This window comes from Scleropages formosus, chromosome 25 (assembly GCF_900964775.1).
Source record: "Scleropages formosus chromosome 25, fSclFor1.1, whole genome shotgun sequence".
Taxonomy (NCBI): Eukaryota; Metazoa; Chordata; class Actinopteri; order Osteoglossiformes; family Osteoglossidae; genus Scleropages; species Scleropages formosus.
This window is the reverse complement of record NC_041830.1, coordinates 12,760,862-12,831,644: the sequence shown is the minus strand read 5'-3', so window position 1 is coordinate 12,831,644 and position 70,783 is coordinate 12,760,862. Positions and strand designations below refer to the sequence as shown.

The following is a 70,783-nucleotide window of genomic DNA, read 5'->3' as shown; positions in this document are numbered from 1 at the left end:
GTTCACCCGCAACCACAGCCAGACCAGCGGGGAGACGCTGCGGCCAACGCTGCCCCAGCATGCCTCCTCCGCCCGGCGCACTGGATGTCGCCGAGGAGCCAGGAAACGAGAAACACGTGCCGTCAGCGACCAAGCCCACAAACCGTTTTGCCAGTTTTTTGTGGCTATCTGCAAAACTCTGGGACATGTCTGAATCGGTAAAACTGGAGATCAACGGGGGCGGAAGGAGGACGAGCAGAGCGTTTGCGGAAGAGCTCTTCCCGTCACCAGGCTGCCCGCAGCGAGCCGTTCCGGGAGCGAGGCCTTGGTTGCCTTTACCCGTCGCACCGAAGCTCCTCCGTCGCTTTCTGTGACGCTGGAACCGTTGGCGACCTCGCCATCCTTGCCGAACAGAAAAGAGACGACAACTCTCAAAACGGGCACTTTCACGAGGTAGAACCCTCTGTACATACAGAACAGTACTCTATTTATGGTCACTAGACACCGTAAATGTCAAGAACGTGAGGCTAAACGTAAGAAAGCTTATCGTAGTGATTCACGGCCATTAACTGCCTGTCCAAGCCAGAGGTGTAGTGGTCCAGGGCCTGTCCTGGAAGCAGAGGGCACTAGGTGAGTTAAGGTACAAGCTGGGCGGGATATCAGTCTACCCGGTTACAATCTCACACACACATACAAACATATGCCCGCACACAAACCATGGGCAATTTCAAGTCACCAATTAACGTGAAACACATGTGTTTGAACTGTGGGGGGAGAACCATGGAAACGAGAACACACAAACTCCGCACAGGCCGAGCTAGATTCAAACCAACATCTGAACGCTTCAGGTGCTGTGAGGCACCAGCATTACCCCCGCGCTGCCCCACTCTGTTCCCCCTTATACGTAGCAGAAACTCTTGGACAGCAGAGGATGTTTTTGCAAGTCACACCGAAGCTGTAATGACACCCGCTTTCAGCGAAACGCCAGCTCCTTGAGTACGTGGGGCTCCCGGTCCCCGAGTTACCTGGTAACAGCGGTGCGGGCGGCGGGGTGCTGGTGCCTGTTACGTCGGGCGAACCCATCCTCACAGACGCAGCCAGTCAACGGGACGGAGAGGAGTGTTATTTCAGCTCATCCCGGCCCTGTTCAATACTGCCGGAACGCACACCGACTGGCTCGGACCGAGGCTGGAACTACGTGACACGATACGCTCCGGCGTGCGGTACCGGTACCTCCCGATAAATTTTGCAGCCTCCGGTATCATTACCCTCCGCCAGCCAGACAGCCCTTAAGCGCCGACTCGAAGCAGGACACTGACAGCTTCCCGAAAACAAGCCCACTACTTGTTACACATCTAAGGCTCGTCAGGAGTCGAATATACGTTTTATTTGGCTATACGGCGCGCAGGACTCGAGGTCCGCAAATAACCAGGAGGCCCCTGGATGTGGAGTTTGACATTACTAATGGCTGTTTTAAAAATAGCCCACGCTACGACAGGCCTCGCTACCAGCTCGTAAAACCGAGGAACAGAACGAATACGAAATCATTCCCGGTTAAATTTGGTCAAAACAAATCAGCTCGTGGCAAGGAGAACGAGCGGGGAAGTTCGCGCGGGCTGGCGGCACAAGCCGGGCGCCCATTAGGGCACGGCTCGGGGCACAGGCAAGGTCACGAGCTCAGGGTTAAATTTAATTAAAGTTACAAACCGCCCATTGATCGCGAACTCCAAGACCGCGTTATACGTATAGAAACAGAAGGTTGAATTCCAGCCCTTGAAAAGCAAAATGTGCTGTAACTAAGTAAGTGAAAAGATTTACAGGCGCTGGCGCACGCTGCATTGTTTTGGATTACGGAATGAGTCACGTTTTTAATCCAATTCTCAGATGTTGCCTCACTTTAGACATTCGCTAGGCAAAACGGAGAAGTATTCACGTTATTTATTTGTTGCATCAAGCGACGCCGCCGAGACGACCATCAGCCTTCATTATTAGTTGGGGATTATTGTACATCCACATCTTTAGCTGCTTTGTGTCAGTCCGGAGTGAGAATTAGCCTTCTGAAGGGAAATACGCGGCACTGGAGCGAATGTTTCGGCGGCCCGAGCGAAATGCACGAAATAACCTTCTGCGAAAATCCCCATTAGCTAAGTGTGTTTGATGCTAGCCGCCGATTGAGAATGTAATCACAGGCCTCGCGATAAAACCCTCCGTCGAGAAGGATGTAACGAAATAATAAAATCGGGGGGGAAAAAAAAAAACATATGGCGCCGTCTCCATTTGCATATTGATGCAATTCTCTCTGATCCTGCATCTGCCCTCGAAAGGAAAAAAAAAAAAAAAAAGAAGTCGCACGTTGCTTCTCGGGGTTAAAAACGTCGCTAAAATAGGTCATTAGCATTGACCGCGCGCAATTTGTGAAAAGGCGTGAAATTGCCAGCAACAGCTGTGCAATAGGTTAGTGAATTATGTGCCCGGCAGAGAGAACGAGAAGAAGGCAATAAATAGGGCCGTGCGAAAAAGAAAATGGCACTCCATCAAGATTCATTGTGTCGGCAACGGAGCGATGTAGCTTGTTTGTTTTCCCCGTGCCTTTTTCGTTAATAGAGCGGGTTAACATCAAGGAGTTTCCGTACCGGTGCGGTTAAATTATTAATTGCCCCTAATTCACGGGCGCGCCGCGCTGATGGATTTAAAGTGCCCGATCGGAGGGCGCTCGCTCGGCTCTGCCATATGTTACACAAAAGAAAGGGACACGAACGTACGCACCCTGGGATGAAAGAAAAGGCTTGCCAGGGAAACAGCGGGGAAAAAAACATCAATTATACGCCTACATTTAGATCTCTGGACTTATAGACTTACATGGACTTAATAGAAATATGTCCTGGGACTGAAATTAGCCATCTGGGGCCTGCCACAATATGGCTTATGTATTTCAAAATTCCTGAACAGTTTGCATGAATACATTTCGGAGCATGACAGACTTTACACTAATTGACTGTGCGCCGCAAATTATAGCAATACAGTCGCCGGTCTATTCCTCCATCCGTGCCACCTCAATAATGCACATTTTAAAGAGGTGATTTTGGACCACGTTCACGAGAGGCCTGTTAATTAGATGCATTTGGGCCATAGTTTATTCAGGCGGTGTGAATGGGTTGTGTGTTTAGCTTCACAGTCGCTCCATAGAACGGGCTGCTTAATTATTGCCAATTCATCCAAGGGATCGTATTTTAATACCTGACAGAAGCGAACTCGGTCTACTCGGCGATGCCTGGAGAAGAAGCAAAGGATTCCGGTATGAAAAAAGATGGCGAATATTATTTACGATTTGTCATCTGAATCGTATCCCGCCTTCCTGGAAATTAAAGTCTGCGCCGTTCCTTGTAGGGAAAAGCTAGACGGGTTTTATTAAGAAATTAAAAATGCGTTAGTCCCCTTTGCAATGGGTGCAGCTTTTTTGGGATTTCGCTCGGGCTAATGAATACTACGGTAACAAATGAGAACTTTTTTGTATTGTCTGCATAGCGTCCTTTCTTTCATATTTACGTTTTCTCATTACCTCTACTTTGTGGATAATAGTACTTTAAGATAAGCATTCAATGTTCAAATTAAGTCCAGATACAGTATTCAAGGAATGCTGGTATTTAAGACCACAGTACTGTGGTTAAGCGCTTGGCTGTTATTCTCTATATTACTCCTCCCCTTCAAGAAAACTGAAGAATCTGCCTTGCATCAAAATTAAGAGCAAACGAGACTCAGATGTAACGGGTGTCCTGTTATTATGATTATTGATGCCAGGGTCATATTTTCCGCTTTGAAAGGAGCCAGACCTGCTCGCATCTGACAGCAGCTCTGGAAAGGAGTCCGGGCCGGTCGTGTATGTCATTTGTTACCCTCTGCATAATTATTTCAGGTCACATCTATTGAATATCTGATTCAGCTAATGAACTCGGGGGATTAATTTCACTGCAACAATGCGTCCATTGTTTCCAGTAAGGGCTGTGGGTGCGGAGAAGCAGCGCTTGATTTTTTCGAGTAAACCGATCGTACTTTACGGGTACAAATGCCACCGACGAGGGCTTCATCGATCCCCAGCCTCCTAAGGCTGCACTTCCAAAGGATATCTGAGCCGCCGCTGAGTGATACTGCAGCGGCCGTCGCGTCGCCCCTTGTCCGCAGGAGCAATTTATTGTGGCCAGATACCAGTAAGTGGATTTTCTAAAGAGAGTCTGATGCCCCTCCCACCCCAAACCCAACCCCCCCGATCCAGGCTTGGGATTGTGGTCTATGCGGTGGTGCCCTAATGCGTCGCCCTTGTTGTGCATGTCACGCGCAATTGCCCGAGACAGACAAAAGGAGCTGCCCTCCGCCCTCCCTGCTCCATGCGTCTCCCTCTGGTGGGCGGAGCTTCACACCGCACATTACCGTAATATCGCCTCAATGTTCCCATGACGTGGTCGAAGGGCCGGAGGTCGCTGTGCACCGGAAAGGGGACAGCAAGCAGATAACAATCATCCTGGGCTGTCTATAATAAAAAGTTGTCCGCGTTTGATTTTGGTCGGTTTTCCCGAGGTGGACACGCTAAACATCCTCAAGAGAAAAGTAGAGAAAGTTGTCAAAGAAATCTGAGTACAGATAAAGTTTCGGTGCTGCTTACTGACGAGATCGGTCCTCTTTTCACGTAGGTAGATAGATAGATAGACTGGTACATCCCTGTCCTTCAGCCCTTGGTAGACGGACCTTGGAAAGTTTATGAATAGGAAAAAATATTAGATAGATAGATGGACAGATGGACGGACGGTGTGCAAATAAATAAGAAGCTCTCCTGCCAGCTCAGTACTAATCGGGCAATAAGAGGTCGGTACCTCCCCGGAAAGTGGACATACATTTCCGTGGTAAAAACCTGTCCTTTACTCTGGTTTTTGTGCTATGTGGTATTGAAATTTCCAGTTTTGTCATCACGAGGGCCAGGTCACTGTTGGAACCGCAGTCATTATGTGAGCGCAGGGTGGGAGCTCTGCGGTGGGAAAGGCAGCAGCAGGCCGGGCTGCCACCAAGTCCCTCGCACCCGCTCTGAGCCCATGGCCCAGTCTGACTGGGGTCCTCTAATGAGCTCACGGAGTCCCGGCAGATGGGCCATCCAGAGGGGATGCCGGCTGGCCCATTCAGCTGCCGGGGAGCGAGGCCGCATACAATGTGACATCCCCGCGGATGGAGGGAGGGCCTTTCGCGCCTGGGGAGGGGGGGGGGGGGGCAGCGGTTCCAGGAATTCCTGTGGCACCCGGCAAGCAATTTCCTGCCTTAGTTTCAGCAGAAAAAAAAAAAACAGGATCAGGTTTTATTCAAATCTTATAAAGAGATGAGCGCTGGGTATTAGGAAGACCGAAACCAATAAAGACCTTTAAGACTTGAAGTACTAATTAACAGACATAATATAGAATGAAGAATAGCTTGCTCCAGGGGGACAACAGATTCACAGAGATTTTAACTATCTGTTAAAGGCCACTCCTGTAAATGGCGCGCTCTGTGGAAGCAAAAAAACGATCTAGAGCTTATTTGTAAAACTGACTTTCTAAACAATGGTTGAGCTTAGAAATTAGTGTTTATTTACAAATATTCATTCTCCAAAGCAACATTCAACTCAAAGTAAAACTGACTGCTCATGAGCAAAATTTCCATCCATCCATCTATCCATCCATCTATCCATCCATCCAACCATTGATCAAATTCAAGGGTCCCAGTGATCTGGAGCCTATCCTGGAGAATATGGAGAGCAAGGCAGAGCACCAGGTAGGCTGCTTCATGTTTCCAGCCTCGGTCTGTCCCCACAAACAGCCTGCATTCCGGTATGTTGCTAACTTTAACCACCACAGAGCTTATAAACAGCGCACATCACATCACTTTAAAGATATAATCATTAGTTCATCCGGGGTCAGAACTGAAATTATGAAAATACCTGGGATGGAACACCAGAGTGTCTCTACATAAATTTCAGTCCTGTTAATTTCCAAGAGCTTTTTTTAAAGTTTTTATATTTATATGTCTTTTTATAAGTGATTTCGGGACTAGACTGATTAGATGAAATATTGGCTTATTATGCTGTTTTTTCAGTATCACTTTCTAATTCTGCTGAAACTGACAGCCTGGCAAGATACCAGATTTGATCCTTCAGCTGAGATTCCTCCAGCTTCCTGTTATTTGCACATGGAAGATAATAGAGGACGTGCCAAACAAGTGCAGAACTATTCCCGCTGCTGCAAACGGATCCAGACCATCCCGAACACCCGTGTTGGGTTCCTTTCCAGCTCGAACAGTTCCAACCTGTACCCTGCTGCACTCAGGCCAAGGTGAAAGCGGAAGCCAGCAGTGCTGGGGCTCTACATTTGGTGTTGGAACTGATCTTTTTCAGACAATTCCAGGTTCTTGGGAGTTTCAGTAATGAGCCACAAATAAGTTTAAAATCAGTTTATTACAGTTCTCCAGAGTCTCCCCCATCACAAACAGCTGCACCTGCAGTTTCCCACTGGCCCTTATAATAAACCCCATACTCTCTTGTCTGCTGGTATTCATAAAACAGACCACTAAGGACCCCTGACCAGAGGAGGTTGGTATTCCAGAAATTTCTAAAGCAGACAAAGAAGAGGGAAGGTATGCAAGCGAGACATAATGGAGTAAAAATAAAAAATACACACACACACACATTTTCTGAACCGCTCGTCCTATACAGGGTCGCGGGGAACCGGAGCCTTCCCGGCAACACACAGGGCGTAAGGCCGGAGGGGGAGGGGACACACCCAGGACGGGACGCCAGTCCATCGCAAGGCACTCCAAGTGGGACTCGAACCCCAGACCCACTGGAGATCAGGACCCAGTCCAACCCACTGCGCTACTACACCCCCCCCATGAAAAATATAAATGAATACCATTTAGTGAATAATACTATTAAGAGTAAGTAGAAACAATCAAAAGCAAATTACAATGAAATTCTAAAAAGTAAGAACATTCCAACAGTCCCCCCTTTGAAACATTTAGAATCATCGTAAGGGAGGAGAAATGACAAGCATTGCTGTATTCTAAAAGAAACCAAAGAAATTGTTGAATGAAAATTTATATCTGATTATATTTGATTACCACGAACGAAGGGGAAATAAATGGCCCATTCCAGCCAGTAACACTGAGCGTGTTTCGGCTCCTCTTACAGCTCGAGTTGTAACACAACCTCGACTTAACAGGACACCGTGCCGGTGACTTCGCAGACAACTGACTCTGTGTTAATCCTCCGTGAATGTTTTCATGTCGGCAGAAGAGACATTTAGCCTCGAAAACACAATTGGCTGTAGCCTTTTTCCCTCCAAAATTCCTTCGCAACAATTTTTGTCCTGTTTTCTACTAATGATTTGTGGGAAACTCTAATTCCTTTGGTCATCTTGTCTTGCATTTTTTTCATACTAAATCTTATAGCTTTTTTAGGGAATCCAGGCATTTCTTACATGTTGGACCTTGCTTTTGGCTGTTTGAAATTAATATATTGACTCCTACAAGGTGGCTAAGGAGCTGTACTATTTATTTATTTAATTGACGCTTTTCTTTAAAGCGACTTAAATGTTAAGCTACCTACAGTTGTTTAACCAGCTAGGTCACTTTTACTGGAGCGGTTTTGGGTAAGTGCCTTGCTCAAGGGTACTATAGCAGTAGGTGAGATTCAAACTGACAACGTTCAGACCTGAAGGCAGCAGCTGTAACCACTACAGTCTAGTCAATTTAGTACCATGGCTCAAGAACATATTTATCACATCTAATGTCCATGGACCAATTTCCTGGAAAGGCCTTCCTTTCAGGAGGCATGGTGGTGTGGCGGCATGGGGGGTTTGGTCAACGCCTGCTGCGTGGTAGGTCTCGGGTTTGAGCCCTCCTTGGGTGCCTTTCGCTCCGGCTCGCTGTGACCCCGCTCGGGACAACCGGTTGTTGACGTTGGTTGGCCTTCCTTTCACCAGAAGCCTCTTTTTCGGTGTCTACAGTGCCAGTGAAAACTTGGAGTCTACTTGCTGGAAACTAGTGTTTTTCTACTTCCAGCTAACGGTTAACAAGTTTGATGAGAAAATGAGCTCCCACGTCTTTCCAACTCCTCTGCAGCACTTCCCAGACATGCAGGACACTTGTGGGCTGCTTTGATTTCACTCTTCTGTCCAAGTCATTCCATTCAGGTGTTGCCCAGGATGCCCACATGCACTCACACTTCTGATTGGCGCCGTATACATTTCCGAACGTAGGCGTGTGTTACCGAGCCCCTCCATTGTCGGCGTTCCTCACTTCTGCACTGATCTGACCTGCCTAAAGTAAACTTTTCGCAGATCTTCTGCACTGCCCACCGCATGTGTGCTTGGTTCTGGGGCAAAACGATTCAACGTCTAACAGCACTGAGAGTTTGCGGAGGGAGCCAGACTCCCCCGTGAACTATTCAACCCTTCTTGGTCCCTCTGGGTTGAATGCAATATAAACACAAAGTGTTATATTTGCTATTATTAGGCTTTTGCCTCAGCTGGGACCTTTTTTACAAAACTGTTTTGCTCATTTGAGGGGTTCCTTATGTTATTACTTTAAGTATTTAGGTTTGAGTCATATCCTTAGCCAGGTCTCGGTATGTGGAGTGAGAGCGCTTGTCCTAATTAGTAAGATAATACCTAGCCTTTAGGCAACCTCGCAGATAATTGAAACTGAAGTGTTTATGCTTGGTTTCATAAGTTGTTTATGCTTTATATCCTTTCTCATCAAAATGTCTGCTTGTGTGTATGTGTGTGTGTTCGCGTGTTTGTTTTCCCATACTTGGACACGAACGGAAATGTCCCGACAAGAATGGTAAACCTAAAAGTGTATTAGCGTTATGTTTATTGCCAATATTCATGTTGATAAGTTTTATTGCGATGAAGTTAGGAATCAGTTATTGAAGTGAAGGGGAAGTGAATGTCAAATCCCTGCAAAGAAAAGTGTGTGTGTGTGTGTGTGTGTGTGTGTTGGGCGCACATGTGGTAGTACACAGGTGGAATGCTTCTTTTGAGTCCCTTAAGTCCAAAACATGGACTTGATCGTAAACTGTCCAACAACAGAAATGACAGCTTGAATTCATCTGCGTTTTTGGGTATTCAGTTCTGAGACTGAATATGTTAATAAAAAATGTTAAATATGGTCAGTGTTCTACAGCAAGAAGAACTATTCCTAGACTTACAGACCATTAAGACACCAACACTCTCCCAACACCCTCCTACTTAGTCCATAAAGTTCCTATACCAATATATTAACCTTTCGGTAGCATTTCTAAATGCTACCGAATTTCTTACTTTGCTTTTCATCTAGTAAATTGATTGGTTTTATTGAATTATTGTTCTTAAAGTGAAAAACACTGAGAACCTCAATAACGAGGCAGCACGGAATCCGGCATTTACTCCTCCCAAGGAGCAAAAAAAGTTTTATATCATTTTGTTTTTGTTTTTTTTTTTTTTGCACATCGGCCCATTTCCCATTTCCAAACACATCCAGTGATGCTGCCGAAGAGTCTCTTTGAAAGTTTAATAAAGTAATGGAAGGTACAGGCAAAAACTTCTAATACTAAACTTTGAGGAGGCAGCAGGTAGCAAAGATCCTAAGATCTACCACCCTTGGACTTGAAGGACCCAAAAGACATAGGTCTGGATCCCACATCCTGATGTAGTATGCTTCAGAAAGGTACCAGAGGTACACTGAATTGCCACACTAAAAACTACCCAGCTCTATAAATGGGTAAATCTCCGTAAACACCGTAAGTCACTTTGGAGAAAGGCATCAGCCAAACGAACAATTTGAATATAATCAAGCAGTAGGTAGCACAGTAAATAAGAGTACAAAGTTGTAAAATAAATGCTGGCACCGTAGATCCAAAGGGGCCTGCTACTGTACCTTTGAGGGAGTTACTTCAACTGTAGCAGTAAAATGTCAGGCTGTTAAAACCAGTAAGATGTTGTATATCACTGAATATATAATAACTAATTGCAAGTCACATCAGCGTTATACAATGTGGTTGAGCACAGCAAACATTTCTGTTCTGCAAAGAGTTAATAATACTTCACAGCAACTTATGAATCTCCCCAAACTCTGAAAAACTTGCTTTTATAAGTGCTAAGAGACACATCTTCAAGACTGTTCACTCTAAATTGCACATTTATCCCCTCAAAGATCACAATCACACACTGCATTCTTCAAAGTTCCAAAAGGTCTGATATACTGAATTTCAAAGATAATCTATGTCATTTTTTGAAGCTTCATAACTAGTCCTAGATTAACATAGTGCTGTCACATGTGAACTTTTCACTGCTGTTATTAATGTAAAAGTCCTTGCCTCTCTGAAATAAGTATTGCTGTGTTCAATCAAACGCGGGGCTCCCTCGACGTTTTGAGGTGTTCTAATGGGACAGGCGGAATTGTGACTTGCCACCCCTCTTTAGAGGCATTAGCCGGCCCCCGCTCCCCTAATGGACCAGCGACTGGCGTTATTTGCCATTGTGCTTTCCAAAAAAGCAAATGTGGAGAGCACAAACTGACCCCTGAATTAATAGTGCTGCCTTTCAGCTGTCATATTAATAGAGCGCTTGCTGGACGCAAGAATTCCCGCCGTTGTCCCTACATCCACCCCAACCCCCCCTCACGCAACGTTAATGGTTCTCGGGCCTGACACGTGCCCCCCACCACTTTGCTTGCCCATTTCCTCGGCGCTTGATGACAAGAGGGGGAATGAGAAAGAGAGAGAGAGAGCTCACCTGAGTTCAGCCGGGCAAATTACACATCGTTGGCTCCTCCATTGCCTTTTTTCCCTTCGGGTTGGGGGATCGGGTGCCACGTAGGTTATTGGCGTGGCGAGACATACTTAATGAACTTTCTGCCCTGACCTTTCTCCACATGCTTGCTCTAAGTGGTTTCTATAGGGAACTGTCATCTACCAGATTCTGACCTCTTGCTAGGAGACCCGAGTGGTTGACCGTTGTGATTCCGACCTGCTCAGGTTTCTCACATCATTAGTATAAGATGGGAAGAAGTGGGATCTTCTCTATGTTCCGTGGCCCTCAACCCACGAGCACCAGTGTGGTCCAAGAGGCAGCTGGGGACAGCAAAGCTTATTCCTCAGTGACCGCAGGATGTTGAACAACAGCGGACGATTGACATCCTAGAAGTCCACCGACAGCCCGCATGTCTGCCCCTCAAGATGCCGGGAGGAGAAAATGCCCTAATGACCGCAATTCCAACAAAAAAATTTATTTCCATAATTGTTTATGATCATAGCAACAACAGAGAGATTATGATAACAACAAAGGATTATAATACCGGATAGTCATCATAACCATGTTGTAGTCTGAGAAGTGTTTTGCACGGAGAAATAACCAGATAAGTTTCACGTGTAATCTATGTTTTCATTAAGTTATTTATTTTTGTTGAAGGCATTCTTGGGTGACTGATAGAGCCTTCCACTCTAGATATGGCCAATACATACAGAACAAGTATTTGCTCATCAAGACATTTCATGCGAAAAGTACAAATGCTGTTACATTTGTGACATTACTAGGGACGACATTCCGTAAACAAGTCCGGTTCAAGATCCTCTGAGGTAATACCGGGTTCCAGGGTTAGCGTAACGGCAGGATGATGAAACAGGACACAGGAGCAGCAGCCACAAAAAGGGGCCAAGATTCTGAAGGCTCGCAGTTAGAGCATGACAACCGCCAAGGAGGACACTTAGTTGAAGCACAGTGAGGAACATCATCTCTAAAAATGAAATAGAATTTTTAAAAAAAGAAAAAAAAACACTGAAGTTCATTTCCAGCAGAGAAAGATCCGGTTGGGCCGGCCTTGGCTCCGTGCTTAGCTCTCTAATGAACCGCGGACGGCAGCGGCGGCATCCAGAATCCCGATTTTATGCGGCAATAAAAGGGGAAGCAGCATTCGCAAAAATACACTCGGCCTTACCCTCCGCTGGCCTAATTTGTCCCATTTGGCTCAACCCGAGGAAACCTCTCTTCTCGCCGGGAGCCCTAACATCTCCTTATCCAGGTAATTTAAGGACTTACAAATAACTGGAGTCCACTTCAGGGCAATACCCTAAGTTTTAATAGCTGGAGAGTACTAGCAGGCGGCTCCTGCAGCGTGAATGCTAATGGAAGGGTGGCCGTCTGGGCCTGGGAGGGGGACGGCAGCACTCAGCCCAGCCCGGATGAGCGGAATACCGCATTAGCAAGCTGGAGGTAGAGGACGGACGGGATAATGAGGCACCTGTCCTCCGCAATGAGGCTAAATCGTGTCTCACCTCGGGGCTATTGGTCTGTGAGGTCAGAGCGAATCCGCCAGCTTTCGTGTCTCCGTCCCACATTGTCTTAATGATGGCTGAACCCGAACATCCGGCGAGCGCAATGAGGCTCCTGTTTCCAATCAAGTATCGAGACCATCTCCATCAAACCGCCGCACCCCAACAACCCAAACGGCTCGATCTGATTCCCCATCGTAATGCGGGCTGGGTGCACGGCACCGTGTCGCGAATCGGCTGACGGCGAAAGCCACGGTTTCTGATCATTCCCTTTGGTTTACTCCTGCGCCCCTAAAGCAGCTTAGCAGATACCCGGCAGAAATTAGCGCCGTACGGCACCTCTCCATATGGCAGGCTAACGATGTCAGGATGTGGAGCGACCGCGGAGCGACCGTGGAGCCCCCCTGACGGGAACCTCTAATAAAGGTCCATACAGCCGTGTTTATGTTTCACTTCCATTGCTGGGGCTTTAAATAATAAAGTCAGACAAATAGAGCCCATTACAGTGCATCTCACTGTGGCAACTCAAATTGTGTTTATTATGCTAATGGTACATGAAATTAAGAAAGAGACCTTTCTGCCAGCGGAATTAATTAATGAGCTTCGGAGAAAGCATCGAGACGTAATTTATGTTTTGCGAGTAAGTCTGATTTGCAGCTCGGCGGGTGCTCCTGCCGCTGATTGTGCGCAGTTCCCGCAGATGCGCTCGCTCGTCGAGCACCCCTCCGTTCAGAACGAACACCTTGTTACATAAACGGCACCTAATTAAACACGGCGCGGGTTTTGCCGCCGACTCGTTAACGTGGCTCGCCTTTTTGGGGGGGGCTGGCCGGTCTCAAAGGATCGCAACGGAGAGGCAAAGAAGACCTCTGTGCCAGAAGCAAAAGCCATGCATATTATTACCCATGAACCCTGGCTTGCGCCATGCATGCCAACTAACGAAAGCTGGCATCTGGAGTGACCCTGCTGAACCTTTCCCCACCTTAACCGTTGTCCTAATGTGTGAGGGAATGCAGGTTCCATCTCTGGAAGATACACAGCACAGTGAGTGTGTGTGTGTGTGTATATAGGGGGATAGACTACATCGTAATCACACCCTACAGAGCTAGGGCCACCCGCCCCAAGGACTACAATCCACACAAATTATACCCACGAGATATAAACATTCACTGGGGGCTGGGGTGGATGCAAAGGATTTAGAATCCAGGCCAAATTCCATTGCGGTCCCTCGACTAACCTGCAATAAGTCAGCACTAATTAACAAGACCGCGGGACACACAAGCTCCCCCGCGGGAGGGAGGTCCCAGAGGCGCAAACAAATTCCGCCTCCAAAGCAATCAAGACGTCTGGTGGTCCAGGACCATGCCGGAGGTGCACTTGGCATCCGCCGCTCCATTCTTTCCGTCAGACACGACCGTAAGGAAACGATGAACGGCTTTGGGAATAAACCACGGAAGCACTTCGGTTTCACCAGTTCTTTGTCACCGATTTATGAGCGCGCAGCACGGCGAGCGAAAACACAGCAACTCGAATGAACTCCGAGCAGCCTTGTCGCCGCGAAGACGAGGGATCGGTCATTATGCTCCCGCCACCGCAGCGTGTGGCAAAGACCTTGATTATACTGCGTGAGACTGACAGTTTCTGACATGGGCAGTGTTAATTACTGTAATGGCATGCATTCTCATTAAGTCATTATTTGTGTGTCTCGCAGCCCCTGCGGACGTGGCTCCTCTCCAGCGACACCCTGCGGGCCCGTGAAACGGTCTTGTTAATAAAGACCGCTGTTCCTTCCAGCCAGCGCCGCGGTCGGGACCCGGTCAGGGTCGCTCTCGAGGGGCACGCCGCGTTTTCCGGCACTACGGCTTGCGTTTGGGCGAGCGGAGCGGAGGGGGGTTGTCGGCAAGAAATTTTAAGGGGCGAGACGTTCCCCCATCCTCCTCATCTCCTGGAGGAACTCCATGCGGTCCAAAAATCCTGCTCCCTCTCGCTTCTCCTTTGTCCCAGCACAGAAAGACCTTCACCGTGTTTATTTCACTTTTTTTTCCCCATTCGCGTATACCACTCCACCACAGAGTTCTCCACACTGCCCCCTGCAGGGCCCTCGTGGAGGGCAGCTGGGAGAGCGCTGGGAGAGCGCCGGGATCGCTGACCGCCCAGCAACTGCAAGGCATAGTGGTGTGGCGCACGGGCAGCCCGCAGAGCCGTAGCGCGTACCCTGCTCCCTGGAGGAGATCTGACAGTGGGATGATTAGAAGCTGGGGGTCCCTTTCTAAGGACCGTCTCATATCAGCCCTGCCACGTTCACGGCCATGCTTCCTTCTGCTCTTACACGCCGCACACATGGTATAATGTCTCTGTGTGGATTAAAATGGAAATGCTTCAAACCTGAGATTGAACCAACTAATTCCGCTTCTTCAGTCGGTATGAAAGCAGAGCCGCCGCCGCATCTCCCCCACCCCTCACCCACCTACCCGCAACCCTCGGAGTTCACACGCTTTTAAACCCTGAAAATGCATGTTCAATTAGGAGCCTGTGAAAAGGATTAACTCTCTATCTCAGATGCATGACAATGTTCAAATTGCCAGTTTATAAATGTCTGAGGAGATGTGCAGCCGGTTCCCAGTGAATAGAAATTAAGAGTGTCTGTTCGGAGCACCTCCCGTCCCGTCTGAGCGCGTTAACCACAAAAAGCTGTAATTCCGCTATCGGCTCAGGGATCTCGCCGAAATTGGTCCTGTCTGTTTGGTCTGCCGGTTGCCGCCAGAGCCGGCCTTTGAAAGAAAAAAAAAAAAGAAAAAAAAAAAAAACGGCTGGGACCAAAGAAAGGGTGATTAATTTATCATTAAGGCCCTGCTTAATTGAAGTCAATTCTGAACAAACTTGAATTCAATTTCGGCTCATTAAATTGAATGCGCTCTGCCTGTCTCCCCCCGGTAGCTTTGAGCTCGCATCCGAGAACAAGGGACTCGCCGCGAAATTATTAAATTGCGGGGAGTTTATTCGGCCTTCGTGTGCCAGGGAGCCTGTGATGAGGCGCTTTCTTTTTGGCACGGACTGGAGGCAAGAGCAGCTGGAGGAGGAATCAAATTGAAACTAAGCCTTGGAAAACCGAAGAAAATGCGAGGCCAATAATACTTAATAATTAAATTTCCACAAAACAATGGCGTCGAAAGAAGTCGTCGGCGCAGGGCTTGCCGCCACAGCTATTTGCATAATTGACGCCGGGTCGCCCCTGCAAATGAGCGATGGGAACAACAAAAGGTGTTGCTAAAACGGGGGTGCAATAACAGGAAAACTTCATCAAGCCCCGCGCCCTGATTAATCGGCTCCTTCGGACGCGGCGAATTAGAGAGGTGGGTAGTCGCAGGGGGCGGGGGGTGTTCGGGGGGTGCGGCGAGATGGTAGATTAAGGGAGCGGGGGGACGCCGCTGCAGCCCACGGCCTGCCCCATTTCTTGGGACTCATCGCCATTTCTGGGGCAGCAGGAATTCTAGCGCTTTAAGAGCTCTCCCCTCGACCGGAAGGTCGCGGGGTCAAGTCCTAGCAGACCAGGGGTTATTCAGCCGGGATCCATGGAACCCCTCAAAGTCTGTGGGTGGACTTCAGGGGTCTGCGACGCACAGATTTGCTTCGGAATGAATACACACACACACACATTTTCAGAACCGCTTGTCCCATACGGGGTCACGGGGAACCGGAGCCTACCCGGTAACACAGGGCGTAAGGCCGGAGGGGGAGGGGACACACCCAGGACGGGACGCCAGTCCGTCGGAAGGCACCCCAAGCAGGACTCGAACCCCAGACCCACCGGACAGCAGGACCGAGGTCCAACCCACTGCGCCACCGCACCCCCACGATCGGAATGAATAGCCTAACTAAATACAAATTAAAAATGAAAGAAAAATCTGACTATGGTATTACCTTGTATGACATAATTCTACGTGAACGGTTACCGGTGCGATAAATCCGGTGCAATTTTTCCTCCGAATTTATTAATGGACATTTTTCTAACGGGGGGGGTCTTTAGCTTTCATCACTTCCTTAGATGGTTCCACGCCCGGGAAAAGGATTAAGAATCTCGGTTGCAGACAAACACTGAATTATTCCAGCTTCGGCGAGATAATATCCAGCTTGAGCGTCAACGTGTTCAAGTGTTTATTTGCACTTATCCTCGGTCCTTCTTGTCGTTAACCGGGCATCCTTGGTACTGAATGAAGAGGGACATAACCTAGGCTTAAAGAAGTTTCTGGAAGGAGCTGAAGACAGTGCTGAAGTCAGTGCTCCAGACTGCTGCTGTAAGCGATATCGTCATTTTGGTTTACAGTTGTGAAATAGAGCCAGTGGGGTGGGGGGGGGGGATAGATGGCTATCGTGCCCAACACCACACTTGTCCCGGCGGTAAGGCTATCCAACCTGCCGTCCCCTCCCGGAAACCTTGGCAGAGCAGAGGTCCCCTATCAGGTGGGAAGCGTTGCGGCCCAAGGGGTCCGGGATTCAGAAACTGCAGGAAAGGAGAGTCTCTCTCACACACACACACACACACACAATGTTCCCAGCACAGAATGTAGTAGCGACTCCGGTACAGAATGGGGTTTCAGACTCTACACACTGCATTTCACCGGAGCGATTTTGTGCAAAGGCACAGATACTATACATAGTGCATATGACGAACTTGGAGTCGGTTCGGTTAGACCGGAGGGATGGGTTGGAATAGAGAGAGCGAGGGGGAGAGACCTGTTCCCAGCCTTCTGACATATCGCAGTCAAAGTTGTGAACGGACACCCTGTTTGACGTTTGAGTCACATAGCAGGTAAAGGACAGCAGGTTCAGTTGTGGTTAGAGGTGTGAATCCCCTTTCCACATGGTACCCTTGATCAAGGTATTTACCCTGAACTCACTGTCTGAACCACTTGTCCCATACAGGGTTACAGGGAGCCAGAGCCTAACCCGGCAACACAGGGCGTAAGGCCGGAGGGGGAGGGGACACACCCAGGATGGGACGCCAGTCCATCGCAAGGCACCCCAAGCGGGACTCGAACCCCAGACCCACCGGAGAGCAGGACCCAGTCCAACCCACTGCGCCACTATGCCCCCCTTTTCACCCTGAACTGACATGGTAAAAATTACCTAACTGTATACATGAGTAAATCACTGTAAGTAGCTAAGCTGCTGTAGATAAAGGCATCAAATAAACAAGTAAACAATAATTCCAAATGTGGAAGCACTTTAAAAGTAATTAATAAAAACATGCAAATGGATGGTTTATACACTCAGCATAAACCGTTTACATTTAGACTGTTTTCCTTTACAGTAACATTGTCTCACACTGCAAGCAGCAGCACAACTGTACTTTCTCTAACCGAAACTCAGTGGCCAGGTCAGGATTAAGAGAGGATCCCAAGTCAAATGTCACTAATCACTGGTGGGTTTTAAATTCCTGGGTATTAAAAAAATAGTTTTTAAACGATATAACTTGGTTTGGCTCTGACGGGTTGATCTGGAAAGTTGTCACTGGACTATTTATTCATTTGTTTATTTATTTGTTTGTTTTTTGAAAGATTCAGGCATCAAACAGGGCAGTTAGAGGGCACCACCTGGTGGGACCCAGGTGGAACAGGTGGTGTCGGGCACATGGCCTCTCTGTTAATAACCCCCATTTATATGACACCTTTGTTCAAAAAAATGTGAGGTTTTTACAGTAACCTACATGCCATGATTTACCCCTTTACACAGTTGGGTAATTTTTATTGGATCATTTGAATGTAAGCACCTTCATCAAGGCTATTAGAGAGGTTCAAACCCAAGACCTTTGTGTGCAACATCTCTAACCGCAGCCCTGCCTGCTGGTTTTGTGGTCCGACGCCACCAGTGGGGACGAGGGGATGAGGACAGAGGCGGCGCGACAGAGTTCTGGGCCGAAGAAATGTGGACGAGGGGGGAATGTTTGCGTTTCGATGCCGTGACAACATACCTGGCACTTCAAATGCTGCCGACATTGCTGGCATATATATCTGGTTACCGCCAAGACGTAGGACCTAAAAAAAAAAAGGGATGTGATCCTTGTGGACGGCACACGCACAATGAGAGCCTCAAAAAAAAAAGAAAAATAAAAAACGAAATGAAGCCCCAACCTTAGAGATGTAGCTCTCGTTGTGCGATATCGCTCAAAGGGAGATGCTCTATTTCTAGGCGCCGTTTCCTGGGCGAATGGCGAACACGAGAAAAACGTGTTTCGGGATTTTGTCCCACCTGTTAAACTTTAAACATCTCTTAGAGGGCGGAAATGAGTAACCGGCTGGTAAATAACGGATGAGAAAGAGGTTAGGGATCGGGGGTGGGGCGGCAGATCTCTTGCTATCCTGTAGCTCAAGTTCCAGTGTTTTCTTTGTGTTTGAGGCCAAAACGTGAAGGGGTGCGGGGGGGGGTGCATCCACCATCCAAGTCCATGTAGTCTGGCATGGGTACAATCCTGGTATGTTTGGATTCTCGCTCCCCTTCGGTGAAATTCTTCCTGCAAACCTCTCCAGATGGAATCCAAGAGTGACCGTCATGAGCAAGAAAGCCCCACTGCGTTTAAATAATCCATCCCTTGTATTACTCCTTAACTACTACGCATTACGTGATTAATATCACCGGAAATGTATTCGAAATTAGCCAGTTCTCACCGGTCTCAGTTAACGCGTCCGTTAAACCTTTCGTCTTGTAATTCAAGGTCCCGGGTTCAAACCCTAACCCTGCCATAGTGCCATTGATCAAGGTACATACCCTGAATAAATGTATAAATTGGTGCAAGTAGCTTTGTACTGTATATAAAGCTAATATGGTAAGGATTGTGATTAAAGTGTCAGAAAAATGAATAAATAATAATAAATAATATATAAAAAAATTATAATCGTGATATGATATCATCCTTTGGCAATTTCTCCACGGTTCACCAGTCGTCTGAGACGTTTTCATACCTGAAGGTCCCTCAAGGCACAGAGATCGGTCCCCTCCGGGTGACCTGGAGCTGCACTGTGATACACTGGAAAGGGGCTTCCCACCACAAGGTCCTCGGTTCCGAACCTAGGAAGGGCACCACTCGAGCAGTCAGGGGCCGTATGCAGTCGAACCTGCGCAGGCTGCCTATTGCAACGATGTCGACGGAGAAAACGAAGTTGTATGCACGACGCTTTCCCCGCAGCGCAACGGCCTTGTTCGACCAACAGCAGCTCCCAGAGGTGTGATGAAGAATGCCCAGCAATTACTTCGCCGCAATCATTTGAGCTCAGTCTCCTCCTTCCTATTAACAACTCTAGATGGGGGGATGCGCTGAAGACAGCTTTACAATCGATTATGTGTCCGCCTGATGCCAGGTTGGCAGCGGCAGTGCGGCCAAGGCCTCAGCGTCACCTGCATGAGGGGACGTGGCAACGGTGGGTGAGCGACGTACCTCGAATTTGTCCCCTTCTGTGCATAACCAGAATATGAGCTCTCATAATTTAGATGGGGTGTCCTGCCGAGGGGGATGCGGTGGAGCAGTGGGTTGGACCGGGTCCTCCTCTCTGGTGGGTCTGGGGTTCGAGTCCCTCTTGGGGTGCCTTGCGATGGACTGGCGTCCTGTCCTGGGTGTGTCCCCTCCCCTTATGCCCTGAGTTGCCAGGTAGGCTCTGTGACCCTGTATGGGACAAGTGGTTCAGAAAGTGTGTGTGTGCTTGTTCTGCCAAAGTGTTTAAAAGGCAGGGATTTGAACTCGCAACCTTCTGGGGCCGAACTGTGGGTCGCATACAGGTTTGGGGGTTGTTTCTCCTATGAGCTCCAGGCTGGGATCTGCACGCTGCTCCCCGTGTTTGTGTGACGTGCTTTAAATCATCTGTCAGAACACCTGAAACTGCGTGTGCTCCTCATTTAAAATACCTCACGCAGGATCTCAAAGGCATTTCTCCACGGGGGACTGAAACAGACAACCTCACAGAAATCCCGGGTTCGGCGGATTGAACCTCCGCCGTTCCGGTGTCGCTCACAACACGAGACAGGTTCCACCGCATGCAGCACAGCGCAACATCCGGCAAACTTCCAATGTACCAAATAATTATGTTTATGATCTCTATGATTTTACAGTGATCGTTTTAAAAGGCCAGCAGATCACACGCAGTTCACATCACTGCAACCAAAACTCTTGGGTTCAGATTCCCACTGTGGTACCTTTGATCAAGGAACTTATCCTGAATTAATACACTAAAAATGACCCCTAGCTATATAAATGGGTAAATCAGTGTAAGTAGCGTAGTATATAAAGCTAAAATTGGAAGTTCCCTTGGGGAAAAGCGTCAGCAAAAATGAATAAATAATCGTAATGGTGAAATATTCCAGATTTAGTTATGATTTTATATACATGTGAGTTTGGATGATTGGAAAAAACAGCATCGGCAGCGATGCCTGCTGTCATTCGGCACGTCTTCACCAAGCTGTGGCGCGTAAGAAAGACCGGTTTCACTCTGTGTGCAGCGTTGCCGCGGAGAGGATGTGTGCGGAACAACAAAAATCACCTCTTCTCCCGGTGACAAAATATTCGCCCTGGTGAATGTGTGACCCCGGTGAGCGCTGCACAGCGGCGAGGCCACGTGTGACCGTGACCCGGGCGCATTCCTGTTTTCCTGCTCTGAAGCGGTCAATAAATATATCATAATATTGCAGCAGAAGAGATGAGGACTCAGATGACTGGTATTTTCCATACTGTATAACAGGCTCAAACAGCGGTCAGGTTACGTTTATATCCCATGGTACGTACACATGCTTACCAGGCGGGGCAGAAGGTAGCGTAATGGTTTCAGCTAATATCTCTAGACCCAGAGTTTCGTAGGTTCGAGTTCCACCTGCGGTTGCAGTACCGTTGAGCACTTACTATAAAATTACCCAGCAGTATAAATGGATAAATCACTGTAAGTCTCTTTCTGGAGAAAAGCGTCGGATACAGTAAATGCATAAATCTCATATCATAGCACTTTTCTTTATATTGACTCCAAACTTTCAAAAGTTTGGTTGAAGGTCTGGTTCACGCACAAAGGTCCCCATGTGGACCAGGCCGGTCCTGACCGCCCCGTTGACCACCTATAAACCGGCCTGCCCGGGCCCCTCGGACCCCCTACCGAGGACACGGGGCACCAAGCAAGGTTCGACGTTGGCCCAAACCCGGTGCCCTTTCGTAACCAGGACCGGGGAGCAGAAAGTGGGGGGCATTTTATCCTGCCGCCATGGCAACGAGATCCTGTAAAACCCATGCAACGCCGGCTCCGTTCCCGCACGCTGCCATTGATAAACATGTCCCCCACCATCTGCCGCGGCGTCCCAGGGGCCCGGTTTCACCCGACCCGCGGCCCCCGTGACCAGGGTAAGGCAATCCGCGGCTCGGGTCGAACCCCAGCGGTGGGGATGGCAGGACATGCATTTCTTCATAGGGCCTGAAACCGGAATCCGGGGGCGACGGAGAGAACAGGAGGCGGCGGATCGGCGGCGCATATTCACGCCGCACCCTCGCGCGCCCACGTTACCGGGCTCGGCTACGGCACCCGATACACACCTTGACCTTCACGGGGTGTATTCGGTTTCAAAGGATGCCACGGTGTCACAGGTCCCCGCCATCCATATTAACAGGCGCGGCCGTCTGTTGGCGCACACAACCCCCCCTTCCCTCCCCGGACGCGCGCAACCTCATTGTCATAACCATCGTTTTCCCGGCCTCGCAGCACACGAGGTAAAAATATACAGTAAAGCCCACGGTGACCGGACAACAGAGTTCGTTCAATGAAATATTTATACTTTCCGTACAATTAGCACACAGACAGAGATGGATGCGCGACACGCCACGAACCTCAGCCGAAACCCAGCTCCTCTCCCTAAAGCTCTTATTCAGACACGGTTACGTCTGAAGATCCGGAACATTCTAGGGGTAAACAGTTACTCCCTGCTCCTCGGATATTGCATTTTTCGCCTTTTCCCCTCTCTTGGTAGGAGCTTAATTCAGCGATCGCAGTCTCATTACTCCCTTTGACTTTTTATGTCTTTCTTTGCAATTTCGACTTTTCACTCATTACCCTTTTGTGGTCCATTCGCTCGGCTGATGCGTTTACCCAACGCACGACGCGCGGTTGACCACGTTTAGACACCCCCCACACCTTCACGGAGGCAATCCTCCTGTAACCCCGTTATTCATAATTTCCTGTTGTTGCAATGATTCATAAGGCACACTTGCGTAGATGTGAGCAGGAACGGTTCGATTTAACTAGTTTACGGGCGGCGGTTGATGGAAAGGTTCCTTCAAGATCCGCACGACCTCGCCTTGCCCAGATCTGCATCCTCCATTCCTCATTTAGATCAACAGAGGCCCTTCTTAATTTCCTTTTGGCCCAAAAACAATGCATGTGGCATCAGACTTCATTATTCAAATGTTTAATGAGAGACTTTGGGAATATTGATTACTACTGGGAATGGCTTCATTAACTTGTGATATTTTGTCTCCCCCTGTTGGCCAAATTAAAACACAATTTCTTCTCTCTCTCTCTTTCTCTGCCACTCAGTGCCACACAAATAATTAAACTGCTTGCATCATTACAGGCACAGAGCTCAAAAAAAAAAAAGCTAGAAAATTATCCAAAAATACAAGATATTAAAGCAAAATCAGCCCAGTGCAACGCTGACCATATTCGGCGCTGAACGCGGAATGTGGACACTGCCATATTTTTATTTTTTAATACAGGCAGATGAAATCGTGTTGAATTTCTGCCAACTATTCGGTGTTCTGGTGATGTGCATGGCACCAGTCAAAAGTTTGAGTACACCTGCTTGGGCTTTACATAATTTTATGTCATGTAAGATTGCTTCGGGTGGCCGTTTTGTTGACGTGTACAGGATTTTAATTTAAATCAGATACACAGGGATACACAGGTATACAGTTTAAACCCAGTTCAAGCAGGTGTACTCGGACTTCTGAATGGTGCTGTGCATTTAGCCAGTGTTTGAAGCTTTTACTGGATTCTGATGGAGACACACAAGCAGGGTCTAGATTTCAATCTAGCACAACTCCATTCACACTGGTGTGGTTAGAGCTGCTACTTTTGGACTCAGCAGTTGCAGGTTCGAATCCCACCTCCTGCTGTATTACCCTTTGTAATTCATACAATGTGTGCACTGGCATTATGGGTGAACTCAAACTATGGTCCAGCTCTCAGGTAGGCCTGTTCCGTTTATTATCGGTCCAAAAAGTCTCCCCAGGAGGCGGAGTGGCTGCGCCGTCTAGATGGAGGGCCGGGACCGGGACCCTGGCTGGGTGTCTCGGGGACGAGGCCGCGTGCGCTATGTCGCATCCCTATTTGCTGGCTCCTCCAGCACTTAGTAAAGCGGGCAACTCCGGACTTCATCCAGCCCTCACTGCCCTATAAAAGTGCCCCTAATTTCCTTATTTTGCTTTTGCTGCTTCCTGTTTGCTTTCCTAGATGTGGCTGCCCCTCTCCTTCGTTCACACACACCATACACACCCCACGAACGTACACACTGCTGAAGTAATGTGTGTGCAAAGCGGGACCTTACCGCTTTTCTCCCACTGAATTATGGGAACATTGAAGGATACGTGCGGGGTGCGGAATGTGACCCAGAGATCTGCAGGGGCCTCGTCTACATCCTCATTGTCTCAGGTTGAGGCAGCAGGTGGCAAAGTGGCTGGAGCTGATCTCTTGGTCTCGAAAGACCCAGGTTTGAGGGCTCTCCTGCTGTGGTGCCCTTGATCACAGTATTTACCCTGAATCGATACAGTAAAAATACAGCTACAGTGCTGTTTGAAAGCATGCGAACCCTATTGGGATGGTCATTATTCTTGTAAAAATATTAAAATAAACATTTAAAATCTAAATGCTAAATCTTAAAGTGAATGTATAAAATGAATAAATTACTATGATTAACACACCTGACTCTACTTATCTATCTGGTTTAACCAATGCAACTTATTTTTTACACCTGCACTACTACCGTGTTTCTACTACACACGTGATTTCCTCTAAAGCAACATATGGAATTGCTCATTCCACTCTTGTAATGTCACATGAGAAACACTGGTTGTCATTAAATAATATCAGTCACGGGGTTCACATACTTTTAAGATGCACTGCGTATAAATTGGCGAATCATCACCAAGTGTCAACGTCGTCAATCGCTTTGAAGAAAACCGGCAGTTAGGTGAATTATTATCAATAACAGTAATCATCTAATATGCAGGAAGACATTGGCAGACATATATGTGTTTACATGCACCAGCATACACAGACGCCCCTACGAAGGATCTCACGCTCACACGCTCGCTCTCACACACACTCAGTTGGTGTGTGTCCTGCCTTACTCCACGCTGAGGAGAGTCCCCGAGACTCGAGGCCGAGGAGGCCCGAAGGCGGGGCCACGCCTCGGACCCCAGCGCAGCGCCTGGAGTTGCACGCGTGGCCTCACCAGCTGTCCGTTCCAGCGGCCTCCGGCCATGAGGGGGGGGTTGGTGGGGGGGGTCCTCATTAGCACCGCAAGGGAGGTGCGCTAATTAGCAGACAAGATACATCGCCTGCAGACACTGATGCATAATAGAAGAGCTCAGACCAATTATTTCGAGGCAAGGGCGATGTCCAAAGCGAAGGGTGTCTCCCCGGAGGACCGCGGCGCGGCTCAAACACCTCTTCTAGGTCACCTACCTGAAGCGGACGTCCAGCTCATTAGCCGCCTCCTTTGCAAATGCAAACAGCCAAGGGCACCATGGGTAATTTCAGGTTACAAACCAGGTATTCAGTCCAGAACAATCTGCGCTAAGACTCGTATCCAGTCTGTTTCAGCCTAGTTGACTTTGGCTTTCGCACCTTCGGAGGAATGGCAGTAACATAATGAAATACTGCACCTTCTGACACTGGGACTCTTGTGTTTGAGTTGCAGCTTTTTTGAAAAGCCCGGAGGGGGGGTGTTCTTGCCCCACCTGTCTCTACATGCATTACGTTCACTTGATTTATTTAATTCCTTCACAATCAGCTTTTGTTTTTTTGCCTTTTTGGCTACGAATAGCACTTGCTGTAGACCACAAGAGAAAGAGTAAACATCTTTCAGTACCCACGACGTGTGAGCGCAGCAACTAAAACTGCGTATGATCGCCGCACGTATTGCAACACATCTGTTTGCAGTTAATAAAAAGGGACACAATATCATGCTACAATAATGCACACGCCTTTCTGTTATGTCTTTCAAACTGAAACTGTAAAAGCAAAAAAATGAAACATTTGCCACCCAGCTTTGCAGTGATTGGGCTACAGGGCTGTTTTATTCTGTTTTATGGCGCCCTCTAGCGGGAGGCGCTGGACATGCGGCCCTGCCCGAGCGAAAGGGAAAGAGCCGCACCATGTGGGTCCACTTCCTCAGCTTCCTGTTTGTCATCGTGGACAATAAAAGCGAGAGGAAGCGCTGCACATGCATGAGGTCCAGTTAGATATATTTTTTTTTTTTTTTTTTTCTTAAAACTAATGATACTTAAAAAAAAACTTTTCGGTTTATGACTGTATCACCTGTTACCTGCCAGCAGGTAGCTATGGAAGTGGATTTAATAAACGGTTGTTAGTTTATATCCCAGCAATGGTGGATATGGACTTGCATAAATAAGTAAAATGTGGTTCAAGGTATCTGGATAAAAGGGTCACACGAGTAACATACATAGAAGTATTTTTTTCCCAGCACTACAAATAATAATAATAATAATAATAAGAAAAGTTTCCCCAGGCTGGTAAACCTGTAATCAGTCACTATATTTGCGTGTATGAAAGGACAAAGGCGAGTTGTAGCTTTGATTCTTGGCACCGCTCTTCATACTGATGATTGTATTACTCGTTCATTCAACGTCTTCCTGGCGGCCACCAGGTGGCGCTGAAGACACCGTCGCTCAAAGGCCTTTTCCTGCCGTTGAGGAAAGCAGTGAGAAGAATGAAATGATTAATGCTGTACATTTGGGAAGAAATAACAATAACAGCAATAACGGAAAAATGGAGAAAACGTTTTTTTAATTATACTTTAAAATGAAAATAAGTAGTCAAATTTCAGTTATTCCAGTGAAAATTCTGTATCTTTAATAATGTGCGGAGCAGTAATGCACATTTCCAATCTTCCTTCCCCTCCCGGAATTTGAAAAAAAAGAAAAAAAGCTGAAACTTTCAGGAAGAATCCAAAAAATTGTTTATTCGAATAACTATAATTAGACCTGATGTTCTTGGTATAAAGTTTTGAGCTGGTAGCACTCCAAGGACCCAGGTTCAAATCCCACCTCCTGCTATGGTATCCCTGATCAGGGTCCATACTCTGAACTGATATGGTAAAACTCTATAAACATCTAATATACTGAAGGTATCTTACAAGAGAAACCTAACATTGTCACTTACTTTGAAACAGCAGCAGGTAAAAGAAGAAATGATAATAATAAGCTCTGTTTCAATTAACTTCCTATAGGCACAACTGGCTGGTACTAGAGTTAGATAAAGAGAGAGTGGAGGAAGAGAATCTTGGAGCAAACAGGTGATGAAGAGGAGCTTCAGAAACAAAGGCGGTGATGAGGTAATGTTCTATAAGTGAGCAGAGCAAGGCAGGTTGGGGGGGGCAGGTGTCCTGGAGGAAGCTCAGTCTCCCTGGAAATCCTGACCTGTGTGCAGCAACAGGTGATCCCTGTGAGAAGCCCAGCATGTGGGATCCTCCTCCGCGAGGCCACAGCCTTGGCAGACGCACACCCCTGTTGGCCGTACGGCCATCTGAGCTCACGTGGTCAGCCGCCTCAGTGCCCCGATCCCCTGGCAAGGGACAGGTGAGAAGCGATTAAGGGGATTGTTGCTCAGTGTGCATACAGACACACAAAAGGGCTGAGTGCATCTGTTCTCAGAGGCACAGGGCAGACAGCGATGCACAGCACATTGTCTTAGTGGTCCAGAGCCTATCCTTGAAGCACAGCGCGTGAGGCACGGCACACCCCGGGTGGGACGCCAGCCCACCGCAGGGCATTCGCACACACGAAGGCTGATTTAGAGTTTCCGGCTCACCTAAAACACACCTTTGGACTGTGAGAGGAAACCAGAGCACTGCGAGGAATCCCACACGAACACGGGGAGAAGGTACAAACCCCACACAGCCTGATCTCGAACCCACATCCAAGTACCAGCACTGCCTACTGCCCCACCATGCTGACCACTTTAGCTTAAATAACAACTAATTCCTATATATGGCCAAAACAAAACTTTTAACTGCTAATTCACTCTTATATTTAATTTTTTTTTTGAAAAGCATAAAAAACAAAAACCATTTTGATTGCCACAGTTCTGAAATTTGCCAGCAGAAGCATTCGGGGTGCCAAGGTCAGCGAGGAATGTTGCTCCCAGTCGAGGAACATTTTGTTTTGCCCCCATCCTTTCCTCGCAAGTGGAACTGACACCATTAATTTAATATTAAAGGGAGGCTCAGCAAATGTAACCTGCGAGATGAAAAGCGCAGGGAGATTATCACCTTCGATAGGGCAACACATGGCGGGACGCAGGAAGCCCGATTGTTGCCACAGGAAGCGTCTGGCTTTTGTCTTAAGAGGAGCGCGGAGTCAGTGCACCGACAAAGGCCCCCAGAGGCTTTCCACTCGCAGGATTATTTCTGCATCATAAATGACGATGCGGCCACTTGCCCAGGTTTACCAGTCCGTTTCTTGAAAACGTTTTTCGACATCTAGATAAAGAAAACACAACACAACAACAACAAAAAAAAAAAGAATTAGAGGACAAAGCGCTAAACAAAGCACACGGCTGTATAATGATTTAATGGATGATGTGATTCACCGAAATGGTATAAATCCACTGATGTATAAAACTGTTTGTTTTGAAGTCCTCAAAACAAACAGTTTTCTACATCAGCGGAGAGTATCTGTGATTATTTTATTGTCTGAATGTTTAATAAACACTGTACAGTAATGTGGAAAATAGCTAACAGTTATTTCGATGTCAATTCAGTGGGACAGCAGGTGGCGCAGCGGCTAAAATAATCTCCTCGCAATGTTTACATCCCCCATTGTTGCTGCAGTGCCTTTGACCAAGGTGCTTTCCCTCACTTGGTACAGCAAGAATACCTTGTTAACTAAATGGATAAATGATTGTGACGGTTACTATCTAACATCTACTATCTAAAAGTTTTGTACGAAGGTGATCAGGAACTGTCTACCCTGAGTTTTCTGCACCCACTCATGCGATGATCATCGGTGCATATAGCGGAAAGACGTAAAGTTTACTTAAGGATCACATGTCTGCAACTACATCTCTTTCTCCTAATGTAATGCACAAACTGTATTTTCTATGAAATGTACGCCACTTTGGAGAAAAGCATCTGATAAATGAATAAATGGAAATTTAAGTTGATCAAAGCAAGAAAAGGGATATGAAAACATCTGTTATTCTGCTACAGCTCTAACCACTGCACCACCTGCTGCCCGTGAGTATAAATTTCACGCATTGAGTTTTATGCGTTGCCACTAACATTAAATTATTTGTTCCTCTATAAGAATTGCATCAAGTAGCCAATCATCAAACGCCATGAAATCACCATGCAGTGATTTGTCATCAAATATGGGTCGTAACAAGTCACATTTACCCCATCGCTTCAGTACATTTCTGGAGAAATGGTACTTTTCTGAGCTCTGTTTGACACTGATACAGAGTTTACTTTTACTGGAGTTCATCAGTCAAGAGAAAATACTTTAAAGAGAAAGAAACAACAGAAACAGAATAACAATGGGAAAATAACATTATTATTATTAATAATAATAATTGTTGCATTACAAGTAACTTTTACCATATCATTTATTATTATTATTATCATCATGATTTTATTATTATTACTGCGTGCAGCTCCTACATGCTCTATTCTATGTATGAAGTTGGTGTTGAGGAACTTGACTCGCGGGACAATCCTTGGGTCTCGAGCCCGCTCCCGGTCACCTGACTGACTCACTCACTCACTCACTCACACACACTCTCTCTCTCTCTCCCTCTCTCTCTTCCCCCCCCCCCCTTTCCCAGTTTCGTTAGGTGTCGCACGTTCAGTTCAGCCCTGCTCTATGCGGCTTTTTTGCAGAAGGAAAAGAAAAGTTCCCGGCGACATTAAACCGAGAGCAGCGGCCATGGGACGCTTTTGCCCGCACTTCCCAGGCTGATTCCCTCACAAACCGATCGACGGACGGACCGACCGACGTGAGACGCACCGATCGACTCTAAGCGGTAGAAAGCAGGGGAAGGGGGCTAAAGGCGCGCCGAGCCGGGACGGGATAAGCGGCTCGGGGAAGGGATTCCCCCCCGCCCATGTCCTCCTCCTCCTTTTCCTCCTCCTCCGAGTTCCACTCCAACTCGAGAACCAAGATGGCGGCCGACTCCGTGCAGGTAAGAAAAGTTCCCGAGCGCAACAGCAGCCGCGCTTCGAACGTCTGGCTGGCGCGCCGCTTTTTCCGACCGTCCTCGCGCCGCACCTTCCGCCGTCCGCCTGCGGCGCGGGGGCTCGTTTCCGCACGGCGGGGAACAGGAGGCCCTCTTCTCCCGCCGCGGCCCCTGCGGGAGGGTCTCCTGGCTGGAAGCGGGACGAGGGCCTCGGCGCTCAGCACTGAAACACCCCAATCCCAACTGTTGCTCCAGTACCGTCTCCTGCTGGCTGCGCGGTACCGCTCTTCACTTTTTCTGCTGGGGATTAAAAAAACCCGGACTGAGTGCCAATTTTTTTTTTCTTTTATTATTATCGTTACCATTTTCATTAGGTTTTTTTTATTTGTCTTTTTCTTTTTTAAAAGAAAAAAATTAGGAAATAATTTTTAATCCGGGAAAAGGTTCTTATTTTCCATCATGTTTGTCGGTCGCGCGCTGTAATAAACAACGTTCCCCACTCTTGTTCTCCGGACGCTGCACGCGCCGTCGCGCGAGGGAAAGCACTTTTCTTGCGTTTTATGTTCTCAGGGGGGGAAAAAAAAAAAAAAAAAAAAAAAAAAAAACTTCGCCACAGTGCTGCAATGGAATTATTCGAAATTGAATAGCTGAAGTTTTATGGCCTTCACGAACGGGTTGTACGTTTTAAATTCTCTGCCAAAACACAGCGTTCGCAGTCCGGCGACATGATTGATTTCTCTCGAAAAAGTTGCTGAACAAAGTAGGAATACAAAAGAAACTAAAACGTGTTCAAAACATCATAAACTGCCTCAGAATCTATGTATATTTAGAACAACAACTAACGTGAAGCGAGTTTTTGACAGACAGAGCCAGCCTTCAAAAACGCGGCCTAAACTGTATGTTTAAGTAAAAACACCTCTTCTCTTTTCTGTGTTTTTCTTTTCCGAAGACAGAAACCTTCTCATAAACAAGCAAACTTGTTAAATGATTGATTTCTTTCCTGTAGTAAAAACACAAGCTTGTATCTGTTGCCTTTCCTTCCTGTGCTCAAGTACCACATGAAATCAGTGCAGCACTGAAACCTCAATATGTTCTATAAACGTTTCTTAAATGTTATGCAAACTTTGGGAAACTTAAGTGTCTATACACTTTTTAAAAAATATATATATATATATAAACCACACTTATTTTGCTGTTTAAGGAGGCAAAGTGGTGTATTTTGCAATACTTTAGTCTAGACATTGTTACTGTTTTTATTTATTTAGTTTTAATGTTGTGCTTTATGAATTGGTATTCTACCGTATTTTTACTGTAAAACTCCTTCCACGGGCCGTGGTGATACTCTGGCATCCAGCGGTCCTATCTTGTTCAGACATATTTGCGTTGTTTAGTTGACTTTTATTGTCCAACATGGTTTAGTGTTGGACTTTACAGTGATTCACACTCATTTACACTGCAGGGTACTTTACACTATCAATTTAAAGTAAGTACCAAGTGATCAAGGGTCCAGCAGTAGAGGTGGCATTCAAACCATCCGCTTACAGGATGATCCTACCTGCCGCCACACTTATCGTTTTTGGAGAAACGTGTTTAATTATGAGACATTTAGGCCACAGACTCAAATAAAAAATAAGTTTACAGAGAGCTCTCCCACCTGCAGGTTACTGTGGTATTATTCTGATTTGTTGGGTTCTGAGCAGTTGTCTCCGTGTTCAAATCATGCGGTTAGGATAGGTGTTGGCGCGTTTCAACATCTGCACGCGTTCTCTAAACGGTCAGGATGGCCTTAAATCGGGATCAAAGACGGGCCGACACATCCTGCGTGAGACAATAGTGCGACGTTCGCTCCCGTCGTCCTGCTGCACGTCCAGTTGGAAATGTTTCGCTAAATAACTCGTAGCTGCTGTTCGTAACGCCTTTCTTAAGACGACCGGTGAACTTTTTATTAAAATAATTAGCTGAAACCCAATTTATGCCTTTATTTGCTTTTTATGCAATTTCCGAAATACCTTGCTCGAACTTTTCAGAGAATTTAGTCATTTATTTAAATTGAGTCGCAGAGAGTATGTTCCAGTGGGCTTCAGAAATTTTTTTTTTCTTCAAAACATGAAAATGAAATGAGATCAGATTTTCTCAAATAGTTTGCCTTTATTTCTCTTCGCCATCCATTTTCCTTAAACTATTTTAAGTGTCCCTGTCACCTAGTCATATGTCCTGAAGGATCTCCTATCCTGTCACATTATGCAAGAAATGAATTGTCCTACAGTGAGGACTGGAACTCCCAAAGGAAACTGACGCTTCCAGTATGGGACGTCTAGGAGCAACTCAGCATCTGACTCATCGAGCGAGGTCCGAGCTGGTCAGACAGGTATCGGTCTTTATCGGGAGCGAGATCTCTTGCATTACTGGTTCAGCCCAGTTATTCACTCCATAAGTGATGGGTGGAAGGTTTTCAGAAGCTTGGAAATGTAATTAATGCAGGTAAAAAGCTGCATTTGCATGTCACGCTGAAGGGTTAAGAGAGGATGTAGGGCCAGCTGGTTGTGTAGTGGTTAGAGCTGCTGCCTTTGTACCCAAGGGTCACTGATTCAAATCCCACCTTCAGCTTTAGTACCCCTGAGCAAGGTACTTGCCCTAAATTGCTCAAGTAAAATTACCCAGCTGTGTACGTAGGTAAATTGTTGTAGGTAGCTTAGTAAGTCGCTTTGGAGAAAAGTGTCAGCTAAATGGGGAAAAAAAAAAATGTAAACGTAAGGGTTTGTCCCGTTGAGCAGAACTTGAATGCGGCAGAAGTGTGTCTTTTGGGCCTTCGTCCTACTAAATCCCTGCCCAGCAATGAAATAGCCAGTTTCTCCCGTTCGTTTTTAGGGACCGTTTCCTGCACCAGGGTGTTTACATATCCTCCTGAGACGAAGCGGAAAATTTTATTTATTTTTTCTTTTCTTTTTTTAATACATATTTCTTGGGTTATTAGGAAGCTTTCCAAGCCCTTCCCCCAAACATGTTGTTTAAAAAACACAGCACATCCTCTATAAGGTGCATTGATTTCTCAACACGGTAGTATATACTTAAAGCTGTGTCCACTTCTGTGTGGACAAAAATGAACAGCTGGATCTCAGGACAGTACAGGGTGATTAGTATAGCATCACGTTCTGCAATAATTGGGCAAACCCACCTCTCTGTCGTCTTCTAGCTGTTCTACCGTCACCGACGTTATGTTTGACTTGTGCAATTCCATCCAGAGACTCTCATTTATCCTCCAGCGTTCAATCAGTCTCTTAACCACTTTGGGGGAAGGGTGTAAAATACGGGTACTCCAGCTCTTTTGACAAGGCAGATTTGTTGGAGATTTTTCTTTCTGCAGTGTATGTTAAAAGAGCCTCTGTTGTAGTTTTGACTTAATGATCCTCATTACCTGGCGTACTGCTACATTTTACATCTCGCAGCTGTACTTCAGAGTGCATGAATTATGGCAGCGCATCATAAATATATCTGGCTTCTGTAATTACAGGCACCGGTTTTATTGGGGGAATTAACTGCGGAGCGTGGGGCCCAGCTTTCCCCTCCCCACGGTTATTTAAAGCAGCGACACCAAGTTCAGCTGCGACGACTGAGGTGTCATCAGATGGGGCCGGTTACCAGAAACTCGGATTATAGTACTGATCGGTGCCAAAATTCAAATCCACCCCTTATGTAAGTGAGCGCCAGCATTGTTGACGTTCTCAAGGTCCCGTCCCCCCCAACGAGATTGAACGCCCTTGTGTTTTGTCCACTGAAAGCTTTGTGTTCAACACCTGTAGTCTGCATGCGAGGCCTTACTTTGCAAATTAAAAGGGAAGGTGTGGAGCGAAAGCAAGTCTATCCCACCTTTTTGGTTCTGTTCCATATGAAAGAGTAGCTTATTACCGGTTTGTGGTGTGTGGTTTTTTTTTTTTTTTTTCTTCTTTTTTCTTTTTTTCTTCCCCCCCCTTCCCTTCTCACCGTCATACATCAAAGTCCTCTTGTTAAATAAATTGTCTAGTTGTTCGGGCTCCAGAAGCAGCCACCAAACAAGTGCAAAGGAGGTTTGTTTGTGCCAAGTTGCAGTGAAAGTGTACGGGAAGAGTGGTGTTTTGCAGGGCTACCTGCAGGAGCGATGCCCGCCCGTTGCACTCCGTGGTTTCGTGCAGCCGGGCGATGGCTGTCAGCACTCGGCTTGCTATTTCCGTCCCCTCCATCTTCACCGACACGCCTCTTTGAGAATTACGTCCCTCTGCATGTAAACCTAAAGAGAGCGCAGATTAAACGTTCTAGTCTGTTGTCGGCACTTGTACGTTTGGGATGAGTTGGGCGCCTGCATTCGTGGTCTCTGAGTCCTCTTGCCTGATGCCTGCTTGCTCCTGTTGGACACTGACCCCTAATTGATGTCACCTTATTTTCAATGCACAGTGGATCGTGAGCGGGTAGACTGTGGGCACAGCGCAGTTGCCTTTTTATGGTTCTTCGTATTGCGCAAAGTGTTTTGCTTCTCGTTTATTGCGTCTCTTGGTATCTACCATTGCTCCCGACTAGTTGACAGCCTGGAAAGGACATGCCTCTCCCCCCCTCCTCCCACCAACACCTTCCTAGCAGATGTAGGAGTGTGTTGCATGGCTGGGTTCTGATCTCCACTCCCCTCTAGCCAGTTTGCTTCTTGAACATGTTGCTGGGTGGGGGTGGGAGACCAGGCCTGCCCTCTGAGCTTCAAGACCTTCTTTGAGTGGGCTGAGTCACTTTCCGAGCACGCTCAAATGGAAAACGTTTGGGCGCGATGCAAGTCGCGTGTGCTTTCACCGAAGCCCAGAAAAGGATGGTTTTATTTTGCCTTTTTTTTAATGGGTGGTGGGGAGAGTGTGATCAGGCTGCAGCTTCATTGAAATGCATCTGTAGGTGACGACAAGCTTGGCTTTACACGTCAAGGTGCCAAGTGTATCACCGCCTGCGAGAGAGCAGAGCGGTCTCAGTGAGGGGCTTGTCGAGTCGCTCACAGGGAAGGCTCTGTGGAAGCCTGGCTGGAAAAGTGACCTCCATGTTACCTATGAGTCATACGGCGCTGGTACTCCCTGCTGCCGGATCACCTGCCCTTTTGTGTTTGCATATTCAAGCGTCGCAAACTTGAATTCGAGCTCTCTGGAAATTTCTGTGCGTTCATGGTTCGCTTTTTGCAAGGTGTCACTCTGGTCTTCCGCGCTGAGCGCCTGAATGTTTTGAAGGGCGCTGTAGTGCTGTGAAAAATGAATTTAATGATCTTGTGAGATTGCGTGCGATGATCACCTGTAGGGTAGCTGTAGTTGAGCGAAGGTCTTGTCCCTGGCTGTTCGTCGTGTGGGATGTGGAGAGGGTAGCACGGTTAGACTGCACAGGGTGGCTGTTCAGTTTTGTTTGCTATGCCAGTATCTTGCGTTTTATATATGTAATCTTTTCAGGAAGTCTGTTGCCTGTCTGAGCTGTCCGTCAGTGGAAAGTTCTGGCATCGGGAAGGGTAGCGTTTGTGCCATTTTAATTTGTTTATATCCAGCACCAAACCAGCTCCAAAAGACACACTGTGAAATGTGTGTGTAGTCTGTATCAGGAATTTTCTTTCATGGAGCTTTATGTTTAAATTTTTTTTAAAATTATCTAGTGGATGCCTTTCTCCAAGGTGACTTGATGATCCTCGTTACACCGATAAGCTTGTAAGACGACATCTGCCATCTTCCCTGTGCTAGTGCGATGTGAACAACTCCTTCCTGTGACAATGTGGAAATTGACCGTGCCTAACATGGTAAATCAAGGCTGTGATCAGTGTAGCCAGCCATGCTGCCCAGGTCTGCTTTGGCTCACTTTTCCCCTCTCCGCTTGCAATGCAGGGGACTCGTTGTGTGCTGCCCCTGGACGTCCCTTGGAGAAAGTGTGCGTGCATGTGTGTGTTTGTGAGGGCGCTCACATGCCCAGGGTGTGGGAATGTGCTCTCTGATGCAGGGGTGGCCCCGTCAGCGCTCTGCTTACACCCCACCTAAACCAAGGCTTGGTCCCACCACACACCCCAACCAGAAGGCCCTTGCAATCAGTGTCGGCAAGGCAGGGAGGCCCATTCCGAGGGTGGTGGCGTCTTCTCCGCAGGTTTATTTTAAGACCTTGCTTGCCCCGGGAGTCAGATTAAGTCCAGTTGCCTTGCTCGTCCGCTCTGATCTCAGCCCCTTCGAGCTTAAGCAGGATTTCTCCTCCCAAAGTGCTTATCGGCTGTTTTGATATCACGCCACCGAGGTAGAGAAGCTGGAGAGACTGTGGCGGTCAGATGCAGACTCCTCTTCCCAACTGCTGTGGTCGTCCTGCATTGGGGGGATTTCTTCAGATTTTTTAGAGAACTTGTCCTTTTTTCACTTTTGAAAGCAGGCACAGAAGAAAATGCTCGGCATTGTTTGTTCGACTGAGGTCATGGATGCTGTGGAAGTTGCGGAGGGGATGGTAAGCAGCTTCCATTCCTAAATATCATAATTTCGTGTGGAAATCGATTCTGAAGGCACAGCCTGGAGCCGTGAAGGAATAGAAGCACTCATTCGAGAACAGCCATCGTCCCTTTGTTGTCAGTGGCTGTGCAGGACTTAGGCTGGTCTCCTCAGCCGTCTCAGTAGTTAAGATATTCAGGACTTTATGCTGCACTTTGCCATCTGTACGTGTATTTAGGGTAAGATTTATTTTTAACCATTGCCCAGCTCAGACACATGCCCCACCCTGCTGATAAGAGAAGCGGCGAGCGATCAGTGCTCAGTCTGACATGAGATAATGACGGGTCTCCGTAGGGGGGCCTCTCCAAAACAACAGTGCGGGACCTGGTTGGAGAACCAGGCTTTCAGATACCAGCAATCGCATGGACTCAAGAGTTTGGGTCATTTACTTGGCGGCAGAATTTCTCATTGACTTTGAGCACCGTTTTACGGTTTACTACGTGGATAGAAACGTGTGCTCGTGAAGCGCAGGATCAAATATCTAGGTTAAACCACCTACATAAAACACGTAAGTTACACCCATAGACGCCGGCGGTAGGCATAACCAAGCTCTTTACTGATGCAATTCATGATTTTTGTTTATGGCGTAATAACACGGCCTCCTCAACTTACAAACGCAGCCGGGGCTGGAATTCCGTAACTCGTTTCGTTTGTGAGCTGTAAGCCATTTTCGCCACCAGGTTATGTTCAGGAAAAAATTAATAATACGGATGTCGATTTATTTACAGTTCAGGTTTTCTAAATAAGCTGATAGTTATAGCAAAAAGCATATTAAAAGATGTATTTAACGTTTTTAGAGATCTTGAGCTTCATTAAAACTAATTTTTAAAAGAATGAAAATGAGGAACCTTCTTTCTTCAAAGTCCTGTTCAGTGCCCCCTGTTGGCTGATTCATTGCGTGAACATGTGCAGTGTGTCTCACCCTATTACTTATCACAACCCTCATGAACTCTAAACATACCAAGTTGAGAGTAGAGCTTTTTTTCCAGTTTGTAAACGTCATTGAGTGCCTACAGAAAGGAAGAAAATACTGTAGTAATTGATAACTGTACAGGTGTGCTGTCTGGTGAGGTTCCAAGTGTGACTCTGTACTCGCCTCTACTGCTGTAACCCCACTTTACGCCATGTCCCCTCCGCTGTCTGCTTTCCCCAAGGGTGACGCCAGGAGCCGAGTGGTCTCAGAGCGCCTGGGCCTGGGTCACAACCTGGACCTGTCGGACACCATGGTGCAGCAGAAGCTGGATGAGATCAAGGACCAGATCCGGCGGGAGATCCGCAAGGAGCTCAAAATCAAAGAGGGTGCGGAGAACCTGCGCAAGGTCACCACTGACAAGAAGAGCTTGGCCTACGTGGACAACATGCTGAAGAAGTCCAACAAGAAGGTGGAGGAACTTCACCAGGAGCTGCAAGAACTCAATGCACACATCGTTGTGAAGGACCCCGAGGACCTCCTAGGTACAGTAATGGTCCACTGCTGTAGCAGAACCTTAGCTGAAAGCAGGTTTGGTTCTCAAAGACCAACAAATGGCAATAGTACTGTAATGAGATTTTTCTTCTTTTTTTTTTTTTTCTCAAGCTACCTGTTTCCTGAAGGTATTTCCTATAACACTTGTGATTAATACATTTACAAGAATTAGGAAAAAATCTCCATTGTGGCAGAAGGTGCTTTAGGGAGAAAAGTGGGTTATCTGTAATTTTGATCTCTCATTCTTGCACAATGCATCGCACAGGCGTAGCCAACTTTTGGGATGTCCCACCCAGTGTTTAAGATGACCTGCTACCATTGCACTGAATCACTCCCATCATCCCCCGTCCCCCCCATGTTAGGCCCCTCACGTATTACATAACCGAGTTTTGCCATTTAAACCCCTGACGCCAACCCCGGGTTTTACCATGAAGGTTAGTCACAGAGCTAGCAGCTTGATGGCTCTGATTAGCTCTGTGTGCTGTAATGGATTGTTTTAGGCTCTCGGCCGTGATGAATGTGGAGGCTTTTGTGTTCACATTGCCGTTCTAATGAAGACAGGCCTTCAGGCCTCTGTGGTGGCCATGAAACAAATTAGGGCAGGTTAGAGGAGGCCTTGGGGAATCCCAGTCCTGAGCTCAGCTGAAGGCTTAGTTTACTGCTGAAGAGTTTGCCTAGGTGAGCTGCTGGCTAAGCTCAAATCTTCACTCTAGGGTTACTTTACCACCGAAGGGGTAGCATAGGTGAAACATGGTGCCCACTGGTCAAGGTCAAGTCTTCGCTGTAGGGTTAGTTTACCGTTGAAGGGTTAGCCTGGGTGAGACATGGCACCCACTAGTCAAGGTCATATCTGTACTGAAGGTTTAACTTCTCCCTGAAGGGTTATCCTTTCCAAAACATGGTGTCTGCTGGTGAAGCATGGGCTTTTACAGTAGGGTTAATTTATCCCTGAAAGATTAGCCTGGTTGAAACACTTATGTCTGTTGGTCAAGCTCTGATCTTCACTGCAAGGTTGGTGGGTGATGGGTTAGCCTGGGTGAAGCATGGCATCCAGTGGTCAAGGTCAGATCTTCTATGTAGAGATATAGTTTGCGGACTAAGGGTTAGCCTTGGTGAGACGTCTCCTAGCCAAGCTCAAAAGTTAGTTTACCGCTAATGAGTTAGTCTGTGTAATTATAGCATCTGCTGGTCAAGATCAGAACTTCACTATAGGGGTTTTTTTTGGGGGGGTAGGTCTTAGTGAAACAGGGCACTTGCTGGTAAAACTTAGCTTTGCAAGAAAGTTAGTTGACTACTGCTGCTAGTAACTGTGTCATACATGCACAACTGTGCTGGAAAGACCAGCCCAATGCAGAGACCTATTTTTGGCTTCTACATGCTCTATCTAGCAAGATGGGGGATCTGGGAAGGAAGTAGTTCTCTCTCAGTGTGCTGATAAGGTTCCCACATATCCGCCGTCCAAGAGATGACACTCAACAGCCGGCCCACCACAGTCCAGGGGCTCCTGGCAGAGTTCCAGTTTATATGTGGGTTAATATGTGGGTTAATACATGAGTTAATGGACAGTGACAGCTGGTAATGTCATGGTTAGAGCTGCTGCCTCTAGTCCCAGAGGTCGCAGGTTTGATTCTCACCTCCGGCTGTAGTTCCCTTGAGCAAGGTACTTAACCCTAAATTGCACCAGTTACATTGTCCGGCTGTATAAATGGGTCAGTAATAAGTAGGTTGACATAACTCACTTTGGAGGAAAGGATCAGCTAAATAAATGTAAAAGTGAAATAATAATGCAGGCTGCTCTGTTTTGAGGACACCATTTAATCAAATTTACACAATTTATGCTTTTAGTGTTTGTGTGTTGGCAAATTTACCAAAACCATTCTTAAAGACAGCCAACCCTCTTCTGGGATTCGAGTCGGCAACCTTTGAAAGACTGGGTAGGGCATGTGCAGGACGAGCGTTCAGCTTTGAATCGCAATCTTGTTTGCATCTTGTACTGTTTTTTGAATAAATGGTAATGTCAGTTAATTGCAGTTCTCATTTGGCGGGATTAATTTGTAGCTACGTTTGCCGTAGGAGTACAGGAGTACTTTTTCTCTAAAGCCTCTGATACTAGTTGCACTAAGAGGTCCTGGAAAACATGCCGACAAACAGCCCCTTCAAGGCGCGACGCTGTCTGGATTTGGCCACCCCCGCCAGGAGAATCTGCCCAAAGGGTGTCTGCAGCTGGCCTCTCGGAGCGAGCGTCTGAGCCTGCTTGTTTATTACAGGGCCCCAATGCTGACAGCCTGCCTACGTTTTTCAGTCAGGGATACAGTGATCTCGCCCTGCGATTCCATTCCGAGCCGTCTGAAAACCTTGAGGAGGTTTTCAGGAGGGAGAACCGGCTCGGAATGCGATTACAGCGATAGCGAGAGATGCAACCCAGTCGAAGCACAATAAATGGTCTTATACCCTGCCAGGTCCCTCACACTGGAGTGTCTTTGCACAGAGGAGTGTTCATTTCAGTTTCCCATGGTAATGTGCCCTTTAGATGAGGTAACTCAGGGCTGTGTTGACAGAGATTGCTAACCAGCTGCTGGCTTTTTTTTTTTTTTTTTTTGTCCACAGACCTAACTTCTTTGGTGCTTTTTTTTGGTCAGGTTTACAATAACACACTCATTTTCAGCGAGTTTCCAGTGTCTGTGCGACATTTATATCAACTTACCCAGTTCTCGTTATTCAGCGGCAGTGTGGACACCTCTGTGATGTCGTACCATGGTTGTGATTTACTTTTTGCAAAATGTGAAACAATCAGACTGTCCATCCAGGAGGAGAGGCTTGCTGAAAGGTTGCTTTGTCTCAGACTGAACCTCCTGAATTTAATAGGTAGACTGCAGGAAGGAAGCTGAAGTGTGGAGAGTTCTGGGAGGTCTTTTTGAGATAAACATATGAAGCGCATGAGCCAAATTTTCATTGTTGCCATAAATGCAGCGAGGTAATAGAAGCCATACTCAGCGTGCCAGCATTCGGCATTCTTCAGCTTTATTAAGCACCTGATATGGACCGCTGTGGAACAAGGAAGTCCCAAGTCATCACATCGTGTTTTACTGAGGTGAGATAAAACTGGGGGCTTTAACTGCATGCTGTTTATCTGCTGCAGGCGCTGAGTCACAGCAGGCAGGGTGAGCCCATCTGCATGGGAATAAATTTGCGAATGAGCTCATCATGGTCCATCGCGTGTCTTTCCGCAATTCGCTACTGGGCAGAATGTGTGTAGCCCCTATCCCTGACCCTTCATAGTGGGGGCAGGAGTGGGATTATGGAACGCCCCGATCCTGAGGGACCGAGGAACCCACCGAGCTTGAGTCCAGGGCTGATGTCATTCACCACCAGTGGAACCGGGCGGTGGCAGGGGAGGTGTTCCTGGCACAACTCCGGCTACCCAGAATCCCGTCCTTCGTTCCGCTGAGCTTTCCAGAGAAAATCCCACCTCCCCGCCTCCTCTTCTCACCCCTCTGCTGGAGTCGCAGTGATTTATGAGATCCAGGCGAGCACGCTGCTGATGTTGGAGACCACACTGTGTGCAGGTCATCCTCCAGCTGGGCAGGCACATTGATTGCAGCCCCAATTTTCCCAGAGTTTCTCCCAGAAATGCTGCTATGTCACAGCTTCTGGCTCGTGGAGCGCAGCCTCTCGCTCTTTGGCCGGAACAATGGATAGAGGAAAGGAGTGGGTGGAGGGCCTACAAAGCAATCTTCTCACCTAGTGGAGCAGTTGTGTAGATGTTGACCAGTAATGTAGCACTTGACTGAGTGTGTGAAGTGAAAATTCTTCGGACCGTGTGAATTCTCTCCATCTGGGAGCATGTGTGTTGGAGACGGAGCTGCTTAGCTGAGGTTGAGTGGAGTTGTGTTGTCTTTGACCTACCAGCTGTTCTGCTGACCAGGGTATGGTTTCTCAGGGTCAGCAGCCTTGACCTTCATGCCTGGGGGTATAGATTGTAAAAAAAAAAAAAAAAAAAAAAAGTGCTTAAAATGCGCACAGGGCGGGGGAGGGGGGTGCAGCTACTGGTTTTCCGAGAACCCTGCAGACAGTGCTTCCAGTGTACCCACAAGGTGACTGCACTGGCAGTTTTGTTTTTTTTTTGCTGGTTTGCTGCTGATCTTTTACCCACCTGTCTTTTAGTGAAGTGTATTTATTGTATGTTTTGCACATTCTATACGATCAGTCCACCCAAAGTGAAGTTTACAGTGCTACGGCCCTTTATTGCTGTTTGCGAAAAAATAACTCCAGTAAAGACAGCCAGTGGCAATGGTCAGACTTGTTGGCTTGCAGTCAGAGGACCCAGGTTTGAAACCATGATCCTGCTGCAGGACCTTTAGTGAAGGTACTTCCCTTGAATTGATGCAATAAAATTTACTCAGCTGCGTAAATTGGTAAATGACTGTAAGAAGCATTGGGTACAAACCTGACATATTGAGTCACTTTGGAAAAAGGTGTCAACTGAATGAATACGAGTAAACTGAAGATGTTCAGAGAGAATGTGAAGGTGCCCACTGCTCGACTCATGGTGGCACTTAGAAGCGTGTTCTCTCAGCTCGTTTCCCACGCTCTGTGGGACAAACAGGGAAGCCAGGTGGGTTTCGCAGGGCCTCCCACAGCAGGCCGACGTGAGCACGCTCAGTGCCGGGATGCCGGCGGACGGGGAGGGGCCGGGCGCCAGTCTAGTCGAAACATGCACAATGATGAGCTCACCTTCTTGGAGCTGCAGCATGATTGAAATTGTGGGGAGAGCTTTTGTTTCTTTATCACCCAGGTCCACGTAGGGGAAGCGCTGAGTTCCACGTGCTGCAGACATTTCCAGTAACCCCACTCGTTTACGTAAACCATCCCAAACGATGGGTAAATCGGCACTTAACGAGGTCCAAAGACGTCATAACCCATAGAGTCCTTTGCATCCTTTATGTGTAGCACCTCTTAAGTTTTCAAAATTTTTATTTGATGCAAAGTAAGCTGAATAGTTCCCTCTGGGTTTTCCAACTGTTTCAGGAGTATAAAAGACACCGTTAGTAATCTGAGGGGTGAAGAACAGGCTTTACTTGTTTCGGGGTTACGCCGCATTGTTTACACACACCGATATTAGTGCTTTGCTCACAAGACTGCTCCAGGGTGGTATTGTTTGCCCAAAAGGCGTGCGCACTGCTCTCGGTTCGCGCTGGGAAATTTGTCCTAAATGTTTGTGCGAAACCTGCTATGTTGTTCGCATCAGAGCGTTGATACCAGACTTGCCCGTGCAGGTTCCTCTGGCACAAAACGATGGCTGCGTTTGTCCGCCATTGAAGTTTATTGCACAATCGTCGCATTATTAGTTGTATCAGAAAGCGTGACATGAACCTTCAGAGTTGAAGGGCTCCTGGCACGCAATAGAGGTTGCAGTAATGACCGCCGAGAGCTTCTCTTTAAAGGGTGACTATGACACGGCCCTTAAAAATGGTCTTGGCGGGTGTTTACCATGAAGAGAGCCGTATTGACTTGAGCGAGTGAAGGATGTGTGCAAAGGGCCCCCTTGGCAGCGACTGGGCTTTTGTGGAGCCGTGACAAAACAAAGTGACATTTTAAAGAGCTGTAAACATGTCTCAGTTAAGGGACGTGCAGGACCCCCCGAAGCGCCTCCATTTTCTCGTCCTCTGCCGTGTTATGCGACTTTCTTCTATTTAATTTGTTGTGGTGGAGGAGAGCTGTCATCCTCTATTATTTAAAAATTCCATGTATTTCGGCTCTTTATCGCACAGAGGAATTTCTTCTGAACAGGAATCCACAAAGTGGTTTGGTTGTAGCTCTTCCAGAATGTTCCCGGTGGTTGTTCCCTGTCTGTGGTCCCGGGTGCCGTTGTTAACACCATGCTCTATGTGTGTCTGCATCTTGCCCTTTCAGAGTGCCCACTCACGCCAGACACCCCCAACAGCGAGGCACGGACGTGCACAAGCAACAGCAGGCTCGCTGCCTTGAAGAAACAGAATGACATCGAACTGAAAGTGAAACAGGGGGCCGAGAACATGATCCAAATGTACTCAAATGGCTCCTCGAAGGTATGCCTGCCCTATCGGCCCGGCTCCCACCCGTTTCGTGTCCATGTTGTGGGTTGCGGTCCGCGTGACGTGATAGTTTGATTCTTGTGTGCGCACGCACAGAAACCAAGTACACCCACAGAGCAGAAGCTGAATATTTATGAAAATGTTTTTGTTTTTTTAAATATGGAATACTTCCATTTTCACACAGATTGTCTTTGATCTTAAGAGACTGCTAGTACATTCCATGCAGACATTGGAACCAGATGCATAGAAAAACTCATCCTGCACTCGGTAAAGGGTCATCGGAAGGTAAACAACCTGTCCCAAGGGTTCAGAATATGTTTAACATATTTGGTAGCAGCGTTCAGAGTACACAGCTCTTCAGGTGACCTGTTTACAGAGAGGTCCTGCACTGTGTTTGGGAACAGGAACATCTGATATGATTTATTGCTGTTGATGGTGGGGGGGTGGAAACAAACAAAAAATTACTCAAAGAAAAGTCGTCCCCCCCCCCCCCCTGCCACTGACTGTAAAATCCTATTCACATATTTGTAAAGGAGTTACTTCGTAACAGTTGTGATGTACATATTAGACAGCATCTGTTTACACTGATACAGTGGTGAAGTTTCCTCTGTGGGACATCTGAACGTCACTGGGAGCTGTCAGTAAACAGACTGCAGTGCTGGATTTTTCACACCAATGAGAGACCGGTCTGTCGGTATCTCCGAGCCGAAGTCCTGAATGCCTGGAGAGCAGCCAAGGCCAGAGACCTTCAAACGAGGTTCCCTCAAAAGCTAGTCGAGTCAGCAACAGCCATGAAGCTGCTCACGTGCCTCTAGTCTTCTCCTTCCTATAGCATCAGCTTGCTCAGGTTCCCAGTTCCCGTTGCTGAGAGCCAGTTGCGCCGTGTCGGCAGCCATTCGGGCTCAGCAAGGACACTCGGGCTGCTGAGTTGCGCTAAGGGGGCACGCCTGCAAAGGCATGCCATGGAGGCCTCCTGGCTTCCTTCATCTTGCGGGAATGCCAGCAATGCAGTCTCCCCCATGTCTTCCACCGCTCTACACCGAAGCGTTCGAGGGCACGGCGCCGTCATGAGGGAGGAATTTGTTGTTCTTAATCCAGTAATGCAGTGAGTGTCAACTTCCTGCCTTTCAAGGAGCCTCCTTAGAACGGCTTCTTTAGCCGGAACAGTGGGAAATGCACAAAAGCACCAGGCTGACTGCATGCTCGCCTGCTTAAAATTGAGGTAAAAAGAGGTTGTGAGCTTTGAGGTTGCGTCTTACTGTAATCTCTCTATTCCCATTGTGCTGCTCACCAGATCTAAAGGGGGCTTAGACCCCCCAGTAAATTGAACCAAACGTTTATTCATTAAAGATTAATGTCACAAGAAGTGGCATTTGACTTACAGTGCATCTCGAACAGCAGTAAGTTCCGTTGATTCTCTCCTGATGGGAGACTCTGGTCATGGACCCACCAATGTGGTTGGACTTGTGCTCCTGGTCTCTTCATCTGACTGCTTTTTGAGAGCTGCTTGATCCACTAAGCCACTTATTGAAACCACTGAAAACGATGTGTTTGCTCGCTTCCCTTCCTGCATGTTAAACGTGGAGGTCGGTCGCGTCAAAGTTTTTGGACCCGCAGATTGCTGCCGTCAGTCATTAACTGAATGGGTTGAGTTGACAAGTTTTTGGGTCCAGAGTTTTGATGCTCTCTCAAGATCAGAGCAGCTCTGTTTGCTCCTGTTAACTGTTAGGCTGTTTAAAAAGTGCAGGTCCTCTGCAGCAGCTTTAGGCTTCGCCCGCAAAGGTGAACCTCACACCGGACCCATCGGGTTGTCCTTTAACCTGGAAATGGCCGCACTTGCCTTAATAAGGGTTAATGACGCAGGATAGCTGTCCGTCTGGACTTCTCATCTGATGTTCCTTTGGGAATCTGAGGCAAGAAGGAAAGTGCTCTCTCCAGCCACTTGTTAATCGTCTCCCAGCTCGCTTTCCTTCAGCGCTTTAGTAGCACAAGCTTACGAAGCCAACAGCTTTTTTTTTTTTTTTTTGAATTTTAATTTCCCCCCCTTTTTCCCGAAAGCGTGTCAAGTGTTATTGTCAACATATGAAATGTAACAATATCGCGCTGCTCTAACTTGGCGTGAAGTGCATGTTTCCTGTGTAAACAGCCCGCCTGGATCGGATGGTGGCGGAGCTAATGTGTTCTTTAAAAACATGCAGTGTGCATGGTGGAGTGGCAACGCTGACCCCATTAAACAGCTCACGGAGGAAGGACTTCGATGCAGATTTTATCTTTCTGAATAGGGGATACCCACGTGGCATTATTGGCGAGATGACGAGAGCGGCGGGAAATGTCTCTGCTCTGCAGCTTGTATATAGGTGTGTGTCGGGTGGATGTCGAGGCCATTTTAACTCGAAGTAAAAGGGGAAATGGTCGACCCGGTGGCACGGCACGCAGCAGGTTCAAATGTAGCCCGGTATGTTGGAGATGGCATGTTCTCCAGCTCACCTGGAACAGGGGATTGGACTGTGGGAGGAAACCCACATGAACATGGAACATATTTGAATCTCACCTCCAGCTGTTGTACTGTTGAGTAAGGTACTTACCCAAAATTGCTCTAGTTAAATTACCCAGCTGTATAAATGGGTAAATAACTAAGTAGCTTAACATTGCAAGTCACTTTTGAGAAAAGCATCAGCTAAATGAATAATTGTGAGATTCCAGAGGAGGATGTTTAACCCTTAAACCCAAATGTATGGCTGGGTTTCTCTATTAATTCTAAATACTGAATACTTGAACTCACATCGCCGTGCATAAAAGCGAGTAGAATAACGATACAGCGGTACTGATGTACAGGACAGAGAAAAGCATAGCCCTCCGAGGAACAGTTTCCACGGGTCAAGACCCGGAGTCTGGCCAGACTAGGAAAAGCAGCACATCCTGTAGGAAATGAGCGGAGCTTGACGTCACACTGGGAAAGGAGCGCGAACGGAAGCTCTCCTCCTCCTCCTCGCACTGCAGCAACCGAACAAAGAATTTGACGTAGAGTTTAGTTTGCTCCTCCTCTGCTTCTTGTGGGTAATATTAGTTGGACCAAGAACCAGAGCCATCGCTTTATTTAATATCTCCTTGCTTGTGCTGATGTTATCTGTAACCTATTTTGGAATTAAGAATGTAAATTACATAATGGACGTATGCTCAAAACTTCAGCCTCGAGACTGATGATTGCGGGATAGGCTCCAGATAATCACGATCCTGCTCAGGATACCCGGTTATTGAAATTGGGTAGACTTGTTCTCATAACCACCACAGTAATCTAATGTAAACTTTGCGATAACGTGATGAAGAAACACTCAACTTTGATACGTCTTGTATTAACGTTTAACAGTTGAACACGGACAGCGCCGGGCTCTCCCAACATGGGTCTTGTGGCCCTCGTCTGCGTTGGCGCTCAGGTTCAAGGCGCGTCCCTGCTGAGTGGAGGCTTTGCTGTAGCGCTTTACATCTCCGTGCCCTTTCCTGCCCCGCAGGACCGCAAGCTGCTGGCCACTGCTCAACAGATGCTCCAGGACAGCAAGACCAAGATCGAGTTCATCAGGATGCAGATCCTGAAGGCCAGCCAGACGAGCGAGATGAACTTCGAGAGCAACGACGGAATGGGTGGGTCGTCTGCTCACCGCCAGCAAGGCCCTCTGTGTCACCCTTTGTTCCGCGACACAAAACTCAAGCCGTCCAGCTTTGCCGCAGCTGAGGATGCTGGGAAATTGAGTGTGGTTCTTAACCTGATGCCCATGGACTTTAGCGGGGTCTGAGAAGTAGAGGCTTATTTTTGAAAAATAACACTAAATCAGTGTCAAAATAAAAACATTACTCTATGACCATTCTTTGTGAAGGCAATTTATACACATTTTCTGAACCGCTTGGCCCATGCGGGGTCGCGGGGAACCGGAGCCTAACCCGGCAACTCAGGGCGTAAGGCTGGTGGGGGAGGGGACACACCCAGGATGGGACACTAGTCCGTCGCAAGGCACCCCAAGCGGGATTCGAACCCCAGACCCACCAGAGAGCAGGACCTGGTCCAACCCACTGCGCCACCGTGCCCCCCCCGCAATTTATATTTTATTTGTATTTATGAAATTTATATTTTCCTGTGATATTTGCTCTGAATTTATTTACAGGTGTTTTTCTAAGGGCTCCTTAGCTTGTGTCGTGTTCATGGGTTTGTCATCTAGGAAAAGTTAAAGAGCCTCTGGCTGAAGTAAACCGATACCCATTTGAAGGGAATCACTGGAGCCGCCAGTCTTTCCCCTTCCAAAGAGTTGAAAAGCAACACTACAATAGACCATAGCTCTGCTGGTTCGGTCTAATGTTTCGCTGATGGCCGAGCTTTACAGCGTTATCTCCATCAGTAAACGTCAGACACAGGATTCCGGGACAAGGGACCGTTCACCTTCTGTGCTCTTTTTTGCCACTTTTTTGGAGATGTAGTTGCTACATGTTGCCATGTCTGGTCCTCCTCCGCACCGCTTACCATAACAGTTACTGTCTTGTGCCCTCTGCAGCAAAGCCCATCATTAGCCCTCTGGACCTGCGGCTGGAGGAGCTGCGGCACCACCTGCGGATCGAGTACGCTGTCGCCGAGGGCGCCAAGAACGTCATGAAGCTGCTGGGCTCCAGCAAGGTCACGGAGAAGAGGGCACACTCCGAGGTAGGGGCAGGAGAGAAGAGCTCACCCTGTCCGTTGGGTACTGCGCGAAGGGCTCGGTGCGCTTCTGGATTCCAGTTGTTTACAATTTGCTGTTTGGTGTTTGAGTTGCCAGAGCAAAGTCCTCGCCTGGTGCTTTGCCACGTGTTGGTGGGCTCCGGTCCCCGGCAATGTTTGCACCCGTAAAGAGACGCAGGGTCCGCCATCTCCTGGCGAGTCACGCTGCTTTCCACCGCTGACCGGCTCCTGTCTCCGCAGGCCCAGGCGAGGTTCAACGAGTCCAGTCAAAAGCTTGACCTCCTGAAGTTCTCCCTGGAGCAGAGGCTGAGCGAGCTGCCCAAGAACCACCCGAAGAGCAGTATCATCACCGAGGAGCTGGCGCTCGTGTCCTCACCGGCACTCAGCCCCCGGCAGAGCATCATCTCCACGCAGAACCAGTACAACACGGTTGCCAAACCAGCAGCCCTCACAGGCAAGACATTCTACCCCCCCCATCCCTATGTTCTACTTTCTTGAGAAGACTGCAGGCTCTGAAACCGGAGCCATAACTGGAGCCGCCGTTCAGTAAACATTCCCGCAGATGCACGGGCCCTGTTTGGTGCCCCTCATCCCCCCCAGACAGGACTCTCGTTCCCTGGGCGCTCTGCAGAAAAGGGGGCCCCGGTGCCTCACTCTCCGAGGGGTCTGGACAGTGCAAACGTCTCCCAAGGCCACTTTGGGCAGGAATAACTTGTGTAGTTTACACAGAGCGTACACAGCAGCAGCCGCCGGATTAATCAGCTGCTGACAAGTATCGAAATATACAGCAGCACCGCGTCTATAAATAGAGCGGAATGAGCCCAAGCGTCGGCTCAGCCGCTCCTCCTGAGTTATTACACATGGCGTCAAGGGGGGAGGCACTCATCCAGGCCCCGGGTGCCTCTCGGGGTTTGCGGAGATGTGGCAGTGCGTTGTCGAGAGAGCCGGGCACCCCTGACCCCACCTTCCCTCCCGCAGGTACGCTGGAAGTGAGACTCATGGGCTGCCAGGACCTATTGGAGAACGTCCCTGGACGCTCAAAGGCCACGTCGGTGCCACTGCCCGGCTGGAGCCCCAGCGAGACGCGCTCCTCCTTCATCAGCCGCGGCAGCCGGATTAAAGGGGGCAGCAGCCGCAGCCTTTCCAAAACAGACGACCTGTCCAGTTGAGTGATCGCTTCCTCCTGCTTCGCGAGGCTCCATGTTTTTATGTTGTTGGGCTTCTCGGAAACTCACAACCGACGCTAGAACAGTCAGAGCAGCATCCTCCTGCTAGTCGCACAGGACCCTAAAGTCTGCAGCCCGCTTCACACACACCCACACCGCCTCGGTTGTGAGAGGGCATTATTTTCGATCTCTAGATTGTGATGGAACTTGAAATAGACCTGAAGTACAAGTTGTGCGTGTGTATGTTTGTCTCCAGATGAGATCAGTGCCGTACTGAAGCTGGACAACACAGTGGTGGGACAGACGAGCTGGAAACCGGTCAGCAACCAAGCCTGGGACCAGAAGTTCACGCTGGAGCTTGACCGGGTAGGACGCACACACACACGGGGTCGAGCTTGGGGGCTCTGCCCTAACCCTACCCGAGGGAAATGCCTGGTGAAGTAAAACAACACATGCTGTTTCTAGCACACAGGAAATTATATGTATGATGTTTGTTTAGGCAGCATGATCGCATGAATAATATTTAGATAATCACATTTGCAAGTCCGAGAACACTGAGACTGTTCATTACACACCCGCTGCGGTGAAGTGTAGCGAGTGCGATTTGAACGATCTTTCCATTGTGTAGGTGCGCTATGGATTGTACGCTCTTGTGAGTGCACGCACTTGGATATGGTGACGCTAAGAAGGGGAACAGAGCAGGACCGGGGTTCAAACTGATGTTCTGTTCCCCTCGGCACAGAGGAGCTCAGGCTAATCTGGCTTCGATTGCGTTGCCCTCTCATTAGCGCTAATCTCACTCACGCTAATTTTTGCTTTTTCCATAAACGAGGTTAGCCTCGCTCGCTCCTAATCGGGGGTTGCGTAAGCAGCCAGCAACCCAATAGCGGCGCGGCCTTTGTACTCCGCTACTCGATCCCATTGTCCTAATCCACCTTGGCGCTACCGCCGGCTAAGATGCCAAGGCTGCTGTGCTGGGAGAAAACAGATGGTGGATTTCGTGTACAAATGTTGCAGTTCTTAATACGATGATGATCATTATTATTACTATTTACCTGATGCCTTTGTCCAAGTGGCTTATAGTTCTTTAGGTATGTACACCTGAAGGCATATTCACCTTCCTTCTCCCATGGGCAGTTATTTTAGATCCAGCTAGTGCAGGAAATTGGGGTCTTATTATTATAATAAGAATAATCAACCGGATAGTGTTTTACGGTGTTAAAACATCCCTGTACTGTAAAGGAGGCTATATCATTGACTCGTACAAAGTTTAAGTGCACTGGCAGAGGTTGATGAGACTCACACAGACCACTGAGGTGCTAGGAGGTGTTCTGTTTCCGACACGAGGCCCCTCCAGTGGGTGTATGCTTTTAAGTGCATCTCCCCAAGTGTACACATTACACTGCTAATGTAACGTTAGCCCTAATGCATCTTATTGAGGGTGTTCTTCAGATTTCAAATGATGCTCCATGTTTGCGTGTGGCGCTTGAACAGCATCCTACAAGTAATGGCTGTAAATTCAAACGTGTAGGGTTTTTTTTTTTTGTTGTTTTTTTTGCTGGTCCCAGGAAAGGTATTTAACTGAGAGTAAAAGAATGTCTGTGTAAGTGGGTGAAAGGGTCAGTTATGCAGCTACTCGAGGACTGCAGTGACGTTACTGAGCCTCGTACCCTTCCTCCCACAGTCCCGCGAGCTGGAGATCTCCGTGTACTGGCGGGACTGGCGATCTCTTTGCGCCGTCAAGTTCCTCCGCCTCGAGGACTTCCTGGACAACCAGCGACACGGCATGTGCTTGTACCTCGAACCCCAGGGCATGCTGTTTGCAGAGGTTGGTCTCACTCCGGAGTCCGAACCCCCATGTTCGTCACCCCGCCTTCGAAGTTTGTAAACCCGCTCACGTGTTCCACACAGGTTACATTTTTTAACCCGGTTATCGAGAGGAGACCCAAACTGCAGAGGCAAAAGAAGATCTTCTCAAAGCAGCAAGGTAAATGCAGGAGGCCAGTGACCAAAATTTTAGTGATGACCAGAAACACTTTGGCCCACCAGTTGTTGCTTACGTATATTCAGCAATTGATGACTCCTTGACAGTTACTCCAGGAGACAGGAAGGCATCCTTGTCTGGTACGCGTGTTTGACACCAATTTCTAGGGGTTTAGCCCTCTGGTAAATATTTGAGGCCCGGCAGCTTCCCCTACGTTATTTAATTGTAGTTTCATAAAAGGAGCATTAATGCGTTCTCGAAAAATAACAAGGTTGATGATGCACAGCATAGTTAGTAGTTTACTTCTCTAAGACATCATTGTTAATCCCACCCCCACCCCAGGAAAGACCTTCCCACGCGCCCCACAGATGAACATCAACATCGCCACCTGGGGCCGTCTGATGAGGAGAGCCATTCCTTCCATGAACAACTCCTTCAGCCCCCAGGTGTCAGAGCTGCCGGCCGAGCCCATGTCCCCCGTCCAGCCCGGCTCTCCCTCCTCCACCAGGTACCGACGGGATACTTTCAACGTTCTTTACTCGTTGCGTCCTCCTTTCCTCGCTGTTCTGTATGGTTTGTGTGGATGAACATGCCTGCAGTTTCGTTATGGGTGGATGTTCGTGATGAGCAGCAGGTCCCATCACCCGGCTCCAGCCTCTTCTCGTTTCCCGCACCGGGACCGTGTTCTATGTTTGTTTACTCTGACCACGGTAACGGTAGCAAACGTGTATTAACACTGCAGTAAAAAAGGGTTCGAGGCTTACACCTAGGCTCACGCTGTACTCTGATACTGGCAGCAGCGACCCCTCGGTGACCCGTCAACTGGACTTTGACAGAGAGCCCACCCCCATACCCAAGCGCAACTCTTTTCCAGTGGAGATCCGAGAGCCGCTGCCCGAGCACAAGACGCCCGACAAGGAGGATGTGAAGGTGAGCATGGCGGGGAAGAAGCTCCATCCCACCCCCCCTTGCATCCTCACAGTGCCACCCAGTGTTAGCGGTGCGAACCACTGTTGCCGCCTTTGATGGGATGTCGCCCATTTTCAGGACGCGCTAGCGAAGTTTGACTTCCTGAACGACAGGAACAGCATCGTTGGCAAGCCAGACCTGGACAGCGCGGTGAAGCAGGAGGCCCAGCAGTCGGATCTGGAGCTCATAGCAACCACGGAAATAAGGTGATTCCCCCCCCCCCCCCCCCATCATCTCCCCGCAAGGCTTTCTGGGCAAACCAGTGATCTTCCTGTGAGCCCTAGTGACCTTGCACTCGTGGTGTGACGCGGCAACGCCCTGTGATTTGCTGTGTACAAGTCCCAGTGAACTGACTTTGAGTTGTGGCTCCACTTTAAAGGGACGAGGAGCAGTTCCAGTTCAGCCTGACAGACTTCAAATGCGTCGCAGTCCTTGGCCGCGGCCACTTTGGAAAGGTAAACGGCACCGAGGTGGGCGGTAGGATCTGCAGGGTGTGTCCTGCCCTGTCCACACATTTCTGTTTCATTGTTGTCTTTTTGCTCTGACAGGTGTTGCTTGCAGAGTACAAAAGCACAGGAGAAATGTTTGCAATCAAGGCCTTGAAGAAAGGAGACATTGTGGCCCGTGAAGAAGTGGACAGGTATGCAGCGTCAAAGCCCGCCAGAGGGCTTCGAGTTCGTTATTCTTGAGAACTTCTGGAACATTCCTGAGTCCTTCCTCCCTGACTCGCCACCCGCAGCCTGATGTGCGAGAAGCGGATCTTTGAGACCGTGAACAGCGTGCGGCACCCGTTCCTGGTCAACCTGTTCGCCTGCTTCCAGACCAAAGATCACGTTTGCTTCGTGATGGAGTACGCAGCAGGGGGCGACCTCATGATGCACATCCATGCCGATGTATTTTCCGAGCCCCGGGCCGTGTGAGTAGTGGGAACGGCGGCACTTGGGCGAAGAACCATTTGTCGCCTCCAAACCGTTATATAAAATATCCGCTCGCTCTCATTAGACAAGGACAAACCCACATTGTTTACATGCCATAAAGACAAACCTTTTGTTCTGTTTCTAGCACTTTCTTCAGTTCTGATTTTCCTGTCCTGTACAACTACAGCCTAAGAATGGAGTTGTTTTAATATTTTTTAAATTCCCCTGTAACGATCCAGATTTTACGCTGCTTGTGTGGTACTTGGATTACAGTTCTTACACGACCATAAGATCGTATACAGGTAAGGCTTGAGAAGAGTTTTAATACCGTTTACATTTTTCTCATTGCCGGTGCTGCTCACCATGTTAACATGGTGCTTGTTCTTTAATTTACAGAGACTTAAAACTGGACAACCTGCTCTTGGACACCGAAGGCTACGTAAAGATTGCGGACTTTGGCCTTTGTAAAGAAGGTACAGAATTACTCGCAGGGATTAGCGGTTACTTAGCTTAAAGCTAACAGCTCTAAAAAAAAAAAAGTGTTTGGTTACTGTTTCGTTCCTCTTTTTCTTTCTCCCTTCGAGGAATGGGATTCCGAGACCGAACGAGCACATTCTGCGGAACCCCAGAATTCCTGGCTCCAGAAGTGTTGACAGAAACCTCGTACACGCGTGCAGTGGACTGGTGGGGGCTGGGAGTGCTCATCTTTGAGATGCTGGTTGGCGAGGTGAGCCTTTGGTAGCCTCAGCATTTCAGTTGTGTGTGAAGGACTCGGTTCATCTGTCGGTGGGGGAAAAAAAACAAACTTTTGTGGACCGAGTTGGAGAAACATAATGAAACGGCAAAAGTCCTGTGTTGCCAATCAAGAAGACTGAAAGTGTCATCATTTTCTCTATAAAAGGTGATTTTGTTTTGTGTTTCTTTTTTGCCCCTTTGACCTCAGTCTCCATTCCCTGGCGATGATGAGGAAGAGGTGTTTGACAGTATTGTCAACGATGAAGTTCGCTACCCAAGATTCCTCTCAACAGAAGCAATTTCGATTATGAGGAGGGTGTGTTGGAGAAGCTTGGTTAAAGCTCCATTAAATTATCTTTATTACCATTAACCTTTTATGTCACCTTAATGGACATTGCAGCAAATTATATTATATTATCTGGTATAATACTTTGACAGCTTTTGAGGAGAAATCCAGAGAGACGCCTTGGAGCGGGAGAGCGTGACGCAGAGGAAGTGAAGAAACATCCGTTTTTCAGAGTACGTCTGATATCTCCGTGTTGTAGTGTACCACTAGCAAAGAAAATGGGCTGTACTTTTACTTCTTTCTTTCTTTCTTCTCTTTCCAGAATGTCGACTGGAGTGGGCTGCTGGCCAAGAAAGCGAGGCCTCCATTTGTGCCCATCATCCAAGGGCGCGAGGACGTCAGTAACTTTGACGACGAATTCACCTCAGAGGCCCCAGTCCTCACCCCGCCGCGGGAGCCCAGGGTCCTCACCGAGAAGGAGCAGGAGATGTTCAGCGACTTTGACTACATTGCAGACTGGTGTTAACCCCTTCTGCCCTCCTGACTGTGTGAATCACCACAGGTGACCGTGGCTGGCAGCAGATCCGGAGTTACAGTTGCGCTTCGCTCCGCTCCAGCCCGCTGTTGCACTCTGTGCCATTTAAGGGACCTGCAAATATTTTTTTTAACAAAATGAAGATTTTTTTTTTTTTTTTTTTAAAAGAAAAAAACTTGTCGCTGGGATGCTGAGAGAAGCAGTCGGACTGAGTGCGTGTCATTTTCATGTTGTCTGAGCACTGGGAACATTTTAACTGAACTAGTTCAGGAGACGGCACCATAATCAGTCCAAAAACAGTGATCGTTGCTCCTTTTCAGTCAGCGCTGCATGATCGAAACATCCACTTCCTGCCCCACGTTCCCCTCATTTATTTGCAAACTTTCTGCCTTAGGTGACATTGTCATGCAGTGTTTTCTTTGGGGCCAGAATGTGCCACTTCAAGACTTTGAACAAAACAATTGTTTCCTGTCAGGTGAACAGCAGTTTATATATTGAACCTTTTTTTGGTCAGATTGGAGTTTTCCCTTCTATCAACACTATTTTGATCATTGCCTTTTTATAGTATTTGTCTATTTTAGAAATGCCTTATTTGATCTTATTGTTGATGAAAGGCTTCTATCAACCAGCAGACAGGTACAGAGACCTACCAAAGTCCATGTCTTTGACCAGTTTAAACTGAATTTCAACTGGAAACAGGACATATCTAAATTCAACAATCTAAGAAGTTACATGCAACATGGTGCAGCTGCATGCTTAAAAAAGTGGTATTCAGATGCGTGTGTTTTTCATAACATCTTTATCCCCTCAAGCGAGGGGGAAAAAAATGTAAATCATAGTTTTATATTGTATTATAGAATACCAGAATTTTGAATCTGCTGTAGGAGGGGACATGATTTTTTTAATACATGGAATGGATGTATGGGTATGTCAGCATTGGAAAGGTAGCGCAGAAGATAAAAGCCATTCTGGACCTCTTAAACGGAATGTAAAAAAATGTATATTCATAAAGTGAAGTGTATATTTTAGCATTTTACATGCCAAAGCAGGCTTTTTTTATGTGTGGTCATCTGGAATGCTTACTTCTGGCTATGTTTAGGACTTAGGTTGTGACCGATCAGTGCCCCAAGCGAGCTGCTGGTTTGCGTTGCACACCTTCATTCAGGTATCCTGTGTTGTGGGACTCAGTTGTGTTCGTTTGTAGCCGATACAAACGGCTGTCACAGTAGACAATCCTTGGCGATTTAACCATGGCAGGAGTAGGCAGCAGAGACACTAATTGGGGTTTGACTGAGTCAAACCCAGGCATCAAATCCCCACCCACCCACGTATCAGAACACCGCACAAGAGGTGATCCCCTGAACTTGGCTCAGCTCTAAAGTTGTACAGTACGTGTGAGTATGAATCACTACGGGGTGGGCTGTGGACTACATACAGTTATAATGAAAGCACTAATTTTATCTATGTAGTTTAATATCAATTGTAGCTTAATGAAAATAGGTTGTAAATACCTTTTCCATATACTGTATGTAAAACTGGCTGCTTAAGCACACTGCAAGGAAACAAAGCTTTTGACTGGTACATTGTGCTGAAGTTCTGTGAGGGGATGACCTTGGAATAGATGTCTTGCAGTCATTATCCATATCAGTGCACAAATTAAACATTTGTAGCAGATTTGTTTGCAATTGCTTTGTACTCTTGCATGTTCCTTGAGTATTGAAGAACTCAACACCAATAAGCCTCTACATGAAGGCTTCACCTCTTTACGCATTAGTACAGTACATGTCACTGGAGCGAATCATGGTCAATTCCATTTTAAAAGGTTCAAGAGGGCCTTTATTTCCCAATGCCAAATATAAGCTTTCTTTTCAAGCCTTGAGACATCATGGACCTGACCCAAATGTGATATTTGAGGGGGTGACAAAAGGAAACTAACTCCATGGACTCGAGTCCAAGTTTTCATAAGTCAGCATACTGGTGTTGCACTCAACATTCCTGGCATATTTTCTAACAATGGGATTTTATAGAATCTCCTTTTCCTGGACTTGCATTAGGGATGTCATTGTTTAAGCAAGTGTGTTTTCCACATTCAAATACTTCTGCAAAGGTATAGGGCCTAGAGGTGACAGCAGCACCCACAGACACTCTGCTTTCCAGAAAAGCCCCTTTATTTACTAAGTATATTGCGTACAACTAACAAAATAGAGCTTGCTCATTTCCTACAAAAGAAAGTGTAAATACAGTAAGAAACCAGCCTAACAGCGATCACCAATTAAAGTTCACTTGGACATCGTATGTACAGTATATACACAAGAAACACTAGGTGCAGTTTAAAGCTCTGGAATGTGTGTTCTGTACACATGTATTCCTGTAAATGTCTTTACAAAGTCTGAATTACCAGCAAAACAAAACCTTCCTTAGAAATTGAATTTAAAAAAAAAACCTAAGAATACAAAAAAGCTCAGCACACGTTCTCACAGCTGAGGCAGCTTGTCAACGGGAGTGTCGAATTTGAAGTCCGGCGGGAAGAGGTCGGCAGCACGAGGGTAGATGAGTCTGTAGGACTGTCGGATCGTGACATCTGCCACTCCTGCAATGTCTCCGATTTCTAATGCAAGGGACAAACACAGTCTGACAGTGATGTGGGGGTGTTGGCAGTACAATGTCGCAAGCAGTAGATATGGTTCTCAACTGCTACTGCAGCAGTGACCCATTGTGTGTGTGTGTGGGGGGGGGTTGGTCTCCCTTACCTTTCTGAGTCTTCTTCTCGGCAGAGGCCTGCGAAGCCATGTAGATGGCCGCTGCAGCCACTGAGATGGGGCTGCGCCCGGGCACCAGATCCAGCTCCACGGCCTTGCGGGCGATGTATGTGGCGGCCATCTGTACCTGCTTGGGCAGCCCCAGGTTGGAGCAGAAGCGCGACATGAAGTCACCCGTGGTGATGAGGTCCACGCTTGTCTCCAGGGCTTTCAGGATGAGCTTGAAGCAGCGGCCGATCTCCTTCTTGGAGATCCGGGACACGGCACAGATTTCTGGCAGAAAGACGCATGACTATATTTCAGGCCTCATTCTACACTTGTTTAAAGTACAGCGAATGCTCTGACAACTCCAGACAACACCCTGCTTTCTTTCCGCACACAGGAACTGCGGTGGGATGAAGAGAACTTGTCTTGCACAGATAAAGTGACAGATAAAAGTCTGGAATGATCCACTTAAGTGGGCAAATATAGGCATGTTTTCCACAGTGTGTCCTACATGCCTTCCCATCACAAATCTCCTCTCCCACTCCCAACACTCACACACAGCAGGAAAAAGTGTGATACAGTACTTTACCCAAGCAGACCTCTAATACGGCAAGTTGTACCGCATCTACCTTTGAATGTCCGTGGGACCCCCTCCTGTCTGCAAGCGATGTAGAGACAAGCTGAAGCGATGGCATCGTTGCTCCGTCCCTTGAGGCTCTTCTGCTCATAGACTTGTTTGAATAGATTATTTGTTCGGTCCTGCTCATTAAAAACAAACAAAAAAAAGTTAAGGTCCTCATCGTGCTAAACCAGGGCAAGCTGCACCCATACTGAGCACAATGCACTTACAATGATGTTTCGGGGCAGGTTAATCCTGTCCGCCATGGTGCTGATCTCTTTGAAGGCATTGAGCATGGCCCGGTCTGAGCTGCTCATGGTCCTGCGGTTCTGGTACTTGGAGTTTCCGAACTCATCAAAACTGGCAGCACCCGTTCCCTATGTCCAAAATTGCACGAAAAAAATTATGGGGAAATGTTTTAATCAGCTCTTTAGGGCATGTGAACCTGCCAGGTCCAATACGATTGAAAATACAAAACGCTACGCTACGCTTCCAAACCGATCGGTATCCGGTCAAAGGTTCGCAGCGTGACCGCTGTTCGGCACAAGCCTCTTTGCCTAGTCCGCCCCGAGATCCCTTTATGTAATCCTTTGGCAGGACAAGGAGGCCCTTGGCGCAACCGTTCTCTTACCTTGCTGATCATAGTGGTGAGGTCTCCTCCGTTGAGCAGCGGGTTTTGGGCATCGCCCACACGGGACGGGTCCTTCGTGGCCTTCTCGTTGCTGAATGTCCGCCACTCGGACCCAACGTCGATGACCCGGTCACCTGCGGCGAGATAGCACCCCGTCACTCAGAAGGCAGGAGCACAACTGGAACAGTCTTGCTCAAAGCGACCGTTTCCACGCTTCATGGCACTACAGGAAACTCCCTCTAGCACAGGGAAGAAAGCAACTCGGAGACGGAGAAGAAATGCATGTGGTCACTCGAGCGCAACTTGCATTCTTGCGCTCTCAAGGCTACGGCTGGGAGTGCGCAAACAAAACCTCGGGCCTGCGCTAATGATTATGGGTCCCACAGTGGAATGCGACCGATCACAATAAGCCGAAGAAAAGTCGGCCCACATGGGGGCGCCTGTGATGCAACTCCTCACGTTGCTCAAAGCAAGTTTCCAAATTTAAACTATGACTCATTTCCATGTGAAAAAAAACCCTCCTTCCAGAGACAGACTCCACACCCCTACTGGTGATACTGTAACTGTCCGCTTGGGGCTCGCTGGAAATCTGAGAAATGACCGAGGGGGGCCACGACCATCAGAACACTGACTATGGTACGACTCAGAAGACACTACAAGCACGTAAAACATTAAAACACTGAGTGTCAACTTGCCCTTCAGAAAAGCTTGTGATTTGCACAGAATTCTTTTCCGCTGTTTACACACCCAGTGATAAAAACTAAACACACACGTTAAGAAATTAATTCATTCTTATTCTCACTCCATTATCGTAATACTGTATTTATACATTTATTATTTATAACCAGTAGCCCTCAGTAGTCACAAGGCAACTGCCTTGTGACGGACTGGCATCCCGTCCTGGGTGTGTCCCCTCCCCCTCCAGCCTTGCGCCCTGTGTTACCGGGTTAGGCTCCAGTTTGCCGCAACCCCACTTGGGACAAGCAATTTCAGGCAGTGTGTGTGTGTAACCTTCAGTAGTTTAAAGGCGTTTCTCCAAAAATTTACCAGCAATTAATCGTGGTCCATTTTTGAAGCAAACTTACAGAAGGGCTGTGGGACAACTGTCAAAGTGCAACATGGTGGCTCAGGAAGCTCCTTTTCCAGTGCACACTGCCACCTACTGGTGTGGCTATGAAGAGCAGCCAACTGCAGTTGCATCATACTCATGAAAGGAGCAAACGATGACATATTTACATGCTTTATCACAACCTAATATGGTACCACTATGTGAGACGCAGCAGAAAAGAAAGAGGAAAGAATTACTGTCCTAATGCAGGGCTGCTGTAAGCAGACATATCCCTGTGCACCCTGGTTGTAGTTTATATAGCCTCATAAAAGGGGCAGATAAATTCAAGAGCAAAAATCCACATGCTTTAAGCAATGAATATTAGTCAAGACCCCTTTGTGGTAAATCATATTTCTCCCTCCTCCTAAGGGTACAATGGCAGCCACTTTCTTAAACAACATCACCAGAAGGCAAGAAGCACAAGTCCATCTCTTGCACCAGCTGAAGTGTGAACCTCGCCATTGCACAACGGACAAGGTATTTTAAGAGTAGTGCCGAAAGGGTAAATATGTATTACAGAACTGCAAGTTAACATGTATAACAAATGGCTGTTAAGCCCAGGAAGCCCCCCGGCACAGATCACCACCATCCATGTTAGTTTCCCTCAGCGTCTTTTAGGCTCCTCTGATACAACTGGACCGAACCGGTTGGATCAGGACATGGGACGCATTGTGCCGGGAATACCGGCCCAAGCCAAGGGGCCAGGCAGCTTTAACCCTCCCTCCACATGAGATGATCAAGTGATCCACTGGTATCAGCACAGTGTTCTTGCTGAAGGAGCTCAGTTTCCTTCATGAGGACAATAGTTTCAGTGTCTGAGCACCAATCGTCTTGTAAGCAAACTACACGTGTTTTCTCCATTGGATCAGGTACCAGCGTGGTACCAGCTGACACAGCAGCAGCTGCTATCCGGAGACATGCTTCACATTGCTTTTTACCTACTGGGGGTCAACCTCAGATCGATGTAAAAGCGGTTCACACACATGGAATATGGTGATCACAACACTGCCTGCTGCTCCAAATAATATTTGGGACCTTTTACCCTGTGAACTTTTGGACACTGCAAAATCCAAAACTCACTTCTAAAACAGTGAGTTAATCATTTAGTTGATGCTTTTCTCCATTTTACCCTTTGTACAGCTGGGTAATTGTTACTGGAGCAACTGAGAAGAAATACCTTGCTCAAGGGTGCTACAGCAAAAGGTTCAAACCTGGATCCTCAGAGCCAAAAGGAAGCAGCTTTGACCTCTACACCACCTGCTGCCTGAGAAACCACTACTACAGTGGCTATGGTTAGAAATTCTCCAGCACAATTACTTACCTTGATATTTTTAGACAGCATGAACAGTTTCGCAACAGACACATACTGAGGTTTCATTTTCAATTTACAGTCAATGCAAAAATGATCTGATGCAAATGTCAGCTTTCTTTGTCTAATGTTATGAACTGTTGAAACAGGAACTGGGACAACAGCTGCAAGACACCTGGGAGCCCGATGTCAGGCATCAGTCTAGACAAGGACTCTGAACTTGAGGCTCTCCCTCAGCGCTGCCTGTTGCAAAACCAAGTCAGAGAAATAAAAACCATAGTTAAATATTTCTTAGGTGAAATTCAAAACAGCACAGGCAAAGGGAGTCGCAATATCTCTGCAAAACTCCTCAGGAAACACCCTAACACGAGCGCCATGGAGAAAAAGATGTTAAAGGTAATTGCCGCTGTTGACTGATCAACAGGAGAAACCGGCTATTTGGACAAGAAAAAGGACTCAAATACTACATCTTAATAAAGGTAAATAACAGGTGAGAATCTATTAATTTAGAAGACATTTTTAGCCATGACAGATGCAATCAGAACAAAATACAATAAGTCCAATTATGTTAGGAACGATAAGCAGTGAAAACACTAGAAGTCTGCAAAGCAAAAGACGTCACTGAAATTTATAAACTGAGATGTATAGGACAGTCTGTTGTCCCCTTCTTCAAAACAAGAGCAGAAAGTACATTTTTTTGCAAACCCTTTTCCATGCAGTACCACTATGTGGATTCAGAATGTTGTAGTACAGAACCAGCAACAAAATGAAGGATAACCGTGTAAAGACATGGTGTTCCTCCAGAGACAAAAACCTTTTTTTCTGGCCTCATTTCTGCAGACTGTGCTAGAGATGTCCAAATGACATCAAAATGCACATCGAGGTCCATAACTCTTAACGGCAGACATTTTACCTCAGTCCTGGAATTTTACACAGATTTCGAAGCTGTACTTTGCCCTCATTTCTGAAAACATGATGCTAATTTTTTTTTTTTTTAAATCTTGGACCAATTTTTCTATAAGTACATGTTCCAGACATCAAAAAGGAAAAAAAACATGAACTTTGTAAAATTTTGTGCTTATGAATTTAATGTCTGTCGTAAAACTTAAGACTTAATGAGCTTACCAGACTCCAATATCTGAAATAAGATGAAAATTCAAGCAGGGAAAAAAAGCTAGGGCTAAGTCTGGTAAAACACACAGCTTGTCCAAACCCCAGCTATATGAAACCCCTAACAGAGCTCTGTCTTTCTCCAAGCCCTTCATTACACAGTATAGTGCATATCGGTGGATCTGTGTGTGTGCAAAACACGTACCCACAACGAGGCCACACTCTGGGCAGATCATATCTCCCGCTCGGTAGTCTTCCACCAGCAGAGCATCTGGGTGGTTGGGGCACTGCACCTTGGGAAGGGCATCTCCGCTGTGAAAAACAAACACTAAAGGGATCAACACAGAGCCCCTCGAACACTCGATCAAAAGCAAACAGGCATCGGGCGAAAAGAGACCAGATGTTTGTGGTGTTCACCTTCAAGTATGTGACAAATGCAAATGAAATTAACTAAAAGTACCGAAAGGTATCTTAAGGTTTCAAAACATTTGGTCTGAAAAAAATACATGACATTCATGCCAAAAAAGTACATCCCATCTGAGCAACCTGGAAAGGAAATATAAGTAGATGAACAGTCCTTCAAATGTTATTTTGTTTTGTCTAGTTACGCACTTCACATGATGATTGTTTGGAAAAACGCCACACCTGTGCTGCACAGGATTTCCCACAAGACACTCAGCCCCTGGGACTGGGCCTCTAGCAACCAGCTACATGTGAATGACTACAACACTACACGATGAAAACCGTAACCCCTCCATGTTAAACATTTATTTTGTATGTAATCTGTGGCACAGCTGGATAAGCAAGTCATTTCATAACCCATGAGTCACAAGACAAAATCACTTCCATGTTTGTCTTTTATGTTACTAAGCTGTGTTGGGTATTAAAATAGCACAGGTTCTTTAATAAGCACAGAATTTGATTATCTCAACTCCGAACACTTCAGTAGGCATCTGCATAAGACAGAAGTCTCAAAATTACAGAAAAAAAAACACTGGTTACAATAGTCGCTTTATTTCTCACAATAAGATGGTTTGCTCTAGTGAGCGGATGTCAGATCCCTACACAACTCACAAGGAGAGCATGAACCTGACATAAAATACACTGGCAGGTAAAAAAAAAAAAAAAAAAAACCTAAGGTGCAGATGACATGTGTCCAGACGATAAGATCCAGTTCCCCTCAGAAGAAGGAACACTTAAGTTATAGGATCTTGTCTCAACGTGCTTCGTTCACTGGGGCCAGATGGACCTCTCTTGGCCCAAGTACCCCTAGTCGGGGCACTTACCTTGAATTACTAGTGTAAGAAAACCCTGGTATATGAAAGAATGGGTCAAATCACTTTAATATGAAGTGAGACGTTCTGGACACCACTGAGCACACATCACACACTGGTCTCCGCCTAATGAAAGGTGGATTTCGCACCAACACAGCACAGTGAGTGTGGCATTGATGTTATGTAAACAGAGGCAAAACCAACACATTAAAGTTAATCATCTGACAGACACAGGTAAACACTGCAGGGAGGATTTAAATACGGGTACGTATACAGACAAAAATGTAGCACGGACGAATACGGAAACAGGAACAGAGCAGGTATGAGGAAAAAAACAGGTAGATTGATAAACACGAAACAGAGACAGGTAAACGCAGCTCAATCCGGGTAACTGCACAGGCAGGCTGCCTGCGAGCTGCAGTTACCCGCCACTGTGATGTTTTCCCTGAACGACATGATGACACGGCGTTTAGCTCACACAGCTCCCCTCTCAGGAGACATCGTTAACTCCTGCTTAACCAGTCTCAGTCTGTTTATGCAGCAATCCGACTGGTAGGGGAGCAGCGAAACGTCCAGTCCACAAAATAAATGGATGGACTGAGCTCGAGAGAACGAATTTGCGAAAGGCAGGCTGAGCCGAAGCGCCTCAGCCGTGTGTGTGTGTAGTACACCCAACACCGGTGTAGCTGCACGCTTAGCATCGCATTAATGGAACTTTAAGACACTTTACCAACCACCTGGCCTAATTCTCTGCTTCATAATTCACAAACGAAGCGCTAAACCGACAAAGATCCGTGTGTTTGAAAACCACCTACCGGCTTGTCGACGCCATATTGCCACCGCGTGAATCAAACAGGAATGACTGCGAACGACAACTGTGGCCACTTATATATATAGATTTCGTGACGTCACGTGGTTTGGGCGGCTACGGAGCGCTGGAAGGTCCAATTCGCACGGCTCACAGACGCAATTAGGCGACTTCGACGCTTGAGGCCTCTGCTGTTTGTGTTATTAATACTAGAATTTCGATAAATTTCTCACTTCGCTTGCTACTGCATACATATAAAGTTGCTTATAAGAACTTTTGCTTCATTTTCTGGTTGCTGATGCCTGCAGGGCACAATGTTGCTGTTTCTTCTCTTGATACCGATCCTCTGTCTGACTAGTTCTGCTTCTTCATTTACATTTACATTTACATTTATATTTGATTTACATCTGCTCCAACATATAAAGACCAATTATGGTCATACATATATATATATATATATATATAGAAAATTCAGGCTTTTTCAGGTCTTCAAGCTTTCTCTGGTCTTCAGACACTGCTTTTCAAGAAGCATTGTTGTTGAGTTGCCCTAAATGTTTTCTCTTTCTTCATAAAGTCATGTAGTCATTGCGCTTGAACAACGCGATGAATTATTGACAGCTGTTAGTGAGCTGAAGGCTTCCTCAGAAACTTCTCAAAATTGCGCAGCGTTATGACAGAGGGCGGTCGCCCAACGGCAACCCGCAGGTGCGATCCAAAAACTCAACGTGAACGTGCAGAACGCGATCCGAAAACGGGGCACAGCCTTGAGGCGATCCCTAAAGTCTTCGCTCGCGAGTGTGGCGAAAAACTAGGAAAACGAGGTGACGGGATACGAGCCGGCACCTCCGGAACAAAACGCCGTCGGCGGGTCATTTCTACTGAGCTGAACTCTCGTGGAGAGCTTATCACCAAAGAGCAGAGGCGAATTCCCTCCTTACAGACAGAAGGGTCTTTGTTGCCCTGCAATAATGACTTGCGGTTCAGGCCGAGCTGGCAGCAACAAAAAAAAAAAAATGCTGTATTTACTTTCAAATGGCCGCTAAGCACTCGGTTCTACGTTCCTTCAGTGAGCCTTGCCTGGCGTTTCAATGCCTTTGAACGCTTTGAAAAGACGGAAGAGGTGCCGTCGAAGGAGACTTCGTGCAGCCACGCCCGTGCAAAATATCACCGAAAGCACCAGGTTGAAGACGTACATCCGAAAGGAACGTTAGCGCTCGTGTCATTTTGTGGAAATGGAAACAGAATGTGACGTGCGTTCTGCATATTGGCTCCTGTCAATACCAGCTGTCGGGTTATGAGGCCTTGTCCTAAACTGCTGAGGTACCACATGTATATTTATTGAGCACTGCCTCCCTCACATGCTCTGCTTATTAAGGAGGTACTCCAGAAATAATAGATCATTCATGTGTATTGTATATGCCCTCTTAAATGATGAATCAGCTTGTGGCAGGCATGGTCAGCTGAGGCGGCAGGATGGACTCTGTGGTTAAGTGCTTTTTTTCTGTACCTATTGTGTATTATGTCCAAATTCAGTGTGTTGGTCCGAGCAGGGATCGACTCTGGGGCATGCAGATTTTTTCCTCTCTCTAGGATTGACTTTCCATCCAGCAACTCTCCTTCTGCTTAGAATAAGCTATTTGTTGCCTTTCGATACACGGGAAATGGGCGATCCTCATTGAGGCCGCTTCTCGTAGACGCAATGACAAAGTGCTACGTGGTGTCAAGACCCAATGACCCTTAGGCCGTGCATCCGTTTCAACAATCAAGTCACACCGTGGCATCATGTTCGATACCCTTGCCGTACCTCTCCATCCCAGCGAGGCCATTATAACAAAAGTCCAGCCTCTGTGAGAGATGCACGTCATGGTGCACCATGAACAATGTGGGCCTTCTGCACAACAACTCCAGCTGCTGAAAAGCCCCCTTGTGCCCCGTGGACAGAGATGGCATTGTCTGCGTGTGTTTGCCTGTGGTTCGTACCCCTATCTGTCTCTGCACTTGAGGTCTCTCCAGGCACGAAGCAGCCCAATGGTGGGAGGTGGAGCTGGAGGAGGATCTGATCTGAGCCTGAAGACAGAGACTGCCTGCAGGACATCTTTACTGACTAATCAGAACCACGAGATGCTGTCACTCATGGACTGAAAAGGCCCTCCTTCATTAGCTCTGCTTCAGCTCTTTTCTTGGATATTCAGGGCACTGCATATTTAAAAGTTAGGCAGCCCTACAGCAGAGGATATAATCATTATCCATAAGTGGGACAGCATGGTGGCACAGCAAGTAGCACTGCTGTCTCACAGCACCTGGGTGGTGCAAGAGGATGTGGGTTTGAACCCCACTCAGTCTATGTGGAGTTTGCATGTTCTCCCTGTGTCTGTGTGGATTTCCTGTGTGTGCTCTGGTTTCCTCCCATAGTCCAAAGACATGCTGTTCAGGTTCCCACATAGTGAGTCAGTTCCACTGATGTATGGATGAGTGACCCAGTGTAAGTAGTGTATCTAGCAGTGTAAGTCACCTTGGTGAATGAGGTGTGTGGGCTGGTAATGTTACATAGAGTTCCTTGGAAGTCATTCTGGAGAAAAGCATCTGCTAAATAAATCAATGTAAACGTAAAGTCATTTAGAGAAGTAATAAATAATTACTTTAAATCTGGCTCTCAGACTCAAAAGTGTAAGTGATGTGCTCATCCAAGCAGTGCTATTATAACAAACAAGTTCACCTAGCAGGCTTTAACCTGACAGCGAGCAGCTCTGGGTCCTCACTGCTCCTGGGCTGCAGGATTGGACGTGGGTTTGCAAGTTCTTCCCATGATTGTCTCTCTGGGTGCTCTGGTTTCCTCCTGCAGTACAAAGATGTGTTTTGGGTGGATTAGTGAGTCTAAATTACTCTTTGTGTGTGTGTGTGCGCACGCGTTCACATGTTACATTACTCTGTTTTGTGGTAGTTTAGTGTTGTGAATCTATCACTGTCAGTCACCTTAGATAAAGGCATCAGCTAAATTCAAATTAATTACAGTTACAGATACTGACTTACCATTTTTAACTGTCATTTTTTTCAGGTTTCCAGCTACTGCACATCGGAAAGATTCCATTTTCAGCCCTTTTCATACACGTTTAGCCTTTGCAGTTGGCGCAGGTAATGTGCGAACAGGGGAAATAATGGTTAAAAAGTCGAAAGCAATACAAACGTTAATGACACTGGGACAGAATGTCGGTCAGAGAGCAGAACCACAGCAGTAGGACTTGGGCAGTGTGTTGAAGCAGGGCATATATCATATATCATACAGTGCTGCTTCAAAGAATGTGAACCCTATAAGGATGGTCATTATTCTTGTATAAAGTATTAAAATAAACTTAGAAACCTAAATGTTGAATCTAAAAATAAACATATAAAATGAATAAATTACTATGAGTTGCGGGGGGGTGCGGTGGTGCAGCGGGTTTGCCCTGTGTCTGCTCTCTGGTGGGTCTGGGGTTCAAGTCCCACTTGGGGTGCCTTGCGGTGGACTGGCGTCCCGCCCTGGGTGTGTCCCCCTCCCCCCCAGCCTTGTGCCCTGTGTTGCTGGATTAGGCTGCAGTTCACCACGACCCTGCCTGGGACAAGCAGTTTCAGTCATTGTGTGTGTGTGAACGTACTATGATTTACACACCAGATTCTACTGACCTACTTGGTTTAACCAATGGAATTCGGGGCTTCGCTTATTTTCCCACCTGCACTGCTACCGTGTTTCTACCACACACATGATTTCCCCTAAAGAAACGTATGGAATTGCTAATTACACACCTGTAACGTCACATGAGAAACACTGCTTCTCATCAAGTACTCATTTCGTGGTAAAACTAAGGGACACAAAGGCTTCACATACTTTTAAGCTTCACTGCGTGTCAAATACCATACATCACACAGCGGCTCGGATTCATCGGAAGGTGTGCGTTGAGCGTAAATGTCGCAACATCAGATGTGCTGCAACCCGGTCGGAAGGTCAGCTGTAGGTCAGCCAATGGGAGTGATGCGGTTCGTTTGCCGAAAGCGTGTCGGCAGGTGCTCCGGGAGTGAACGATGCACACAATGACTACGCACCGTTGCTGTGCAATGTCATGCGATGTCAGCACGCCGTGGGATCGCCCTCGGGGTCGGCGCGCGTGCCGCACACGAACACTGTATGAGATCAGCCCCCCCAGTACGTGTGAAAGCTCGCTTTGGTGGAGCAGGAGGAGGACCCTCAGGCCCTGCTAGCGCTCAGCACCGGCAAGGTCCAGGTGTCGCTGCTCTGTTCTGAACCATTACTATGTTTTTCACCATGTGCGTTCGCTGATCACCTGTAGTGTAATATGACTGATGCATAAGTTAAATAAATGGATGTAAATCATCAGCAGTAGTGGTGCAGGGAGGCAGGTGCCCCAGTGGACGCGGCCCTCGGACCCTCGGTATCCTCGCAATTGCTGCCGAAAACAACCGGGCCACCCTGCAGGCGAGATCTGATAGAGCGGAAATGGGTTTCTCGTGAATAATGAAATCATAATTAATGCATTAATTAGTTGCGGTGCCCTTTGTGCAAAACACTGCCATTCAAAACAACACGAAATCTCATTATCGAATCTGAGATTCCGAATTTCATTCCCGAACGATTGATCCTACTTCGCCGCGTCCCAGCGCAATTCCAACATTTCTACCGCACATTAGTCCCGTTCCGTTTAAAATCTAGCTTGTCAGTAGACAAGGCCACATTGTGACACACCATTACATGGAATAATGTCACATAGCGTGTGTGGCAAATGAATTATTCATGGCTATCCCAAAAAGAAAGAAAAATAAAAAGAAATGGCCTCTCGGGCACAGACGAACGCGGTGGCGGCGGCGCGAACTCCTTGGCATTTTCGATATAATTTTCGAGACGGACTGCGAACGCCACAAAAGTGCGTATCGCAGTACAGCGTCGAAACGTAGAAGCATATTTTAAATAGAATTTGTTGGAGCGATATGTTGTGGCATGGCAGGCTCGCATTCTGTTACTATGTGTGACATACATTTAAAGACATATCATGATGATTAATAGTGTAAAAAATTAATATAAAAACATAGAGGCTGTTCAGGAAGTTATGGAGGTCAGTGGTACTGTTTGGGGGTCCGAAATTCATACCAAGGAGTTTAATCGTAGAACAATAATGAGAGCGAGGTAATACTCTGATTACATGGAAGACAGTTATGTGGTCAGCGCAGGGGAACATGAAAAATGAGCATATTTTCTCTGGAGCATAACATAACGCTGTGATTAGAACATTTAAAAATACTGTATTTTTAATGTTGCATATTTTATGTATGCTTATCTCAAATTATGGAAGAACTGGGCCTCATGTTCCACTTTCTTTTTAAGGCCAGCAGGTGGAGTAGCGATTAAGGGCTGTAACATTGCAGTCGGAATGTTCCGGGTTCAAGCCCCGCTCTTGCTGCAGTGCCCTTGGTCAAGGTACTTACCCTGAAATACTCTGCTCTGTAGGAGTATCCTGCTTTATAAATAGGATAAACATTTTAAAGATGCTTATCTAACATTGTCAGTGGGCTTGGGCAAAGGTGTAGGCCAAATGAATAGGTGTGAGAAGTGTTGGTGGGAAATGGAAAAATCTGGAACGTTGCTGACAAATACAGACTTTGAACAGCAGGTGGCGCTTTATTAGCATTTCTGAGGACAAACATTATTGTTTTTTTTTTCCAGGGCAGCACATGATTTATTCAAACCGAGGGCTTATCTCAGAAGTGCTGAGCACACAGCTAGAAGATTAGAGCAGCAGAAGAACAAACTTATATTTGATACGAGGCGCAGAGTTATGGAGCAATTTTGAAAAGCAATTTAAAATTCCAAAGTGGCCATTCTCTGAATGAGCGACAGGGGGCGCTACAGCCAAGGAAACCTGGCTTGTTTTCAGTGGGTGAGTGAAACATGAGAGCAGGACTTGCTTCACCCACTTGAAACACAAACTGTAAATGTGCTGGGAGGAATGTTATTATAGCAGCACTATGAAAGGTAGTAAAGGCCCTGGGGGGCCAAACTGTAACTCATTCTCATACTGGATTCATATTTTATGAGAAGGAAAAAAAAAAAAAAAAATG

At 47.2% G+C, this 70,783-nt stretch overlaps 2 protein-coding genes and 1 long non-coding RNA gene across 4 annotated transcripts; 1 reads left to right on the top strand and 2 right to left on the bottom strand.

The window, feature by feature from the left end:
• Positions 1-25,655: 25,655 nt before the first annotated feature.
• On the bottom strand, positions 25,656-29,639 carry LOC108921708 (uncharacterized). Its single transcript, XR_001965079.2, has 4 exons — positions 29,568-29,639; positions 27,833-28,042; positions 26,982-27,126; positions 25,656-26,245 (listed from the first exon to the last, which is right to left on the bottom strand). It is a non-coding gene; the product is annotated as an uncharacterized LOC108921708 (long non-coding RNA).
• Positions 29,382-56,790, top strand: LOC108921707 (serine/threonine-protein kinase N2-like). Of its 2 annotated transcripts, none has more exons than XM_018731340.2 (22): positions 29,382-29,742; positions 37,397-37,697; positions 43,621-43,775; positions 47,291-47,420; positions 48,323-48,468; positions 48,724-48,937; positions 49,462-49,647; positions 49,906-50,015; positions 51,334-51,477; positions 51,561-51,636; positions 51,976-52,141; positions 52,434-52,563; positions 52,681-52,808; positions 52,982-53,057; positions 53,151-53,242; positions 53,342-53,518; positions 53,759-53,821; positions 53,916-53,992; positions 54,104-54,246; positions 54,463-54,570; positions 54,693-54,773; positions 54,863-56,790. In XM_018731340.2, the coding sequence occupies exons 1-22, from the start codon at positions 29,665-29,667 to the stop codon at positions 55,064-55,066; spliced, it is 2,985 nt and encodes a 994-aa protein (XP_018586856.1). In that variant the 5' UTR covers positions 29,382-29,664; the 3' UTR covers positions 55,067-56,790. The 2 variants fall into 2 exon arrangements, with proteins under 2 accessions (XP_018586856.1, XP_018586855.1); XM_018731339.2 differs by having other exon boundaries at positions 52,431-52,563; positions 54,863-56,789.
• Positions 56,791-57,317: 527 nt separating this feature from the next.
• Positions 57,318-64,740, bottom strand: gtf2b (general transcription factor IIB). Its single transcript, XM_018730825.1, has 7 exons — positions 64,686-64,740; positions 62,802-62,908; positions 59,070-59,203; positions 58,669-58,815; positions 58,449-58,578; positions 57,826-58,107; positions 57,318-57,683 (listed from the first exon to the last, which is right to left on the bottom strand). Exons 1-7 carry the CDS (start codon positions 64,700-64,702, stop codon positions 57,550-57,552), a joined length of 951 nt encoding a protein of 316 aa, XP_018586341.1. The 5' UTR covers positions 64,703-64,740; the 3' UTR covers positions 57,318-57,549.
• Between the last annotated feature and the right edge of the window lie 6,043 nt (positions 64,741-70,783).

What these genes read in the sequence shown, in the direction of transcription:
- gtf2b (XM_018730825.1), bottom strand. An exon ending in GGTCCCACGGACATTCAAAG is followed by an intron (nt 58,108 to 58,448) that starts GTAGATGCGGTA and finishes TCTTTCTGCCAG; the next exon opens with AAATCTGTGCCGTGTCCCGG. An exon ending in CGAGAAGAAGACTCAGAAAG is followed by an intron (nt 57,684 to 57,825) that starts GTAAGGGAGACC and finishes CCCTTGCATTAG; the next exon opens with AAATCGGAGACATTGCAGGA.
- LOC108921707 (XM_018731339.2), top strand. Translation starts at nt 29,665, where the DNA reads ATGTCCTCCTCCTCCTTTTCCTCCTCCTCCGAGTTCCACTCCAACTCG. An exon ending in TGGCGGCCGACTCCGTGCAG is followed by an intron (nt 29,743 to 37,396) that starts GTAAGAAAAGTT and finishes GCTTTCCCCAAG; the next exon opens with GGTGACGCCAGGAGCCGAGT. An exon ending in ATAGCAACCACGGAAATAAG is followed by an intron (nt 52,809 to 52,981) that starts GTGATTCCCCCC and finishes TCCACTTTAAAG; the next exon opens with GGACGAGGAGCAGTTCCAGT.